Genomic DNA, 70,682 nt, shown 5'->3' with positions numbered 1-70,682 from the left:
GATCAGGGCCTGATCAAGCCTTCCCAACTAGTCAAGTCGCCCGAACAATACCAGAAAGACATGGAAGCGCTGGCCGCTAAACCATTGAGACCTCCCCGTAGTCTTAGCAAACAAACAGATTCACTAACGGGGACTTCAAAGCCCAGTGTATTTTGCAGGATTACTAAGGAGCGCTCACCACCTCTTACTCGAATGGAAAACTCACCAACTCGCCCGCATGTCAGGCGCAGGCTCTCCCATGAAGCGCCAGTGGCCAAAGCTTCGGTCTTCGACAGGCTGGGGGGCAAGGATAGGACTAGAGACACCTTGCAGTGGCGACCCAAGAAAATCCAAAGCGTGGTCATCTCTGCCTCAGAGGGGCGAACAGAACCGGAGAACCCTAAGCCGGTTGGTGCAGAGCAGGAACTCGAGTCACAAGAGCTTAAACATTGCGAGGTAAAGGGCCTCACGGAAGGGTCATTGGTAGATCGTTTGGCTAAGCAATTCCAAACCGATATCCCAACCGAGGAGCCCAAGCTCGAGTTGGACGATGACATGGAGGAGACTGAGACAGCTGGCGTTTCTTGCAACATGGTTTATGTTCTCCCCGCAAGATATGCTTTGCCAGTCGCTGCTCAGGATTGCGTGGAGGCAGAAGATGAGAGTATACAACCATTGCAGGTCACTTCAGCAGCTGCAACACCTATAGAAGGCAGGGCCTCGCAGGAACCAGAAGAGATTCCAGGCAAGGAGACACTCATGAACTTCTCCAAGCCAACGCCAGCTATGGTCCAGCACATGCGACCGCTATACATTACGGCAGACCTCGGCGGTATCAAAGTTAGCAAAATCATGATTGACACCGGAGCGGCATTTAATGTCGTCACTACTAAAACCATGCACTTGCTTAGGATCAAGCGGGAGAAAATCCAGTCCACGTCTCTTGCGCTTAAAAACTTCGCGGGCACTGTAACAAAAACCTTAGGGTTGCTGTTCCTGCGTATTAAGGTCGGACCAGCAGAGGGGGTTTATGCCTTCTTCGTGACGGATTGCTATGCGGCTTACAGCGCCATTTTGGGCAGAGACTGGATCCACAGGAGTTACTGCGTACCCTCGACACTTCATCAAGAGCTGGTTATATGGAATAGGGAGACAGATACGGCGGAAGTAGTCAAAGTAGATCCCCGTCCATTTCCGGTCTCCGCAAATTATGTAGATGCCAGATACTATTTGGAGCCTATCACTCCATTGCAGGTTAGTGGCATCGATGATAAGGGCCGCCCCACAGGGGTGACGGCCTCCGAACTGGCACAGTGGGGGCTCACGCTCGCAAAAGAAGGCTTGGAAAGGCCTGGACACGCTGTGCCTAAACCTTTATCCGATTAATGGATTACGACCTTTCGGATGAGGGGATCGAGGCCTTCCACTCGATACATGAACGACTGTCATCATACATGGTGGAAAAAGAGGCTTATGATCGCATCGCGACCTTAGAGGTCGTTAATGAAGAACTGTTTGACCCGGAGGACGAAGACGAAGTCAACATTCAACTTGCCCCGGCAGCGCTAGATGATACACCTCCCAAAGTTAGAGACCCTACTGAGAAGGTTAATCTGGGCATAGTGGACGAGCCTATGGAGGTTTCTATCAGCGCTTACTTAGAGCCTAGCGAGAAACAGAGGCTCATTGAATTACTATTAGAGTTTAAAGATTGCTTCGCTGAGAAGTATGAAGACATGCCCGGCCTGTCACCAGATTTGGTATGTCATCAACTACCAACTCTTTCTGACAAGAGGCCCGTCAAGCAGGAACCTCGTCGGATGAATTTGGAGACCCAGATTCTCGTCAAGGAGGAGGTAGAAAAGATGCACAAGTCAGGTATTATAAGGGTCGCCAAGTATAATCAGTGGCTATCTAATATAGTGCCTGTCAAGAAAAAGAATGGCAAGATGAGAGTCTGCGTTGATTATAGGGACTTGAATCTCGCTACACCTAAGGATGTTTACCCCATGCCGGTCGCGGATATGTTGGTAGACGCTGTGGCAGGACACGAGTTGTTGTCCTTCATGGATGGTACCGCAGGATATCACCAGATTCCGGTCGCTGAAGAAGACAGACACAAGACTGCTTTCCGCTGCCCTGGCTTCGCGGGAGTTTTTGAATATGTGGTCATGCTGTTTGGCCTGAAGAACGCTGGTGCGACGTATCAGAGAGCCATGAACTTGATTTTCCACGATCTACTGGGAAAGGTTTTGGAAGTGTACATTGATGACGTAGTCGTCAAGTCTCAAAAGAAGGGGGACCACGTCACAGATCTCAGGAAAGTATTTGAGCGCATGCGCAGACATAGACTTAAGATGAACCCAGCCAAGTGTGTATTTGGTGTCCAGGCAGGAGACTTTCTGGGGTTTATAGTTCATCAGCGAGGAATTGAGGTCCCCGAAGACAAGGCAAGCGCAGTCATTAACGCATCTTCCCCGCGGATGAAAAAGGAATTACAGCGTCTGTTGGGTAAGATTAATTTTCTAAGGCGTTTTATCTCTAACTCTGCAGGAAAAATCCAACCGTTCTCACCCTTGCTGAAGTTACAAGGGCAGAGTGAGTTTGTGTGGGAACCCAAACATCAAGAGGCTTTCGACAGTATCAAGGCCTATTTGGCAAGCCCACCAGTCTTGGTTCCACCCAGAGCCGGGATTCCATTGAAACTATACATTTCAGCAGCTGAGGCTTCCATTGGCAGCTTGCTTGCTCAGGACGATGAGGGAGGTGTCGAGCATGCTATATTTTATCTTAGCCGCACATTGACAGACTGCGAGACAAGGTACACCCCTATGGAAAAGCTGTGCTTAACTCTATACTTTTCAGCGTGCAAGTTGCGACACTACATGCTATCCTTTACCACCTACATCATTGCACAGACTGACTTGGTCAAATACATGTTATCTCGGCCTATCTTGAGAGGCCGCATTGGTAAATGGGTGTTAGCTCTCTCAGAGTTTTCGCTCCAATACGTACCACAGAAAGCTGTCAAAGGACAGGCCATCGCTGACTTTCTCGCACATCATCCTACGTTGGAGATACCCACATTGAAGGAGTTAGAGATAGCCTCCACCACTACGACTCGACCAAATTTGGCGTGCATCCCTGAGTACGCGGTTTGGTACCAAGCTACGGTTTCCCTTTAGCCTTGGGTATTATCACTACTACAATAACATGATTCAAGGACACCTAAACCGTGTCCTTAAATACATACAAGGACACTCTTTAAAAAAGAGTCCTCTATCCGGGTGTCATCGTAAGTCCTAAACAAGGACACTGAAAATGTGTCCTCTTATCTGTACGAGGACACAGTTTATGTGTCCTAATAGCTCTAGACATGGTGTCCTTAAATCCATAAGAGGACACCTAAACAATGTCCTAAAAGCTGTAGAAACTGTGTCCTCTTTTCTATACTAGGACACACAAACTGTGTCCTAAAAGATCTAGAAATGGTGTCCTTAAATCCTTGAGAGGACACAAAAAAATTACTCATATGTGTCCTTAAAACTAAAACAGGACACTTAATAAAGGTAATAGAGGACGTTAAAAAAGTGTCCTTAAAACTTGTAAAGAATCCAAAAAAAAAAAATTAATAAAAGAAATCTCACCACCAAATGCATTATTAACTTAACCAAAATATCATATCCATACATATACCAAAAAAATTTCTTAAGTGTAAAGTCTGAACACACATTATATGTCAATCATGAACTGAAGAGTAATTACAGTTTACATGAAAATGCTAAACTTAGATTTGCCAGAAGCAAATGCCAAAATGAAAGTACCATCCTAGAACACTTGTTGAAAATGATGAGACCTTGCTGCCTGTACTGCCATCAGTACTAACAAACTTTGAACCTGCACAAGTATATGCATAATTAAAGAAAAATCCACAAACGCATGTCTCAAAAATAGCCACAAGTTATCTTTAGGACATAAGCTTATATCTAGCAGTGTTGAAGAAGAAATTAAGGCAATGTTCGTTACCTGGATCTTCATGAAGCATATTATACACTACCGGGTCAACCTGCAAGTCAAATTAAGCAAGAATGTTCAAAGGTAGACAGATACAATGTCAATTCATATCAATTTGACAATAAAATCATAATTACCTCTCTTAGAAGAGCCCTCCTTATAGTCAGAGTAGTCATATCCAAAACATAATTACTTCCACACTTCTCAAACACAAAGCAGCTCTAAAAAAATTACATTCACCGAAAGTTTCTATGCATCACACAATTGCCTTATAAAAGAGAAGCAGTGTAAAAAAGAAGAAGTGTAAATTCAATGTTTCAACAATCAAAAGGCTTCTGGCAACCACAACTGAAAATGTTTGTATCTGCAACACCTATTGCAATCACATGCCGCAGGACTAGTTTTATTTTATTTAAAAGTTAAGAGCATTCTGTAGTTGCTAGAAGTACTGTAAATCACCCTACTCTAGAGTAGAAACATTAGATATCTAAATCGAGAGAAAGAAATTAAGATCAAAAGAAGAAAATCAAAAGGAAATAAAACTGTTGAGCTAAATAGGAATTGCATATAATGTTACTGGTTACCACCCCTGCCGGGTATTATGGAAAGCATATGAACTACCAATCAGCCAGTAGTTTGGTATTTTTGTTGCAATGTAACAACTAGCATTGCATACCTAACCTTTCAACAACTGATGCATGATAATAGATACAGACAATGGAACACGTATGCTCGTATGCATACTTGGGCAGTCAAAAACTAAGTAGTCATCATCCAAGTAATCCTCCAATCCCTCTGCAAGCCAATCATCCAGATTATCTTCAAGGTGTCTAGTTATTGAGATTAAGGCCATTCACTTTAGAAATCAAAAGTTTTTTTAAAGAGAAGAGAACACCAGGACAAGTAACATATTTACCAATTGATTTTTTTCACGTGATGATTTAATATCAAAGATAAGAATTCACGGGGAAACATATGTAAAGTCTGATTCACATATAGCTGGTAATACTAACCTATCATCATCACTTTTGACTTCCATATCAGAATCATCAGCATCTACATTACGTGGTATAACGCAGTCTTCAGTGTCCCTTCTTATCCCTATTTAGTAACAATTTCAGTATTATTAGACTGAGCAATTACTTGCAGGAATTTTTACATTAAAATATGATTTAAGGAGCTGGGATACACACTTTCCAACAAAAGTTGGCTCCCTCTCCTGCTGCGATCTCTGTCATCTGCACAATGCACATAACAATTAGAAAGCATGAAGAAATAACATCACATCCTCAGAGAATTGAACTGACACCAAACCCTGTCTAAAGGGTTGAGATCAAAATCCATGACTTCAACAAAAATAAAAAAAGGTAAGGGAAAGATATCATACAACTATATTTATCCTTTGATGAAAAATGCCTCCTCTCATAGTCTTCCAACTCCTCCTGGAGGTTCCTTTTATGCAGTTCTTCCTGGATGTCCTTTCTGTCCTTTCTGTTTGTACAAACCATCAAAAAGAAAGGTTCAAAACTCAGCATCCAAGGACAACTTACTTGCACAAAAGTTAACAAATGAACTGAAACAAAGATGACATTTCAGACAGAATATCGCAATCTTCAAAAAAGAAAGAAGCATAAACATATGCAGCGATAGTTAAGCAAACATGGCTTTCAAAATTGTATGCAGTGCCTCAAAATTTACAATGATATGCAGCAATGCTGATAAAAACAACAGAAACTAACTTGGGTTTTAGAGTTGTATGGGATGCAATGTCCCTTGATGAGTACTTTTGGGATGGGCCAAAAATCTGAGTACCACCTTGTTCATTACCACCTTTCGCAGGAGCCCTCGTGGGTCGAGCTGCAGTCGTCATGTCTTCTCACTATCTGTTTAGATACCTGTCAATCAATCCATAAACATAAAATCAAAAATCCATACAATTCCCATAAATCCTCTTAAGAGGTTACTTATTCACCACAGTTAATATAAACTTGAGAATAAAAATATATAATCTTCATCGTCTTTTATGATTTTATGAGCAAACAATACACATTTTATCTACATTTACATAAAAATAAACCATACAGACAATACGTGAATCCGAGAGTATTGAAACTGAAGTCTATTTACAACTCTGAGGTACTTAGGTCTGCGATATAAGAACCATAAATCAATTTGACTTCTTGTTCCTGGTAATTTCAATGGATCCGACAGCTCCTGGTCATGAAGTTGTGATTTCTAAGCCAAACATAACAAAAAACCCTCTCTGATCCAATTTCTGATCCAACCCATTACATTTCTTTAACTGATCTAAAGCTAGTACAGATTTCTACTGACATTCCCCAATTACGCACATAGTTAGCACAAGCTAAAATCACACATATATATATATATATATATTATATATTATTTATACACAGCTAATAAGCAAGTAAAATTTGACTACTTTACACACTGAGCGAATGAGCCAATAGTGTAGCTTACCCAAATACCCAATACAACTTTGAAAAATTCAACAACAAAAAGAAACGAAATTTAGGAGGGAAGAGAAATATGATACCACATGAATACAAATCGATGTCCTACAACCCCAGCATGCGTTTTCTCATCAACCCAATTCCCAGAAGTCGTCGAGTCCCGGCCAGGACCGACGGAAACAACACACCGCTCTTGGAATCAACGACGGAGGTCGGAGTGTCATTAAGGGACAGCGAGCCCTAAAGCGGCAGCGAAGGATTGGTGAAGACGAAGTTGAGTGCGTTCTGGAGAAATGGGTGTCTTGGGTTCATGGGGTTAGTGTGCGAGATGACAGCGGCTCTGCAGCCTTCGTCACCTCCTTCTCCAACAACTTTCCCAAATCCCTATATCGAATTTACAGCGCCACACACAACAAAATTTGGAATCACTGGAATTGAAGGGAAGGAGAGAGAGAGATGAGACTGTTAGCTCCGATAAAGTTCCCAAATCTTCTGTTTTGGAAAAAGCACAATGAAAAAGCCATTGACAGATCAAAAGGAGAGAAAATTACCCATCTGTGGTGAGTGAATTTTTTTTGCTTAGAGCTAAAGAATCTAAGCTCCACAATTTGGTTTGTTCGATGAGGAAGAGATGGCAGATGAGAGCAAAGAAAGAAGGAGAGGGAGAGGGAAAGGAGGCCGGGAGTGTGAAAAGTTTAACTTTTGGCCCAAAAAAAGGGCGCCTTTGTGTGGGGAAGTTTAATTTTGGCCAAAAAGGGGCTTCTGTTGCCCTGTTTTTTTCCTGCTCGTCCTTAAAAGGTTTTGAGGACACTTCAATTAAAAGATGTGCTTGTAAGGTGTCCTTATAGGTAATATTTGTAGTAGTGTATTCTTTGATGGCTCTAGAACCGACACACTAGCTGGTGCGGGAATTGTTTTGGAGAACCCAGCTGGTGACCGCTTCTCTTACTCTTTCCAGCTAGAATTCCAATGTACTAATAATCAGGCTAAGTATGAAGCTCTTATCATTGGACTCGAAGTTTTACTGGAAATGGGTGTACGGGACGTTCAGATTCGCGGCGATTCTCAGCTCGTCATAAACCAGCTCCAGGAAAAGTATCGCTGTGCGAGTTGGCTACTCGTGCCGTATCTGAGTCGCGCCATTGAGCTTCTGGACCAATTTACAGATGTCGATCTGGAATATATACCGCGCGAGCGCAACTTTGCAGCTAATGAACTCGCCCAGTTGGCCACAGGCATCACATTGAAGTATGGAGTGCACGAGCGCATTTTGAAAGTTGAGCGTCGCACATTACCTTCATGGCTTGCATGACCTGACCCACCAGATGATCCTGTAGTCGCGGTGCTAGACCCTATTGATGTGGATTGGCGAATCCCGTTGATTGAGTACCTCAGACAACCGGACCCCAGCGCTGACAGGAAAACTCGTTTCCTCGCATTGAATTATTTCCTTAGGGGCGATGAGTTACGGCGACGTGGGGAGGATGGTATAGATTTTCGGTGTGTTTATGGTCGCGAAGCTAAACGATTGATGCGGGAACTGCATACAGGGATATGTGGGGCCCATCAAGCGGGGCCTAAGATGCGTTGGCTTCTGCGGCGTCATGGTTATTATTGGCCCAGTATTTTGAAGGATTGTATCGCATTTGCCAAAGGTTGTGAGGACTGTCAAGCGCATGGTCCAGTCCAACATGTCCCTAACATTCCTATGCAGCCTATCATTAAACCTTGGCCTGCGCGAGGCTGGGCACTAGACTTGATTGGGATGATCCATCCTCATTCTTCCCTTCAGCACAAGTTTATCATCGTCGCTACTGACTATTTCACTAAATGGGTCGAGGCAGAGCCTTTGAAAGAAGCTTCAGGTGCCACCATTCGTCAGTTTATTTTCCGTAACATTCTCTGCAGGTTTGGTATCCCTGAGGTGCTGGTTTCGGACAGGGGGGCAGCCTTCATGGGAGGCCCAGTCGAAGAATTGATTAACGATTTTGGTATTCAATTCATCCATAGCACTCCGTATTATGCTCAGTCTAATGGTCAAGCGGAAGCTAGCAACAAGATAATCATCACTTTATTGAAGAAGATGTTGGTCGAGAACCCTCGGCAATGGCATGACACTTTGTATGAGACGCTTTGGGCCTATCGCACTTCTAAACGGAATCCCACCGCTACCACGCCGTACGCACTTATGTTTGGTCATGACGCTATCTTACCATTAGAGATTAATGTTCATTCTCTACGCGTGCAAGAGCAGCATCATCTGATTGGTGAAGATTACGTGCAAGCCATGTGGCAGGAACACGAAGATTTAGGCGAGCAGCGCTTGGCGGCTTTGGACAATTTGAGGATGGAGAAACAGCGCATCGCACGCGCCTATGATAAGAGGACGCGTGGTCGTAGTTACAAAGAAGGCGACCTCGTCTGGAAGGCTATTTTACCCCTAGGTGAAAAATTAACCGGTCGCGGTAAATGGACGCCGCGCTGGGAGGGACCTTTTGTTATTCACCGGATCTTGGAGGGCGGGGCTTTTCACCTCAGAGATGTCGATGGTGACATCCATTGCAACCCCATTAATGGCCGATTCTTGAAGAAATATTACCCCAGCATCTGGGAGTTCGAAGATCCTTCTGACGTTGCTCTTGGCCAGGCTGGGGGGCAAACCTAACCTTCATCGGCTCGCATCTTTACTCTGTACTCGTTAGGCCTTCTTCTTTGTGGCCTATGATTCTTGTATCTGCTTCCCCGATGAACATTGGGGGGCAACTCCATATCTAGTAGTAGCCTATACATGAGGCTTTGTTATAGCCTGTACACGAGGCTTTTATCATTATTGTATTCGTTATCCAAGTTATCCCAGTTACTTTTTCTTGCATATCTTGACAAAGTCTTGACAAAGTGTGTGAAGAATAGATGTGGGAGCCTATACAAGAGGTTTCATTGTGAACTAACAAATTTTTTGCAGGTCCAGGTCCACAGATTTGCAGATCTCTGTTTAAAGCAAGAATTTTATTCATAAAGTGGCTTTGCGGCCAGAAGCATACAACTGAATAGAGCAATACAATTTCTCATACAATTACAAAGTTGGTTCTGACAGGAGCCTAAAAGTTTAAAAGTAACTTTTGTGGTTGCAGGGAAAAGGATCTGGGCGCGGTCCACCTCAGAGCATTCTTCCTCTCTTCTCTTCACTCAGATCCTCCTCTGATATGAGTCGCCACTGCTGTCATCAGTACTGGAAGAAGAGGGAAGGGAATAGCCCTTCGTACCACTTCCTTGGGCCTTTCCTCCGGGCAGGAGTTAGGGTCCGGAGCAAGCGCGACTCACAACCACATCTACCTCCTGGGGAAAAACAGAAGTCTCGTACCCAGGCCCCAGAGGTAGACCGCGGAGGTAGAACAGTAGACCTCAGGGTGGTCTTCCGCCCTTCCTCCACTCGCTCCTCGCGGACAGTCTGAAGAGAAAGACTCCTCAAAATCTGGTTCTGCCGCGTTAGGAGCGCGGCACGTTCTTCGGTTTAACTGAGACTGGCAAGCTCATCCAGATTTTCAGAAACCGAAGACAGGCCGTTGGACCTGAGATTAGGCCATGAGGCCTACCCAGGTCCAGAGATTAAGCCATGAAGTCTAAAAATTTGTGGCTAAGAGTGAAATCATGGTGGGAAGATCTTAGAAACTGAAGAAAGAGCAACAGGTCTTCCGAGGTTATCTTTGGGAAAGACATGGTGGTTTTGTTATCGCTTTGCCCTGGATACCGGTATTTATAGGACCAATTGTGTACCATGCGATAAGCAGTTGAGGCATTTTCAACGCCATCAATGAGAGAATCAATGCAGTTAAATGCTATGATCTCGGAAATGGAAGATGTTGAAGACGCGTGGGAAGCAGGACAGTCTCCGAGGAAGTAACCGCCCAAATTGGGGCTATCTTTCCAGCGGTTTTGCTTTTCATTAACTGTCAGAGTCTAAAATGATATTTGGGCCGAACAAAGCAGGCTAAATATTAAATATTAATGTTCTTCATACAAAGCAAAATGGGCCTGAAGTAGGAGGCCTAAAGTTTACGACCCGCATGGGTCAGGCGAAGCAAATGTTCATCTAAACGAAAGCTAGCGTCAGCAGCAACTCGCTCTGCTTGTCGGACTGCTTCACATGCCTGAGCTAAGTTCTGAGACATTGCTTCGAAGGCTGCTAAGGGATGCTCTATTTGAGGTTCCTCTTGCTCAAGTTGGGTCGTCACCACCACTAAATGGGCCTGTGCTTCGATCAGTTGGGCTTGGAGATCCTGAATGTGGGTTCGAAGGTGGTTCTGCGAGATCCGTAGGTCCCTGACGCGAATAGCTCGATCGCCTAAGGAGTCGCGAGATGCTTCCGTTTGGTGTGCAAGGCCGCGATAGTGAGCCTGGACCTGCCTGACCTGCGCGGTCGCGGTTGTTCTCTCGTTAATCCGCGCGGGGAGGTTTTGCAAGAGCTCATATATCTCAACAAATTCAGCTTCGGTGATAGTGTGTTCGCGACGAAGCACCATCAAATATTCCTGAGCTCTAGCAGGCGCGCCCGGCAGTAAAATATCAGGACCCAAAAGCCACTGCAGCCGGTCCCTCGCTTCGTCTGTGACTCCTGGTGGAGCTACTTCGAGTACGCGAACCAACCTTTCCAGCCTATTAGGAGGCTCGGGGGGAGGAACGTTGGCAATAGCATTAGCGTCAGCAGTAGTCGCAGCAGGAACTTCCTGAGGCTCGATGATGGGGGCTGCGACCGGTTCTGGTGCTGCTGCATTCACATCAGCTCCTACTCTTAGAACTTGGGGGGCAGGTTCTTGAGCCACCATGCCCTCACCAGCGGGCTCAGCAGGGTCAACGACGGCAATCTCTTCAGTAGGGACATTACTCTGCAGTTGAAGAAAAATTGTCAGGATACACAGAAGCAATCAAGAGATGAGGCATGGGTTTTGGAATAAGGATTACCTGTGCTGCCAGAGAATTATCTGCAGGTAGTATTGTGGCAGGTTCTTCAGCTGTCTCACCAGGATTGGGATTAGGCGATACATGCGCTGAAGGTTGTACAGCGATTGGCTCTTCAGGTGGTGCATCTGGAAGGAGTGCATTCTCTTCCGGTTCAGGTGAACTGTCTTCTATGAGTTGCACAGGAATTGAGGCCGAATCGCCAACGTTGCTGATAGGAAGTGGAAGGTTTTCAGGGCCCACAGGCGCTGGAGCTTGTGAAGCGATTGGTCCTTGACTAGCAGCCGAAGAACCCTCCCCAGAGTGTCCAGATGGCCGGCGACGAACCTGCGAAGGAAAAGGTTATGGGATTTTGGATGAAAAGGTGGATAATTCTTAGTATGAACTCTTTGCTTCTTACCAATCGGTCAGCCAGTGGTTCATCTTTTTCCCAAGGGTCAGCGCGAGGATCCGAGCGGCTGCGCTTACGGGCTAGAGCAGCTGCGACCTGTTAAAATCAAGAAGTTAGAACTTAATCCACGAGATATGATCCTAAAGATAGAGGATTCTTACGGTTTGTGGATCATCGGCGTCAAAAGAGGAGGAATCTTCGGTTGCAGGTTCTGCGAGCACTGTTTTCTGTTTTCCAGATTGTTTGGCGGCCGGGGAAGCACTGGTTGTGCAGCGGCCAGGGCGCGGCGCACTCCCCTAGTGTAAAGAAATATGAGCAAAAGGGGGAACAATGAAGGAACTTGCAGAGAGTAAAGTTACAGTACTTACTTCTGGAGGAGGTTCACGAATTACGATGCCGGCTTGGGCCGGGCGAGGAGCTCGCACCGGTTTGACCACCTGAAGAGGCCGCGGCCTAGTAGTATCTTCAGAAAAGTGAACGAGCATTTCGACATCGGCAGGATAAGGATTCCTCAGTTCGCCGAAGAGGGATGCGAAAAGTTCGTCGTCTGGTTGGGTCCAGCAATTAACGGAGACTTCTGCCCACCAAATCTCGTATCCTTCTTCAGTTCCATCTACAGCGTCGATGGTCTGGGCCCAGTCTGGGAAATCAACTAGTGCGAGCATGCTCTGTGCTGGCGGGGGCCCTGAGGGGGGCCCGAATCTGCGCCAAGAAGTATTGTAGTTCCAGGCATCATACAGAGGAAATGGTACCAATTGGACAAGACCGAATTGGCGGGCAAAGTGATTAGGAGCATAGAGCTCGTAGCTGAGTTCTTCGGCGGCGATTCTGATGTCTGAACAAGAGATCGCGCGGTGAAAAGCCAGGCGGGCGCGATTGGGATAGCGAGGATTGCCAGGAAGAAAACCATATTCGAGCACAGATGGGAATCTTCTGCCCAGAATTATGTCACAGTACGGCATCTCATCTAACAAGTACAGATAAGAAAAACATTCATAATAAGGAGGAGACGAGTACTTGTCCTCGTGGCAAAACCATCGACCTAAGAGTTGATCGGTTGGTGGAAGTAGCGGGATATCTTCGCGGCGGAAGAATTGAAAGTAAGTCTGGATCCAAAAGTCCAGAATCCAGAAAGGGCCGGATATGTTGGTCTCAAATGGATGCATCGTTGTTTGGTACAACATCCGATATAGGGCCGCAGTACCGGTTACCCAAGCCCGATGTTGCGGCCGTTGTAGAGGGCCGTTGCTAAGAAGGTCCAAGTACCAGTGGGCTTACAGGAAGAGGTGCAGAATATAAACTTACATAGCCAATACTTGAGGAAAGCAATGCCTCCGGTTGCATTGTGTTCCCGGCTGTAATGCGCCAACCATCGAGGGTAGGAGCCGCTATGAGCGCTGCGACCGTGCTGGTCCATGGTCGAGATGAAATTGACGGAGTCAAATTGGCCATGCACATAAGGCTCGCCATCGATGGGCAGGCCAGTGATGGGGAGGATATCCAACAGAGTGACGCTCATTTGACCGAATCTAAAGTCAAATGTGTTGGTGGCGGTATTCCAGAAACAGAGGAAAGCAGCGAGCGGCGAGCGATTGCCACCGCGAGGAAGATTGAAACACAAATCAATGGTGTGAGTGATGCCGGCAGCGTTCCAGCCACTTAGATCTCGTGCCCGCGTCTCGTGATACCAGGAGATCTCCGAGGCACTGATAGAGGATGGCCAGTTCCCTATTTTGGCTCGATGATTTTGGGCACCCCAGCCGCTAAAATCTCCAGGAGTCCTTCGGAGGACTGGAATGGGTCGGCGAATAGGAAGGCCGTATAGAGCAATGGCGTCGTCCGGAATAACGCCTTGCGGTGCTGGGCCCAACCCGGTTTGATAATTGGAGAAACGAAGGAGTAGGGGTCGGTGAGCAGAGGTTTCACGACGAATGCGAGCACCGATGCTGGTGCCCCAAGTCCGGGCAGCCTGTTCGTTCAATTCTTCTTCCTGATCAATGATGATTTTCTTAGGAGGAGCCATTTCTGGTTTGTTTGCAGAAGAGATGTGGGCAGGATCGAGTTTTTTTTCTGGGTTTAAGAGACTGGAAGGGTTTCTGATGTGACAGGTTTGCGGCTGGAGTTTAAATAACGAATTTTGTGAGGGAAACGATGCGACATAAAGCGTTTCACAAACGGAAGGACGCGACCTTCATTAATGGCATCGTTTCAAGCGACCAGCACGTCTTTCTAAGTCCCCTTCAATCAGTTGCATCCCAATGGGCCTGATTTTGCGGCCTGGGGGGCAATGTTTGAGCCCAAAAGCAATTTTGGCAAAATCCTTTAGTGGGTTCGAGCCAGCAGGCCGGTACCTGCGGCCCAAAAATAAAACTACTCGGGTCTGGGTTATAGCTTCGCCCATTCCGTGTTTCACAAGGAAATGAAACCTTGTTGAAATCGGGTAGTAGAAATTGAACAGGAAACTTCAATTAAGAGTCCTTCTAAGGGAAGGAGCAGTCGAAACCCTAGGGTATAAATACAGGGTTAAGAGGCGAAATCAAGGACCTCTCTCGAATCAATCAATCCCAGCGATTACAAAGCCTCCCCGGAGCGAACCTTCAACCCCGTTGAAACTCGGTGACCGCCCGCCAGTCCTAGTCTCCTCACGAGCCAACTGTCAGCCTCACCAGATCAACCCGGCGACCGTACTTCCAGTCCCAGTCTCCCCAGGAGTCGACTGCTAGCACAACCGCCACTGTTACTTCTAGCGAAGCAAGGGTAACGCCCTCGCAACCCAGCGAAGCTAAAGTCACGCTTTAGCAAACCCGTGCTTCTCTTAACTTCCCAGTGATTTCTCTGTTAGTCTACAATACTAAGTATCGATTCGGTGAACGCAAGAGACCACAACCAAAGCCCTAACCCAGTAAGGCAAAAAGTCCTTTCCCGAAAGGCAAGAGAAGAACCCTGTGACGAGGTTGGTGCTCTCCTCGTCCACAGCGCTTGAAGAAGAAGTCAGGTCAAGGGACTACCCCAACGACTGCACCCCGCGGTGCTGGCACGCCTGCGCAACCATAAGCTCAAAAGAGACTGTTTGCACACCAGCTGGTTTTGGAGCCAAACAGCTTTCTTTTCATATAGTTGGTTGTTGTTTTGCTATTTAAGCAAACTGATCGGTCAATAAAGAAGTACTTTAAATTCCAGAAATTCCTCTTCTTGTTTACTGTTTCTGTCAAAGTTATTTTCTATCAGTGGTATTAGACACTACTACACAAAGTGAATCACACGACATGTATCAGACGACATACGACATTTTGGTGTCGTCTAAGTTAGTCAGACGACACATTAGTTATACTTGTCGTTTCTTCTCAAACTCAACCAACACATTGTAATCAATTGGAGTTTGGTGAAATTGATAACTGTAAGACAACAGTTATTAGGACATGTGTTGTCTGAGAAATCAGAAAAAACAAAAAATTTTAATTTATATTTATTTTTTGTAGCCAAAAGCCCAAAACACAAATCGGTCAAATCCTTTTGAGCTAGCAGATCTCCTTCCTTGGTCGTATCGAAGCCAAAAACTTCCCTCCGTTTCTTGAAAGAAATTTGGTCATTCTCCCTCCTTTTTGCTCTCACCATCTCAGCAGCCTATCGAAACCAGACCTCACTCTCTCTCGCTCTCGCCTCACTCTCTCTCCGCCTCTCACTCTCACTCTCTCGCTCTCGCCTCACTCTCTCTCGCTCTCACCTCACTCTCGCTCCGCCTCTCACTCTCACTCTCTCTCTGCTAGAAGTCGCTACCTGGTCGAGCTCGAAGTCGCCGAAGCTTAGTCGCTACCCAGGTGGTTTACTCTCTCCGCTGCCTGAGCTCGAAGTCGCCGAAGCTTACGGCCGCATCAACTCTGGTCGATTAGTCTACAGGTACTATATCCCTCTTTAATTAGGCCTTTGTTTTATTAGGGTTTGGAAATTTTCAATCTGGGTTTGTTGGGTATGATTAGGTTTGGGTTTTATTTGAGTTTGAGATTTTGAGATGTTGATGTCATTGCTTGTTCTAGTTATAATGTGAATTGGGTGGTGTTTGGGAGGTCCAAGGGTAAAGAAGGATAGCCGACTTGTCTATCTTCTTCTCCTCTGGTCTGTCTTCATCTTCTTGTTCTGATTTTGTTTGGTTACTGTCTTTGTAAATGCTCATAGTGATGTTTGTTTCTAACTGCTTTTACTAGACCAAGACCCCAGAATGTAGGTGAGTCCCTAATCTTGAGACATTTCCCATTCCATTAGCATGAATCATGTGTTCAATGAGATTGGATAAGATTGGTTCTCTAATCTTGGGAAACGATTATCAAAGGTTCACCCTGCAATTGGCATTTCAAATATCTGGTTTTATTGAGTATGAAGGTTGTGAAAGTCTAGAGCAGCTGGGGATTTGGAGGTTGGAGTTCAAGATTTGTTTCATGTCCTCATACTTGCCTCTGATCTTGGTTAAGAGCTGTAGGGGTGGAACCCAATTTGAGTTATGTTGTTTTTGTTGTTCAAACTCACTTGGAAGGGACATCTTCTTTGTTGCCTTATATACAGCAGCAAAGGGTTGTTGGGAAGGAATTGAATTAGTCTCCTGTGTCTCCTCCCCCATACAGAGGCAGCAAATCTGTGTTGCTCCTCTCCTGAATTTCCATTTTAGTTGAGCATTTTTACATCCATTGCTGCACAGCACCAGCAAGAAAAAAGGTATTGCATTTTTGGTAGTTTAGGTATGTCAAAGTTATCATCAGACACACCTAAAAGTATAGAATCATTATAGAAGGATTGAACCATTGGTATACCTGACCTGACTACAGTTATAGCTGTTAGGCTTCCGGTAGATATTCCTGCAAGTATACAGGGTGGATGTAGTATAGTAATGGAAGAAGAGGGGTTGTCATTCCCACGAGGATATTAGTTCAACTCACAATATGAAAACCTAAATTAATTAAAACCAAAAACACACAAAACAAGAAACACAAATCAATTAAGACACACACAATGACTCAAACTAAGACTATGATTTTCACGGTTTTGAAAAGAGTTGTTGATAATGGGAAAATTATTCGAAAACAGAAACTTAAAATGTAAATCTAAATAAATTGAAATTGAGAAGAGAGTCTATAATGATTAAAGGTAAGAATATGATGATGATGAGCCTAGGGTGTCGGAATCAACCACAAGCAATCTTATCTACGTTTTGAACCAACCAATGAATTCTTTTGTTTCTTTTGATAACAATTCCCGTATCTAAGTTCAGGTACGACACTTAGACCAAAGTTTTCCTTAAGTGTATGATTCTCTCCAGGTACGGCAGAGGTCATATATCCTAGCATGCAGTCTATCCAGGTACGGCATAAATTTAACATATAGGACTCATTACATTCTAGAAAACAAGGGAATCATGCAAATCATTACTTCAGGTACGACAATAATGTACTTCACAATTCTTTATCTCATGAAGCTAATCTGAATTATATTGCAGGTACGCCTCAAATTCATCCTCTGATAACTAGATGCAAAGCCCTAAAGGTCGCGAATCAATAGAACTTTAACATAAGCAACAATTCAAGCAGAGATTAAGAATTTATCAAAAAGAAACTATTAATCCATCAATTGAATATCAAAACATGTAAATAATCATGCTAGGGCCTCATCCTAGCCCTAGAAAAGAGGTTTAGCTATTCATGTTCAAAGAAAACATAATAGAAAATCTTAAAAACATAAAAGAACTTGTTAAATGGAGATGGAAGGTGAACACGTTATGGCAGCAGCTTTCTTTGGTGAAAATCTGATATTGAATGGTGAATCCTCTATCTTGACACATTCTCCTTTTATAAGGTGCAACTTTTCCTTTTTGCTTTAGGCCTCTGGAACTCCTTAATAACTTAGCACAAAAGAAAGGTGATGTGGCACCCTAAAATTCCAAGGAAACATATGTTGGGCTCTCAAACGGTCCATAATGCTAGATCAATCTTCTCAGAATTTTGCCAAGTCATTCAGGCCTTGAAAACTCGAGCTCTTGGAAACACGTCGCAGATCCGCGTATCGACTGAACTTCCTGTACTTAAACGGCCATATCTCTCTCTAGGAATATCGAAATCACTAACCGTAAAATTCTCCAGAAACTAGACATTCAGGGCTTTCCGTGCATATAAGGCTCGTCTTCTGGTTATCTCTGGATCAGTACAGTTTAATCCTCAAAGTTAGCCATTCCTCAGAGGCTGCTTCAGTTTTTAGGATTGCAAAGCACCTTCAATCCTTTTCCTCTCTTTTTCCTTCTTTTTGTCATCCTTGCTCTTCATACCTATAAACACACTAAACTAAGTAAATAGACTATAAACAAGGAGAACTAAACATAAATATCAAGATTAAGAGGCACAACAATATAGGAAAATATGAGCACATCAGGTTGCAGCAATCATATGTGCGGTAACAAGTAGTTATTTTCAGATTATGATGAATTCTGCAAAGATACTGTAAAGTTGGAAACAATTCCAAGATGACTATTGTAGGGAAGGGCAATATCAAGCTGAAAATTAGAGGCCATGTAAAAATATGTGATATTTTCTACGTCCCAGACTTGAAGAGCAACCTCAACAGCATTGGGCAGTTGCAAGAAAAGAAGTACACAATCATTATGAGGAAGGGCCGCTGCCAAATCATGCATCCAGAGAAAGGGCTAATAGCTCAAGTTACCATGACAACAAACCGTATGTTTCCCTTACACATCCAACATGATATTCAAACTTGCTATACTATGCAAATGTCAAATGTATCATGGCTATGGCATATGCGCTATGGTCACCTTAATTTCAAAGGCTTGAAGACGCTACAACAAAGGAGTTTAGTGACAGGTCTTCCTCATATCACTTGTCCTACTAGAGTTTGTGAAGAGTGTGTAGTTGGGAAGCAACACTGAGACCCGTTTCCGAAAGCAGGAGCATGAAGAGCTAAAAAGTACTGCAGCTTGTTCATTCAGACATCTGTGGTCCTATCAATCCAGTCTCAAATGGGAACAAAAGGTACTTTATTACTTTTACTGATGATTTTAGTAGGAAGACATGGGTATACTTCATGGAGCAGAAGTCTGAGGCTCTTGGTGTGTTTAAAAGTTTTAAGTCTCTAGTGGAGAAAGAGTCTGGGGAGGAAATTAAGATTCTTCGAACTGATCGTGGCGGGGAATATAACTCAAGTGCATTCATGAGTTTCTGCGCTTCCTATGGCATTCACAAACAACTGATAACAGCCTACTCACCATAACAGAATGGCGTGTCCGAAAGAAAGAATCGCACTATTCTAAATATGGAGCAAAGCATGTTGAAGACCAGTGGGATTCCAAAGGAGTTTTGACCTGAGGAGGTGAATTGGAGTGTTCATGTACTTAATCGAAGCCCAACTATTGCTGTGAAAAATGTGACACCTGAAGAAGCATGGAGTAATCATAAACCGGCGGTTGATCACTTTAAAGTGTTTGGATGCATAGCATATTCCCATGTTCCGGTTGAGAGAAGGAGGAAGCTGGATGACAAAGGAGTGAAGTGCATCTTTCTTGGAGTAAGTGAAGAATCTAAAGCTTATAGATTGTTTAATCATATTACCAAGAAAATTATTATTAGTCGTGATGTTGTGTTCGATGAGGAGAGTTCATGGGATTGGAATGGTACTGGATAGCAGCAAGTTCCATTAATTCTTTATGAAGGGAGAGTTGGCAGTGAGACAAATCATGAGTTGCAAGCACCAAATGAAAGCCCATCACCTGTAGCAACAAGAATTCCAAGTGAGGTCCAACCAGTAAGTCCACGTAGTCCAAGAGCCCAACATGAAAGGAAGAGGCCCACTTGGATGATCAATTATGAGAGTGGAGGTGAGCTAACAGATGATGAAGCAATTGCTCATTTAGCCTTGTTTTCTGATTGTGATCCAATAATGTATGAAGGAGTTGCTAAGGAGACAAAGTGGAAAGAAGCTATGGATGCAGAGATGAATTCAATTGAGAAAAATGATGCATGGGAATTGGCAGAACTTCCAAAAGGTCAACAATCCATTGGTGTGAAGTGGGTTTATAAAACAAAGGTGAGGCAAGACGGTGAGGTTGACAATTATAAAGCGAGGCTCGTTGCAAAGGGTTATAAGCAGAAATTTCGTGTTGATTACCAAGAAGTGTTTGCACCAGTAGCAAAGCTTGATATAGAGTTGTTGGTCTTATGTTTGGCTGCTCAGAACTCTTGACCGGTTTATCAGCTTGATGTGAAGTCGGCATTTTTGCACGGGAAGCTGGAAGAAGAAGTGTACATCAATCAATCCCCTAGATATGTAAAGCAAGGCTCAGAAAATCAGGAATATAGACTAAAGAAAACATTATATGGTTTAAAGCAAGCACCAAGGGCTTGGTACAGCTGTATTGATGCTTAATTTGTCAAAGAAGGGTTTTGCAAATGTCCTTATGAACACACACTTTATACTAAGTTAGGAGATGATGGCAGAATACTTGTTGTGTGTTTATATGTGGATGATCTCATATATACCTGTAATGATAGCCTTCTGTTCAATGCTTTCAAGAAGTCCATGATGGAGCATTCGATATGACAGACTTGAGGTTAATGCGTTACTTTCTTGGCATAGAAATTTTGCAGTCATCAGCTGGAATTTTTATCTCACTGAAGAAGTATGCACTTGAGGTTTTACAGAGATTCAAAATGGGGATTGCAATTCGGTTTGTACTCCAACTGAAGTGGGTCTGAAGTTTACAAAGAATGGGTCAGGAAAGAAGGTGAATGCTACACTCTACAAGCAGATAGTTGGAAGTTTGATGTATTTACTACCACAAGGCCATATATTATGTTTGCTATGAGTATGGTTAGTCGGTACATGGAGAAACCTATTGAGGATCATCTGTTAGCGGTGAAGAGGATACTGCGCTACTTGAAAGGTACTGCTGATTTTGAAATTTTTTATAAGAAGCTTCAAAGTCCAAGTTTGTATGGCTTCACAGATAGTGATTATGCGGGTGTTCGCTCAAAACTCGTAGTTTCAAACAGCGGATGATATGGACGATAGAAATACGTCTGGGTTTGTGTTTATGATGGGTTCAGGAGCTATCTCGTGGTCAACAAAGAAGCAACACACTACTACAAATTTCCCCAAAGCACACTGAGTTGAATTAGTCCCTATTGGGACAAAGCACACTGATAATAGTGGCTAATGTCATTAGCCACTATGCAGCTACTAATGAGATATCAGTCCCCTCTATTAGAGGTGCTATTGGGACAATCCACACTATTAAAACAACAGTGGCATACCAAAACCCAATGCAACATAACCTTTTTCTCTCCCACTGTTATTGTATCAGTGTGTTCTCAATGCCACCAACATCAATGGCAAAACTTGGGGATATATTAAAAAAAATAACAATTTGACCCAGCTACAACTACGTATTTCTGTGGAGTTTTCCCTCTTCGAGGCACCCATTGCTTGCATTCACCAGTAAGCCATCCCTCTGCAATGTACCTGATTGATTAACAAATCGGTCAACAACACAATAACAAAATTATATCTGTACTTGTGTGCTTTCTGAAGTTGCAGTGTGGGTTCGATCATAATTACACATTTCATGAAACTGAAAGAAAAAATGAAACATTACAAAGCAAAGCAAAGCGCATTAACGAATACAGACCTGGCCATGTAATCAATCTCATGTCCAAGTTCAGCTTCCTCTTGCAAAGGTTCAACCCTTGAGCTCACCAGTGTTTGATACTTTCTGCTCAAAATCCTGCAAGAAGGTGGAATTTGGGTCTATCTTAAAACTCCAAGATTGATGTACTAAAAAGTCTTTAGTAGGTTAGAACTCTCTAACTGAAAAGTTCCAAAGTGCAGTACATATCTAATTATCTCAAAAGGTGATAGTTTGGAAAGTGAAGAGGGATTTGACTAAAATTAATTGGGACGAATTCCCTTCAATAGAAGGCCAAGGTCATCCATGGTAAAGATGAATTCAGAACAATGTCAAGAGGACTCACTGTGAACTAGAATGGAGTGTGACAATTTAAAATGTTTTAGACAAAAAAGGAAAAAAGGAAAAGAAAACACCATTAACATTTACATAAGACTTACGCATAGGTTTTCGCATTAGGCTGCAACCGCTTGTGGTCTTCAACCATCATACCAAGTAACTCAGCAACATCTTGCACTATACATATCATTTTAAAACAATGAGGGAATGACCAGTATCATAATAGAAACCAAAGAAAATTAAATCTTGAACTTGAAACAACAACTAATTTGTCAAAAATCCACATTATCAGAAAAGAAAAATTGAAAGAACACAGTATAAAACACACCAAAAAAAAATTGAAACAACACTACCTATCATAAGATTCAGCTCTGGTATATGCTTGGATCACCCAATTATGTCTCTGTATTAGGTTTCATGTATTCTGTTTTGTAAAGAAAACTATAAGTATAAACCCTGAAGAACAGAAAACAAAGGCTTTTGAGAAGTATTAAACTTGAAGAAACATAAATACTACCCTGCAGCCAGCAAAATGTAGAAATCATATATAGACACAAGTAACAACAAAGTTTAAAAAACAAAAAAAAACAAAAAAAACAAAGAAACAAACCTTCTCCATACTGCATGTTCTCAAACGTACGCAGCGAAAGCTATTTCACTTCAACACACCAAAAATTTCTTCTGCAAAAAACAGAACAAAGTTACCCTCCATAAGCTTTTACTTTTCTTTAATAACAAAGAATATGACCCAAACCCTTTAAAAAATCACATCTTCATACATTTCTAGACCCAATGAACAAAAACCAGAAAAAGCCCTACACTAATTTCAGTGTGAGCGGAAGCCATTGTGAGGCAAAAATTGAATAAAACTCATAAAGATTGAACCTTTCTTGCCGTGGAGATGCGGGACTCACTGCTGCGGCAATACAATTGTTGGACATATGTTAATAGCCCAAACAAATTAAAAGGAGCTCAGTAGTACTGAACCTAGAAACGCTTATCATTTAAACATACCTGATGCAACTAAGAACTAAACCAAAAAAAAAAGGAAGTTGCTTTTCACTATTGCAGCAAAACTGTGCCCCAAACCAAATAAGAACCTCTACAGAAACATGAACGAATCCATCTGCAAAGTGCTTCTGTAGGCTTTGGCGATGGAAAATCCTAAAACTGTACTAAAATTTGATCAAAGTTATGCACATAGATAGGGGAAGCCCCGTAAATTCTTACGGCATTAGCTATTTAACAACTCTGAAACCCTTTTCCTCCCTAGCATTTTTAAAACCAAACAATAGAAAGAAATTTAGCCCTGCTGAGTACTGACTGTACTATGTTTCTAGATGTTACCCTAATCATTAGAATCAACATAACAACTTTCAACAACTCGCTCTGCATGTGTTTAATCCAAACTATAGCAGCTAAGTTTTCTAGGTGATAATCACACTACAATTTGGAACAATATGCATACTGATTGCTCAAGAATCAAACTTTCCAACCAAGGCAAAACTAAGAAGGAGTTGTAATACCTTGTAAATACCACATTCCCAAATTGCCCTGCACATTCCGGTCACCGGCCTTGGCAGCTTCCCGGTACAACCCAAACACCTTAACCTTGTCGCCTCTCTCCCAGAATATGAGTCTGGCATCGACCATCGCCTTCGTGGACCCAAGCTCGGCAGCCTTCAAGAACATCTTGAGAGCATTGTTGACGTTAGGTTTGAAGTCGCCGCAGCCGTGCTTGAACTGCTTCCTCCAAGTCAAGAACTTCGTGGCCTCCCTGGCCACATCACAATTGAAAGCAGTCACGCAGAAGATTGAAAACACTAGAGAGGAGAGAGATCGAAAATTAGGAGGAGGGGAGAAAAAACTAGATCTTGTTTAGGTCGAGAGAGAGAGAGAGATGAGAGGAGAAACTTCCAGATCTAGATCTAAATGAACTCTGAAGGGGGTATATTGAATGAAGTTTTTTCTCAACATCGGATTAGCTCTTCCATCACTAATCCGACGGCTATAATTAGAATTGGTGGCTCTGCAATAGTATGAAAAATAGCTGAAGAGATAAACAATGCTTTAAAGTAAGAATACTATTTCTTGTTGACACCATTAACAGTGACATAGTGATTAAATAATTAATTACTTGTATGTACTGTATAAATTAGACACTGATGATCAGTGAGAGGGAAAAAAATTCCACTGATGTTTTATATCAGTGTTAAACTATTCATTTTGGGACTGATGACTTTTTAGTGGCTTAAAAAAGGGTGCTAATGAGGAAATTTGTTGTAATGACAAGTAGTGACATTGTCAACCACTGAAGTTGAGTTTGTTGCAGCTGCTTCGAGTTCATGTCAAGCTATTTGGTTACAGAGGATGCTTGGAGTTTTACAAAACCAGCTACAGGGTCCAACCATTATCTATTGTGACAACAGTTCAACTATTAAACTCTCAAAAAACTCAGTTTTACATGGAAGAAGCAAGCACATAGATGTCAGATACCATTTCCTTCGTGATCTCATCAAGGAAGGAGCAATCAAATTGGTGTATTGTCATAGTGATGATCAGGTAGCAGATATTTTGACTAAGCCTCTCAAATCAGCTGCTTTTGTGAAGTTACATGGAGAGCTAGGTATGTGTTCTTGGAAAGAGGCTGTGGATTATGGAGTTTGTAGTGAAGAAGTGAGCTGCTGGAGTTTTCTTTGTAAACTGATGTCTTAGGACTTCAGTTTAAGGGAGAGTGAAAGAGTTTGTTTTCAGTTTAGTTGTTGCGTTATCTTTGGGTAAGTGTGGAAGTCCTATTCTACAGGGAATTGGTTTGTGATGACCAATTCTTTAGGAGTATCCCTTGAGTTTGGGAGTCATAGTTTAGTCATTGTTTTCATGTTGTAGTCATTGCTTTCTTTTCATATAGTTGGTTGTTGTTTTGCTATTTAAGCAAACTGATCAGTCAATAAAGAAGTACTTTGAATTCCAGAAATTGCTTTTCTTGTTTACTGTTTTCTGTCAAAGTTATTTTCTATCACACTTGAGTAAATCGATCAATAAATCAGTCCTCTGGAGTAAGTGTAAGTTGGACACTAGAAAAATGTATAAACATGATGACTGAGCATGTAAAAATATGTTTCTATTCAAAACTAGAAAAAGAAGAACGAACGTACAAAACTCATTTGTCTATCTCCGCAAACAGAAACCAAAAGAAACGAAATGAATGTTTGCTGATTTCAGAAACTATTCAAGGCCAGAAACGCATTCAAGAAATATTTGGAAAACCCAGACACCACTTACTTGGAGGTTAAAGTACGGCGGTGTTTTGAGTCTTTTGACGGCTCTTCTGGGTTGACGTCGCCCATATTGGCGTAACGGTACGAACAATCGTATATCAATATCACATTTCCCGCAAAGGGTCTTTGGAGTTTGGGCCGATCTTTTTATTTTATGTTGTTTGATCTCGGGCCTTATGCAAAGGCAGTCCATTTTACAATCGAAAATAGATTTTTGGTTGATTTCTGTATCTGTTACTGTAACAACTCATTACTATGAATCTCCTACAAGCCACTGTACACTGCTTCAAAGTGGTGCAAAATTTATATGAAATTTAAACCTTCTATAAGCTATGAAAAGAGTCTATTCAGTATTGTATCAAAAAATGGATTCTATTCGTATGACCCTCATGGGAGTCATGGGCTCATGGCATGGGAAGCAAATTGCCTATTTGCCTTTAATAACACTAGAAGTAATACACACCCGATGGGTGTGGGATGGGGATGGTTACCATAAAAAGGGTGGGTATTTCAGTACTTATGCAAGTTGAGATTCTGTGGCATTCATCCTCGCCCACTATGAGCATTTTTGTTCGGAGTTTGTCTCCAATCTGAGGCTCTGTGCCTCTGCTTTCCTTTTCTATTGTTTATCTTTCTTTTGGGTTTGCTTTCAGATCTGATTGTCTTCACCCCAGTTTCTTTTTGTCCAAATTTCTACTTCTTTTCCTCTTGTTAGTATATATAAGAAGTTGTATTTGTTAGCATTCATTTATACAAAACCAAGTCAGTCTTAATGTAGGACGTGTATGAGAAGAATGGAAGTAAAAACTAAGTCAAGAGCCTAACTGATTCGTACAACACTTCTTAAAGTTTCATTCATTGCATTTACATGAATGAGTGTAGGGATTGATATTTGTGCTTCAATCCCGAAGAAGTCTATGATGTTTATCAAATGCTAAGGGGGGTGTATTGTATATGGAATTAGTGAAACTTTTAAAGAAATCTATGGAACTTAAAAGTCTGGGTGTATTCAATATAGACTTTTAACAGTCCATGAAAGTCTTGAGGTATTCAATTATGATTTTTAAAGACTTAATGAATTCCACCAAAATCTAGGGGTATTCAATTAGGATTTTTAAAAATGAATAAAAGTACAGAGGTATTCAAAATATCATTCATACTTATGGAATTAGAAAATCATTGATAATCATGGACTTTGTAGTGTTAATTATACATACCAAACTCCAATAATTTTCCAGCCTCCAGACCAAAGATTTCAAAAAGTCTATCAAAGTTTCATCTTCAAAAAAAAAAAAAAAAAAAAAAGGTCTATCAAAGTTCTTCTCTCTACGCACGAAGAAATTTGTCCTTCATCATCTCTCTTTCTTAAATTTTTGTCTTTTCTCTAATCTTTTATGATATCAACCTTTTTTGATACCCAACATGTTCATTGTAGTTGTTGAATGTGATTTTTGTTTTGTTTTTTTTTTTTTTCAATTGTGATACTTTGAATCCTAATAGCAATAAAAATGACTTATGAAACCCTAAAACTCAAATATTGTGGTCTAACCCTAAAACCTTGAACCATACTAAATTTTTTTTTATTAATTAATTATTCTCATTAATTTGAATTTATATTTTGGTTCAAAAAAATGTTGAACAATTGAATTTCAATTGATTGACTATAGATCAAGACATTGACCAATATTGCTACAATATATGTTAATCGTAAAATTGATGAGAATAATTAACCATAAACATCAAGTGATCTATATTGTATATTTATGTTGTTGGGAGATTAGGAATGAAAACAAACTCTTTAGACAGACTAACAATCATTTATTTGAGTCAATTTCTATTAGAAGATACTGGAGCATTGAAGAGACAACAAGTAATTATTTTGTTTTGTGTTTGGGCTGCATTTGCTTTAATTTTTTTTTTTAATATTTTGTACATCCTAGGAAATCTGTAGAAATCATTCATAATAAAGTATATAGATTTTCATGAATCAATGAAAGTCTGTTGCTAAAATCAATGATGTTAAGAAATCCATAACAGTTTATCAGATTTTTAAAGAGTCTGTAGACTTTTCAAAAAGTCTGTCTGTCATTTAAAAAAAGTCTGCACAAATCCAAATACAATACACCCCCCTAAGTGTTTATACCATGCTATAAGTTTTTATTAAGCATATATATATTTTATATTTAGAATAAAATATTTTTTATGTACATTATTTCTTTGAAAAATTTGTGTTCCTCTTAGGTGTTAAATTCTTCAATGAAATTGATTTTATCTTCTATTATGGGGAATTGTTTTGAGTCTTTTGACGCATATGTAGGTTTTTGGCTAGGTCCAAGTCTTCTCCCGGTTTTTTTTTATTATTATTATTTTTATTTTATTGTTCTAAGGTTATAGCCCTAGCACCGCGAGAGAGCCACTACACCACCAAAACGTTCCCTGTCCGGCTGCGACCAAGGATAGCGCTAGCATCGCCTCTTTGTCACTGTGCTCGCTGCCGGAAGGATACTTCAGTGCCCTAGGCTGAGATCAGGAGAGAAAGTGTTTGACTCATGGTTTTGGCAAGGTGGTTGATGGCAGGTTTTGGGCGGCATCTCTGGGCGTTGTGGTAGTTTTATGTGCAGGGACGGTGCGTTCCAAATCCAGCGGCGGCGTGGGTTTTGGAGAGTTTGGGCATGGAGTGGGCTCGGGGCGGGGCGATGCATCGGCAGAGGCTTGTGGGGCTAGGGCAATGCTGGCTCGTGGTGCAACTTGACGACGCGCTTCTTATGGGCAGCTCGTGGTAAGGCTGATGGAAGTGTTGGTTTCGTGGGCGGCATTGTACAGGCGGCTGAAGGGGTGATGGAGTTGTGGTATGGGCTTGGTCAACCCTATCTGTTGGGCCTTGACTTGGGCCACTTCTCTTGGGGCTGTCCTATTAGGCTTTCTAATTTAGGCTGGAGTTTTTTTAGCCCTAATTAAGCCAATTCCTATGTTTTTTAGTTAGTTTAAATTACAATAAATTCTTTATATTTAGGAAGCTAAGCATCGATGTGCACTCTATGTATCTCTAGCGCTTTTGGAGTAGAAACAAATGAGGATCTCCGGTACCTCTACGTATTTGAATGTACAATGAGTAAGTCTATTTCTAAGTATCACTTGTGGGTACTATCACTATCTTCTTGTCTGTCTATGTCTTTAAATGACAGTGGAATAGTATGTAACAGCTTATTCAGACTTGTGATGAATATATTATTTCTCCCTATGGGCTTGATTAAAAAAATATAGGTTTTTGGCTTTTTATAGTATAGCTCGATTTCGCTGCTACTTGGCTAAAATGAATTTCCATCCTTTCCGTCTTTTGACACGTGTTTATACATGTACTACACTGAATCTTTGGGATTGGTGTTGGAGGTGGACTACAGCCCGTAGAATTTGTTTCGGTTGCACAAGATCACAGCTTTGTAGAATGTAATTAAGTTTGGGTGACGTAGATTAAGATTTGGGTACCTTCTAAGGGCATCTGCCACCATAGGTCAAAGGCCAAATATATTTAGCATACCAAAAAGGGAATATTCCCTATAAGATGCCCATTTGGCCTATTAACAAAAAACAGTACTGCCACCGTAAGCCAAATTCTATAAGCCAAAAACATATGTGTGCGTGTGAATATCATAAAACTTGAAAATTACAAAAAAAAAATCTGAACATATCAAATATTAAGTTCATATTGAAGATCTTAACAAGATATTAACAATGGTATAATTTTTATATTCGGAAACATTATAAATAACACATTTATATAAAAAAAATTTATAATTTTATAAATGTATAAAACATAATATATAAATAAATAAAACATAAAAATTAAATGGCACCTACCATTTAGCCTACCAAATGGGAAGCCAAATTTGGCTTATGAAATGTTAGCAGGCCATTTTTTTTTGAAGCCCGTGTACTATCTAGCCTACGGTGGGAGAGAGAGATACGCTATAAATGATGATATAGCCTACGGGAGCAGATTAACGATGGTAGTAGGAAGGATGGCAGCTACGTTAAGAAAAGAAGAAAGAAACTCTAGCAGAGCTCTCATGTTTTCTTTATCTTTCTCTCTTACTTTAGTTCTTTAGATTTATTATGAGTTAAGATGTATGGATGATAGTTATAACCTATAACATGTTTTCTTTATCTTTCTCTCTCACTTTAGTTCTTTAGATTTATTATGAGTTAAGATGTATGGATGATAGTTATAACTTATAACCATTATTTATAACTATATTATACTTAACAGAATCCATTTCGACAATCAAAGTGCTTTAAATGAGATATACACATCCTTAGATCATATATTAGTGTAGAGTAAAATTCTCATGTAGTACCTAAACTACTCATCCATTTACCATCGTAGATTCGTAGTACATCCGTCAAATCTTCTGTCTTAAGTTTTCACCAACACTTCCCCATCACAATCCAAATCCCACTCTCTCCTCCCATACCCCAAACATTGCCAACCTTTCATACTCCTCATACCTTATGCAACCTACCCCCATTCATAGTGTCACCAACACTCATAATCAACAAGTCCCTGACCATCCGTGTACAATCCCAATCTTATCCCACCAATCTCAAACAACCCAAACCAATATCCTCACTGCAACTAAGGGAAAACATCTTCAATGGTCACTAAGTTATGACTTATTCGACACTTAACTCACTGTATTTTCAATAATATCACTTAACTCACTCAGTTTTACATCCGTTTTTCACTTAACTCACTGTCGTTAATTTTTCCATTAAAAGCTATTAAAATTGAGGGTATATTTGTCTAAACACTAAAAAAATGCATTTCTAACTTCTTCTTTTTTGTAAAAAGACAATTTTTTTTTCAAATTATATTTAAGTTAAAAAAAATCATTTTTTATTAGAAATCTCATAAATTTGAAAAAAGTCTAATAAATGTAAATTGAGGGTATATTTGTCTAAACACTAAAAAAATGCATTTCTAACTCTTTTTTTTTTTTAAAAGACAAATTTTTTTCAAATTATATTTAAGTTAAAAAAAGGGCTAATGATAAAAGAGGTCATTTTGACGTGCCTTATTATAATTCAGATAACATAAATGTCCTAATGATAATTAAGGTCACCTCTTAATAACCTGCCACTAAAATTAAATGTAATTACCAAAGATGCCACCGGCAGCTCTCTCTCCCTCCCGTTATCCAATCCTGTCTGAACACTCTCGACCCTAACCAATCTATCTCTCTATCTCTGCCCCGCCGCACCTTCAAGGAGCACTCCTACTGCGTCTACTCCGCCTCCGGTGACTGTACCGCACGCGTCTCGGATGTGCATGAGCCTAGGTCCGCCATCATCATCCCGGTGCACGAGTTCGAGATCCTCTCTTGTGATTCGAACAAGTACGACGACTGCGTCATCGCCATCGCCATCGCCTTCGTTGACAAATCGATCAAGGTTTGGGACGTCAAATCCATTGGAGCTCCGATTTCGGTGCTCAACGCCACAGCTACCCCGTCAAAAAAGTCAAATTCTCACCTTACCGGCAAAGCTTGATGATGTCGTGCTCGTACAACTTGTCGGCGTACTTGTCATTGCTTCAATACAAGTACTAGGTACTGGCGACGGTTTTGATAGCTACAGCTCCGGCCTTAGATCCATGACTGATCACTTAGGGTTCCGGTCCTCCCATTCGCTCTTAAAATGCCTTCAATTTTGTGATTTGCTAAGGTTATGATTGAGTAGTAGGATAGGGTTAGGTTTTTTTTTTTGCTCTATCAGAGCTCTGACTGTGTCTTTGTGCTTGCAGCAAGAGGATGAAGAGGTGCTGGTGCTGCATATGGATTTGGTCGAAGTCCTCAGCCGATGGAAGGTTTGTATTTTCAACACTAACACTATTGTTTACTATATTGATTTCTTCATTTTTGTGTTTAGAGAGTTGGGTTAAAGCTTTGTGTGTTGCGTAGTTGATTTGGATAATTGAGCTTTCTGCAAATTTGGTGCAGTTGGGTGATTAGAGTGCAAGTGAATGGATTTTTATTAGGCTTTTGTTTGATACATGTTGATTACAGATGAAGCATATATGTAATGTTTAGAATCTCATGTCTTGTTGCTTGCTGGGATCTCATTGAGTTTATGAAATCTGTAACAAAAGTACTAATTCAATCTTTAAATTGTATAGTTTATCTATATATGGAACTATCTGTTTGGGTATATGTGTGTGACTGTGACTGATAGAATATTGTGGCATACATGTATATAAATGAATGATATACGTGTATATAAATGAGCAGACTTTGTTTGAATTGGTTTGACCTTTTATAAACCAGAACTCATGAGACAACATGAAAATCTGTATCGTCTTTAAGAGAGGGATGAGATAGTTGAAAATCTGTATCGTCTTTAAGTTGAAAATAATAATTCAGTAAGACTATATTGTATTAGCCTTAATGATCATAAGCACCTCCCTAGTAATATGCATTAGATGTCTGTGGAAATCTCTTTTTATTACTGGTGACTGTTTTGATCTCTGCTTTTGTATTCAAAGTATATGGAAGCATTTGACCTGATAGGCATGATTTAGTGTACAGCGTCATTATAAAGTTAGGATAGATGTTATACCTGACTCCCAATGCATGTGTTGGCCATCTGAGACGAATTGATATGATACTGAAACATTAAGAATGATGAAATGAAGTCTTTAGTCTTGTCAAAATGTGATGAGGCCCTATAACTCGCTGCTTAGCACCTCAGGCATCATGCGTGTAAAATAACTCTTGGTCCATTATAGACTTGTTAGAGCCATGATTGATTTCTCCCTTATTGATTCTGAGACCGAGATTGAAGCCTCTCAAGGTAAATTGATTTGTTATCTTCTTCTTTGATTAAGTTTATGGGTAACTTGATATGTCTTGCTTTTTGTGATTGCTTATATTTGGTATAATAATCTCACTTAGTAAGAATTATGGTCTTCGTTTTAAGTTCGTGAATAATTGCAACAATCTGGTGTTGCTTGTTCGTGGGTTTTTTTTTTGTAGTTGTTATAGCTATGCAGTTTCTTTTGTCAAGTTTATGTAGAATGTAGTAGAAAATTTTAGGAGTCGTGGGTTTTGTAGTTGTTGAGTGCCAGTGATGACCAGACTATTCGTATATGGAACGCTAGCAGTTGCTCACTTGTATTTCAGTTTTGACAGGCTATAATCATTGTGTTATGTGTGCCTCATTCCATCCTAAATGACCCTGCTTTACTGATGTTGGTGGCTAGGTGTCATTCATTTCCATTAGTTTATGTTCTTTGTTCTTCAAATGCAATACAATTGGTTTTGTCATGACTTTCTTATGTAGTTTCTCATTTTATTTATGAGTTAGATATCATGAACAGTTGCTTAGTATTTCTAATTATACTAAGTATGCTTATTAATTTTTGTATGGATTTTTATATGTGTGCAGCTTTACAGTTACCTCCAGACCAAAGGCAAAAGCCACCTGCCCTTCCAATCCACCTGCACCTGATTTTCCCTTGATTGATTGATTGGGATTTCGCCCTGTAATATTGTTTCAGTTTTGTTACTTTGTGATATAGTATATGTGCAATGGAAAATCAAGATTATACTATTTCAAGTCACCGCAAAATCACTGACCATTTCACTGTCAATCTCTGATCTAGTCACTGTTAACCTCAAGTCATTGGCAAAGTCACTGACCATGTCGCTATTAATTTTTGGTCAAGTTACTGGTCATTGTCACTGGCCAAGTAACATGTCACTAGCCAAGTCACTGACCATGTCACTGTTAGATACTTATGTCACTGACTAAGTCACTGGCCAGGTCAGGTTCCTAGTTAATGAGGTCACTTTTAAGCCCAAGTCACTGGCCAAGTTACTAGCCATGTCACAGTCATGAATATATCACTGATTAAGTTACTAGCCAAGTCACATTGCATGTCACTATCAGTGTTAATCTCAAGTCACTGACCATGTCACTGTCAATTACTAGCCAAGTCATTGGCTAAGTCACTGTTAATCTCTGGCCAAGTCATTGACCAGATCAAGTCCCTAGTTAGTGAGGTCACTGCCCAAGTTATTGTTAACCTCAAGTCATTGGCTATGTGATTAACAGTGACTTGGGTATTAACTTGTGACTTGGCTATTGACAGTTACTTGGTTAGTGACGTGGTCAGTTACTTGGTTAGTGACATGGTTAGTTACTTAGTTAGTAACATGGTCAGTTACTTGGTTATTGACATGTGATTAACAGTGACTTGGCTACTGACAGTTACTTGGTTAGTGACATGGTCAGTTACTTAGTCAGTGACATGGTCAGTTACATGGTCAGTGACATAGTCAGTTACATGGTCAGTTACATGGTTAGTTACTTGGTCAGTGACATGGTCAGTTACTTGGTTAGTGACATGTGATTAACAGTGACTTGGCTACTGACAGTTACTTTGTTAGTGACATGGTCAGTTACTTGGTTAGTGACATGTGATTAACAGTAACACTGACCATGTCACTAGGCAAGTTACATGTCACTTACCATGTCATTGACCATGTCACTGTCAATCTCTGACCAAGTCAATATCAATTCCTGGCCAAATAACTGATCATTTCACTATCAATCCTTGTTGTATTGATTGCAAGGCATATGTTTTAATGGCTGCATTGCATTCATTATACGTCAAAACAAAAAAGTGTACAGCCACCAACATTATCCGCCAAGGATAATGGTACATAATAGTACATAGTCAACAACTAGGAACCTTATAGATTCAAATATATAGTTACACAATTCAGCCACTATTCATATATTGAAGGAGAAACTTGCTTTATAAAGGGTTAAATGAAGCACATCGCGTACTCATTTCCTTGCCAGCAACTTCTTTGGAATCTTCTCTATGGGGTAGATTTAAGCATAAAAAGCCTGGCAGCACGCTCTTGCAGAGTACCCCCACATTTTAACCCACCATGTTGCAATTCTGATTTCAACATTTCTGGGCCAAGAACCTGCCACAATGAGTCGATCAAGGTCCAAAGTGGGTAACAAGGCTTATCGAAGATTTTAAGTGATACCAATATAAGCACAGTAGAAAAAATGGTGGTGAAAGCTATGATGACAAAAGTTATAAGACAGGTATATAAAAAGAATGTGGGATTTTATCTTACTTTCAACTAAGCAGATAATCTGATTCATGTTCGAAGTGGACTGCAATATAAAGAAAAGAAGCTGCACTCTGATGTCGCTTCCCTCTTGGGAAGCGCATAATTTAACCCTGAAATATCGTTAGTAGTATAAGCAAATAGGGATCGTTCTATCCGGGGATTGAGGGTACACTTGTAATTGTGAAACAAATAAAGAAAAGTATTATTTACAGAAATAAAATAAAGAATATAAATATATACAATTGTATAAACAAATAAAGAATTAAAATAATAAAGTATTATTTACAAAAATAAAATAAAGAATAGAAATATATACAAGTAAACACAAATAAGGGGGGGGATTAGGATTCTTAAAATTAAAATTAAAATAAATAAAATAAAGAAAACGTAAAAACATATATACAAGGGTGGAACGCAAGGAACAAAGATCAAAATCAATTTCATGTAATCAAATTCGATTCAAACCCTATAATTGTTCTTCCAAGTCATGAGAGAGGAGTTGATCATGTGAAACATTCGAAAGCAAATGATTTCCCATATTTTACTTTTCAATGCTAATTAACCTAAGCAAAAGCACCTAGATTAATCCTATCAAACATGCAATCAAGCCCTAGAAAGCTAGTCAATCATGACATGTTCAACGCATTAGACATAGAGAAAGGCTATCAACTCAAGTGTACAACTTAGTTACGGAAAAGTCCACCTAATTGCAATCCTCTTCAATTAAATTCGATTCTTGTCCAGAACCTTTACTACTTTTGATTCAAGTTACACAAAACGAAAAGTCGATTTCATGTTCTTAAACCTAGCACCAATTACATGCAAATCCTATAAGTGTCGACCCAAATAAGATAAACATATAAAAGTTTTCTGTAAAGCAAATTTAATCGAACAAACTCACATAAGCAACTTAGAATCACAATTATAGAATTCGAAAACTTTATTTAAACATAGAAATTGGGCTTAAACTTTGCCCTAAACATTATTGTTAACTAGAAACAAGTTCATACGAAATCAAACAAGGAAACCAAAAATTCAAACAAGGAAAACAAAATATCATTACAAGGAAAAAGAATGAATTACACCGTGAGGGGAGATGGAGATGGAGAGCTAGATGGTTGGATCTTGAATCTTGGAAGCAAGCCTTCAAGGTGGATGATGGAGGATATGATCTTCACGGCTCCTTCTTCTTCTTCCTCTCCTTGCTTGAAAACGCAGAACTTTGCAACTAGAGAATGGAACAAGAAAACTAGAGAATGAAAAAGAAATATGGAGAGGAAATGGAGAGACAAAGAAGATGAGATGGATGAAGGAATTGGTATTTTGAGAGTGAGAGGAGAAGTGTATTTATAGCCCAAAAAATGATGAATGGAGGGTGGAGATGAACATAAATGAAGGGCTAGATATGTTAGACAAATTTGTAAAAAATATCTTCCCACTTGTTTATCACTTGTTCAACTTGAATTGATTTTCCTCCTCAAGATTTTCCACTTGGTTGCAACTTTGATTTTCCTCAAGATTTTCCACTTGCTTGCAACTTTGATTTTCCTCCTCAAGATTTTCCACTTGGTTGCAACTTTGATTTTCCTCCTCAAGATTTTCCACTTGGTTGCAACTTTGATTTTCCTCCTCAAGATTTTCCACTTGCTTGGAGGTCCTAAAAATAGAAACTAATAAGAAAAATAGAAACTTTCCTAAAATGAAAAATGGCAACTTACTAAAAATGATAAATAGAAACTACAAAAATATAAACTTTCTACAAATATGAACTTTCCCAATCAAAGAATGGAAACTTTCCTAAACAGGATTTTAATAAGGAAATAACGTAAGAAATGTAGGGAAATGCAGTTAAAACGTCGCATTAAAATGCTCCTATCACACTCCTGCCCAAATTTTTGCTCATAGTACTCTCTTATCAACTCTTTCTTTAGGGGCATTAGGATTAAGTTGATATGCATGCCCTCTAATCTACAAACATAAGGAAATAGAAATGAGCAACATCTTCCACAATAATAAGAGTTTGAAAATTGAGCACATGAAACTAGTAATAAGCTGCTAAATTTCCATCATCAAATTCGTACATTTTCTCAATCTTAATAGCATTTAGATAAGCATCCATAGACAAAACACACCTGCTTGTTATTTCTGGCCAAGATTTTGCAGCTACCCTTCTTTTCCTTATCCTGGAAAATGCCATTCATCCTCGATCGGGTTCATGAATTAATAAAGATGAGATGATGAGGACCAGCTTTTAAGAACACAATCATCTTCGAACTATTTTTGGTTGAATTAAAACTTTATTGAAGAGCTGCAAGCAGCAAGAACCAAACCAACAAGCCACGCAGAAAAGCCAACATCATCAACATGTAACTATGACGTTATCAGTAGTCTAAATATAAAACTAAAAGAAAAGAAGAGCTTAATTGGTGTATATGTTTTATATGATAGCTTGTTACTGTACCAATTTCCAAAATGCAAACCATGTCTAACCATGGCTACTGACTTAAAAACCCAAACAACCAAAAAAAGAACAATGATTCCCCAAGGCCTATTACCATCTTAAAGCCCACTTTTTAGAACAAGTTATGTCACCCATGTACAGATTTATGGTGTTCAATTAGGAAACTTCATATCATTGATAATTCATAACTTATAAAACTATTTAATCCTACATAATTGGCTTGACTAGTAGTGTTTTCACAAATTGGTACTGGGCTGCTATTGACACTGCTTTTGCATGTGATTTCTTATATAATGCAAGATCTTGCAGCAAATCTCACTTCCTTAACTAGTTGCAGGAAACAAAATTATAATTTAGAAAGCCTTGCATAATGCATCAAGTAGAAATAAAAATGACTGAATATGGTATTACACATGATTAATAACATTAGATTGGCAACCTTGACTGAAATACAAAAAATACCAGAACCAAATTTATATAAATAGGTCGTTATCAAAAGCATTTGTAAACAAGTTTCCCTTATAGACAAGGGACTTGCGAAGGGGAAAATGAAAGAAAAGAAGATAGCACTTATGGATTAACACCTCTAGCTGTGCATGATCATTTATAAATTTGTTCACCATTTGTTTGAAAAGTGGTTCAACAGCATTAGGACAAACCTGCTCATAAGCAAATGCTCAAGTTAAATTGAGTCGACTGTCAAACTAGTAATTTGAATAATGCTTCATTTCCAATAGAAGTTGGACTTAAGTTAATGGAGGGACAGGAAAAAAATGAACTTCTACAGAGGTCCGATCAAATATAGGAGTAGCTAACTGACCATATCATGATTCATGACAGGCCTGGACTACTACAGCGAGTAATTCATGCAGTGACAGCATTTGGTTTATCAAGAGAAAAAGACATTCATTGAATAGGTTAGATAACATACTGTAATGCAATTGATAAAATAAGGATAGAAATTCAACAGAACAAGCGATGAAGCCCAATAGTTCGAGCAACTACTTTCAACATTATCATCTTGACCTTTAGTAAAACAAATGAGAAATGCACTTTCCGGTGTCAATTTTACAACAAACAACATAACTGTATAGAAAGAAAAGAAACACAGAATTGTTATATAACAAAGTGGTTTGTAATTGAATCTCTTCTTTCCAGGTACTGTTGAAATATGATGGTGTTCCAATAATGGTGAGCAATAACTTTCTCTACAAATCAAGCATGTCTAAGTACCTTTTGAATTCTACAAATGTAAAACATCAATAGTTAAATCCCACAACCCTAGCAACTAAATCAGCACAAACCAGCTCCAATCAAATCAAATCAAATCAGCCGCAATCACATTCAGAGAGAGAGAGAAAGAGTGATGAACATCAGCAAACACAGTGCAATAGATAACTATAGCAGCAAAGAGATGAACCTGCAATTAGCCACAATGGAGGCAAGGCCATCGGTACTGAATCCCTCACAAGACAAAAGCACAAGGAGCTTGAAATTCTTGAAAGACTTGGCAATCAGCTCTAAGCTTTCATCAGAGATCATGATTGAAACCGGAACGGTTGTTGGCTCCGATCATGTACATCGCAGCAACGGAACTCCCCCTGCGGCACGAATCCACGCGGGTGGAGTGGGTTGGGTTGCCGATCTCCTCGATGAAGCCACTGCCGCAGTCCAGACACACCATCGGTGAGTCGCCGGAGCTGGTGAAAACCATAACGAAACCAAAAACAAAAAAGCCACTGGAGGTCATTGATAGGCGCATTTTAATGTGATATTTTAAATGTTAATTCCTCACATTTTGCTTAGTTATTCCTTAACGAATCGATTTTTAACTTAATTTCTATTTTTAGGTACATTGGAGTAGATGAAGAAGAAATGAGTGTTACGTCCATAATTACCTAGAAATGATGGAGAAGAATGAAAATGCACTAAAAAGTCAACCTTGAATATTTTCTTACTCCGGCTAGGAGAATCAGAGCCAAGCAAGGAAGAAGGAGCGGCCACCTGACCAAATGAACTCGAAATGAGCTGAAACTCTCCAGATCCATTCTAGACACCCAAAGGATCATTTCTTATGAAGAGTGCCAGAGAAAAATATGAGTGGAAGGCCTTCAAACAATCAGCCCAATTTTCTACAGAAGCAAAACCGGAAAACTGGACCTGTAAGAGGTCCAGCAGCATTTCCGGCCCAACCACATGGAATAAAGCTCTGAAAATTTGTGAGGATGATATACACTCATAGTGGAACATTTTTTATGAAGAAGTCGAAGGCTCATTCTGAAGTTTTGATGGAGAAATAATTGAAGGAATAAAGGGGAAGAAACTGACCTGAAAACAGCTCAACACCACATATTCATGTTTCCCACCCATATGAAGAAAGCATTTCTTTTTCCTTGGATACAATTTTTCTACCCTAAAAGATCATCATCACTTCCACATTTCTTCACCTTCATGCTTTGCTTTCATCATTACCTCATCTTTTACATATTTTACAAACCACTCTCATACTCCACTTTCATTATTTTTCTTCATCTCATCATTTCACTCTTCTTTTTCTTCCCTATTTAAACACCTTCTCCTCTCACTCTCAATCACCAATTTCTGAATCCATAACACCAATTCCTTCATCCATCTCATCTTCTTTGTCTCTCCATTTCCTTTCCATTTTCCTTCTCCATTCTCTAGTTGCAAAGTTCTGCATTTTCAAGCAAGGAGAGAAAGAAGAAGAAGGAGCCGTGAAGATCATATCCTCCATCATCCACCTTGAAGGCTTGCTTCCAAGATTTAAGATCCAACCATCTAGCTCTCCATCTCCATCTCCACTCACGGTGTAATTCGTTCCTTTTCCTTGTAACCTTTTTGGTTTCCTTGTTTGATTTCGTATGAACTTGTTTCTAGTTAACAATAATGTTTAGGGCAAAGTTTAAGCCCAATTTCTATGTTTAAATAAAGTTTTCGAATTCTATAATTGTGATTCTAAGTTGCTTATGTGAGTTTGTTCGATTAAATTTGCTTTACAGAAAACTTTTATATGTTTATCTTATTTGGGTCGACACTTATAGGATTTGCATGTAATTGGTGCTAGGTTTAAGAACATGAAATCGACTTTTCGTTTTGTGTAACTTGAATCAAAAGTAGTAAAGGTTCTGGACAAGAATCGAATTTAATTGAAGAGGATTGCAATTAGGTGGACTTTTCCATAACTAAGTTGTACACTTGAGTTGATAGCCTTTCTCTATGTCTAATGCGTTGAACATGTCATGATTGACTAGCTTTCTAGGGCTTGATTGCATGTTTGATAGGATTAATCTAGGTGCTTTCGCTTAGGTTAATTAGCATTGAAAAGTAAAATATGGGAAATCATTTGCTTTCGAATGTTTCACATGATCAACTCCTCTCTCATGACTTGGAAGAACAATTATAGGGTTTGAATCGAATTTGATTACATGGAATTGATTTTGATCTTTGTTCCTTATGTTTCACCCTTGTATATATGTTTTTACATTTTCTTTATTTTATTTATTTTAATTTTAATTTTAAGAATCCTAATCCCCCCCCCCCCCCCCCCCGTATTTGTGTTTACTTGTATATATTTAATCTTTATTTTATTTTTGTAAATAATACTTTATTATTTTAATTCTTTATTTGTTTATACAATTGTATATATTTATTCTTTATTTTATTTTTGTAAATAATACTTTTCTTTATTTGTTTCACAATTACAAGTGTACCCTCAATCCCCGGATAGAACGATCCCTATTTGCTTATACTACTAACGATATTTCAGGGTTAAATTATGCGCTTGCTTTAAGCGCATCAGTCATTGGACCAAGCACAATCGGAAGCTGGCGCCAGCAATGGTGGTTAATCAATTTGGCTGGAGGAGACGTAGTCGTCGATGAACAGAAACTGCAGCACCTTCGATCTGAATCAATTGAAATCTGAATCAAATAGGAGAGAGAAACTCCGATCAAAATCAAATCAAGCTTTTAAGTTTTGGAATTTCTAATAAAAGAGAGAGAAAAATTGAGCTTTGGGATTTTGAATATAAAGTTATAAACGTGAATTGCTTTTAGGGGCAGAATCGGAATCAAAAAAATGAAAAACTGACTTTTTTTAACATTACCTTATTATTCATAAGGATTAAATTAATATTACTAACAATTCATTATGGACCTTTTTATCAAGTGGGAAACTAGGTGACCTTTTTATCATTTCACACTCTAATGTGACATTTTCAATCATTTCCCTTTAAAAAAATTGTTTTTTATTAGAAATTTCAGAAATTTAAAAAAAAAATTGAAAAAAAGTCTAATAAATGTAGTTTTTTTAAGTTAAAAAAAATGATTTTTAAGTGTTTTGACAAATATACCCTCAATTTTAACGGCTTCTAACGGTAGAATTAACGGCAGTGAGTTAAGTGAAAGACGGATGTAAAATTGAGTGAATTAAGTGATATTGTTGAAAATACAGTGAGTTAAGTGACGAATAAGTCATAACTCAGTGACCATTGGTGATATTTCCCCCTGCAACTAATCCCATTGCTGACCATGTCAACCTACCACGAACCCACTTGCATCTTCACAATCAAAACCCACCACAAACTACCCAGCATTCACAATCTCATCCCCATAACATAAACTACAACCCCGATAATCCAAAAACCACTTGGATAAAGCCACCCAATGGCTGTATCAAAATCAATTACGATGTGGCTTGGGATAACAAAACTTACCTGGCTGGTCTTGGTGTTGTTTGCGAAATGATAATGGAGCTCTGGTTGATGGTGCATCTCAACATTGCCGATCAAATTTGGCAATTGAAGCTGAAGGAAAAGTCGCCATCCTCGCTCTCTCTCTTGCCCAGAAGTACATACACCATAGATTCTGCCGGTCCTTTTTTTCCTTTCATCGTTGTTTTTTATTTCTTTCTCTGTAGCTTTTCACGTTTCTTCTCTTAGTTAGCTTGTCTAGTCGTGCCTCTAGTGTGGGCTATTGACTATGAAAGATTGTTTGTATTGTTTGCTGGGCCTTGATTCTTCTGAGTCTAGTCTCCTTCTTTGCCCTCTGGGCTTTAATGAAAGTCTATTCACGTCCAAAAAAAAAAAAAAGTTTTCACCAACACTAGCTATAAACCGCAAGGAAGATACTACGTTTATTAGATCCAAGTCCAACACCATCGTGCATGGAGAAAACGTTGAAGTGTTGAACACCATTTTCAAACATGGAGTTGCATTAACGTGTAAACCAACACCAAGCCTGATAGGTCCATTTGCGTGACACTATAGCTCGTTTCTGGTTCTGCTTACCTACAAACGAATTCTCCTCCTTCCCATCCAGTTCGACACATGTTCAGCCATGTACCTGCCACGTCAGACGAAGATATTCTTGGACATGTCTGATTGGAGATCGTGGAGTGTTGTAGGCTGCAGAGAAGGTTCTGGTCAGCAGACGATCATAACTTCGTGGAGTATAATTGAGTTTGGGAAGCAACATTTGATTAGGACTTGGGCTTGTCACGAACGGGTGTAGTGGGACTGGACTGTGGCTTTTGGTCCAAGGACAAAACTAGCTCTCTAATAATATCTTAATTGCGCCACTCGTCTTCTTCACATTTTTTTCTTTTCTTTTTTTTTTTGTTTTTGGGTTTTATTTATATTTTTGTGGCTAAATTTCATTCTTCAATGCTAACTTGAGGTTGACTAAACAAACATAAGGTCTAATACTCTAATAAGAACCGTGTGCGTTTATACCAAACTATAGGTGACTAAAAGTGTGAATATAAATATACATGTCTTGACCAAAAAATAAAAAAGTAAGTTAAAAAATCGAGTTTCAAATGATTAATATTTTACATGCCACGATAAATAAAATGACACCGTACTACTAACTTATGTGGTACAACCACTCTGACGATTTCCATAAGCTATTAGTTAATTTACAGCAATTGACCTATAGTTGTAGCAAAAGAAAAAAAATAATAATACAAGAAATAATCTACCTAATTTTGATGCTTTATAAGAAATATAGGTTATGTGACCACATTCTCAAATTCAAAATGTAAATTTGAATCGATACATGTCTTAAAGTGTAACCTAGTTAGAGTTATCACAAATTCACAATGAATGGTGACGATCACAACATCACACTGCCAGAACTTTTTTTTTTTTTCTTTTTCCTGATATTCTATTTACTACACTAAGAACAACTCTAACAGATTCCCTATATTTTGATTTTTCTCTACTTTAGGGAAAAATGAGCCTCTTTTGCTCCAACAGATTCCCTATAACTATCTCTATTTTAGGGAAAATGAGGAGAGAGAAAACCAAATTCCCTATATTTACAGCAAACTCCAAAATTTTAAAGAAGATTGAGAATAATTCTTAAATTCATCCCGCAATTTTACTTTCATTTTACTAGTCCCTTAACAAGTGTTCCGCACATGTCAATTGATTTTTATTTTATTTTTATTTTTTAAATTAAAAATGTTATAGTAATTTCTATCCTCATTTTGGGGATGCTTCTCATTTTTCCATGGAAGATATTGCAATTTTTTCAAATATGATATAGTCTATTGACTATTTTATCCACATATACAAATTTTTTTTTTATTAATCTATACTATTATTAAAAGAAGAGGCTTTGTTTGCCAAAATTGATTTTTTTTACCTTTTCAACCCTCAAAGATTAAAATATCATGAATAATATTTTATTCATCAGGGACAAAAATGTCAAACCATAATAAACAAAATAAAAAACCAATTAAAAAAAATTTGCTAAAACTACCCACTCTAAGCATAATAACCCACTACTCCCACACCCATCGGGTGTCGGCAATTTCTAGTATCTATATTATGTCAAGGCATATATGGTAATTCAAAAATTTAACCATTTATATAAGATAAAATATAAGATAAGATAAAGACTAACCCTTCCAAACCGTAAAAAAGGTGATTGCAAGCCCTTTTATTTATTTATTTTTTTGGAGAATTGGAATAAACATAGATTTCAAGAGATATAAGTATTATATAGATTCAACGTATAATGAATGTAAGACATAACTAGTTACTTACTAATTAAGCCGGCTATTTGTAACAATGACAAAAACAACGAAAGTCGTCAAAAAATATCTTCACTTCTTTTGAAAGCTATTTTGAAGGCATGGCAAGTCTGGACTTGTGTCGTTTGTCGGTTTGGAGGGGAGTGGGGAGTTGTGGTATTTAGGGAATTAATATAAAACACAAATTCAAAAGTCCGTTTTTCGCTTGGCTTTAAGAGGAAGAAGAAACGTTGAAGCAACCGCGCGAATCATTCTCTCTCTTTCTGGATCTTGCTCCATTCTCCTAACTACTTGGAGAACATTGAACCTTCCACAAACTCACACCAACTCTAATGAACCTTCTCTGCTCACTTTGAAGGTAACCCACAACAGAAAATTATATTTATATCCTCTTTACCATGCTGGTGGAGCTGTTTGATCTGTCAAGTTTGCTCATTTTGTTTCATCTTTTCACATAAACTGTTTATTAAGTTCAGGTTTGTTAGTTTATAATGACTTCTATTTCTGTTAATTGTTTTGCTTATGCTTATTTAGTCCAAAGGACATGGTTCTCTTTGCTTGTTATTGGTTCAATTTCCACAGGCATGTTAGGATTTATGGAATTAAAATATTGGGTGTTAGTTATTTTCAACTGGGGTCTGAGAGATAAGATTATACTAGCACTTTATGATTTATGTTACTTGAACACACTGTACATCATAGGATTTATCAGTTGTGAATTGTGTTTTCTCAACTATTAATGTATTAGAGGGTAAAGTTAACTACTTGCTGAGTCTTTTGATTGTTGTTGATTATTGCAGAATACAATTTCTGGGCATGGAAATACTGTCATACAGTTCTGCTTCATGCTGTGATGTTGTAAATTTAAGGTGGAACTTGGTTGTAAAAAGCTCGAGTTTAAATGGATCCAAGCTCCCAGCTTTTAGAAAAAGTAGAGTTCTTTGCGCTAATTTTGATTCCACGAGTGGGGTTGTGAGCTGTTATCGTAGAAATCAGTCTTTCTCAAAGAAACTAAATCACCGGGGAGGTTTTAGGGCGTTAAACTCCCATGAGAAGTTTAAACAAGTCGGTCCAACTCTATCAAGTGGAAGCTCTGATGGCTATGTAATTGGTGTGGAAGAGGATGCAAATATTTCAGAAACCGGGGAATCAGTAACTAAAGTTTTGATTCCTGGTGTACCGGATGAATCCAATGGTGAAATAAGTGCTCCTATAAGTAGTTGCTTTTGGGAATGGAAGCCCAAATTCAATGTGCATTATGAGAAAGCAGGATCTGAAAACTTGGGCTCCCCACCAGTCCTGTTTCTTCCTGGTTTTGGAGTTGGTTCATTTCACTATGAGAAGCAAATGAAGGATTTGGGACGAGATTTTAGAGTGTGGGCAATTGATTTCCTTGGCCAGGGCATGTCCTTGCCATTGGAAGACCCTGCCCCTCGTACGAGGGAAGAAGGTATGTCGGATAGGAACAATCTTGCTTGGGGCTTTGGAGATGAATCTGAACCATGGGCAAGTGAGCTTGTTTACTCCATTGATTTATGGCAGGATCAAGTTCGTTATTTCATAGAAGAGGTATGCGATAGCTCTATAGTTTTTATTTGTTCCATTATCTGATGGGGACTTGCAGAGAATCATGTTCTATTTGATCTTTTAGTAGATGCTCATATTGTAGCTCATGCTGCCTTTACCTTCCTTTACACACTGAACTTCGGGTTTGCTAAAAGTGTCCTCTTTTTCACCATGCATTATTATAGTTCCAGATTGAGCATTATACATGAATATGAATGATCACTGCAGTAGTATATAACATAACTGGCTGTTCATTTTGGGCTTGATTGATAATTCTAGTGACACCATTTTTATCAAGAAATGTAATCGTCCTAAGTTGTTATTGTCCCTTATTATGCTAGTTGTGCCGCTATCCATATGTATTGAATTTGTTCTGTTCACTATATGCATATTTATTAGGTTAGTGATATTGACATTGCTTCAGTTGGATTTATAGATTGAATACATATATGGGATACTGATAACCATTGATAATGCCTAAAAGTTGAAGTTGTTTGCATGAATTCCACCAAGTGTTGACCACTTACCAGTGATCACATAATCACATCTGACTTTTCATGCAGATAATTGGTGAACCTGTCTATATTGCTGGAAACTCACTGGGAGGGTTCGTTGCTTTATATTTTGCTGCATGTAACCCTCATTTAGTGAAAGGTGTTACATTGCTCAATGCAACTCCTTTCTGGGGATTTCTACCTAATCCCATAAGATCTCCAAGATTAGCAAAAATATTTCCATGGGCAGGAACATTTCCTCTACCTGCCAATGTCAGAAAGCTCGTAGAATTTGTGTAAGTTTCTTATATCTTGCATAAATATTATTGGAGTAAATTGTAGTATTAGTTCCTGAATTTACAAACAAGTAGGCAAACTAGCTAAAATTGAAAGTGAACTGATTTAACAGAGGCTTCTTTATGTGGGAACTGATTTAATCTGAGAACTGAACTCCGAGAATATCTTTTGTGTGGACTATGTTATAAACAAACTATTGTTGATACTTGAACTAAAACATTTTGAGCTTGTTTGATTTCAGTTGGCAAAAGATAAGTGATCCTACGAGTATAGCACAGATACTGGAACAAGTTTATGCAGATCATTCAACAAACGTTGACAAAGTATTTTCCCGCATAGTCGAGACAGCAGAGCATCCGGCTGCTGCTGCATCATTTGCTTCAATTATGTTTGCTCCTCAGGGACAACTATCATTTAAGGAGGCTTTATCCAGGTAGGCAATACAAAAGGTTAAACTGATGAAGACATTTTTTTTATCTGCTTTACTTTTTTCTGGTCGATGTTTATTAAGGGTTCCAGGGGATTTTTATGTGTAGATGTCAAACGAGCAACCTACCAGTTTGTCTTATGTATGGGAAAGAAGACCCATGGGTGCAACCTATTTGGGGTTTTCAGGTGAAGAAGCAGGTGCCTGAAGCTCTATTTTATGAGATCAGTCCAGCTGGTCACTGCCCTCATGATGAAGTTCCTGAGGTATACAATCCTTCAGTAATTAGCATGAAGTTTTTCAGTCTCCCATTCAATAGCTAGTGATGCAAGAATTGTTACCATAACTAATAGTCTGTTATATTTCTATCCTCCAAGCAACCAAGTCCCTGATACCATGTTTGACAAACATAGATCTCAGAGGATTAAGCTATTAGGAATTGGACCGACTTCATATATTATGCTACTGTATTAGTTTTTGGTTTTAAATTTCCCTAGACACTTATGCTCATAATCTATTAATTTTCTTTGGCATAATTTGCTTTACTGTTTTGTGTTCTTAGAAGACTAATCATCATTTATACAGGTTGTGAATTACTTATTGCGTGGGTGGATCAAAAACCTAGAGTCTCAGGGTTTAGTCGCATTACCTTTGCTTGATGCCCAAGAAAGTGTGCAGATTAACATTGCGAGGGACTTGGAATTCATCAGAGATGGATCAAAAAAGTCGGTGAAGGTGCGCTTTTTTGGATCCAAGTTCTCACTTTGGGACAGGATAAGCTCTTACATCAGTTCTCACTTTGGGAAATTAGAGCTCAAGTCATGAAACCCAGAAACATTTCTTCATAGATAATGTAGATATTTAAATGTAAATTGTAACATATTCTTTGATTAGTATGACATCTTCCACGGTTATAGTTTTGTGACGGTACTACTGTCAACCCCAAATTTCCCTACTTCACCCAGCAAATACTCATTTTTTTTAGCATTCACAATTTTTTTTCCTTACACAGAAATTATGATAATTTTATTAACAGTAGTCGAAAGGGTACAAGAGATCACGTAATACAAAGTATTGGGTACGCCCACATACAAAAAGGAACCATGTTGATGCATAACAAAAGCATTTCCCGATTCACTGGGTTCATATATCTGTGGCACATAGGTTCATCACAGGAGTTCTGGGAGTCTTTGGCCCTTTGTATAACCAGGCATGAAGATTTGCATATTTCAAATTCCTAGACAATCTACGGGATAGGCTTTATGATAACAGTCCAATAGGGGCGGACCGATGTTACTGTTTGAAGGGGTCCGGACCCCCCTTTGATTGCTGTAGATGCCATGTTTTGCAGCTAAAGAGTGTATAATTAACATATGAAAGTGTTTAATTCAACTGCTGGACCCCCCTCACTGAATATTAAACAACTTTAACTTGGCTATAGTAAATAAATAACATAATAGTACAGTAAACAGTTTTGTTTTTTTAATCTCAGTCAAGAGTTAATTACTTTCTTCATTATCTTGTATTGATTATTTCTTTCGGTTACATATATTTGATCTCTTTCTTTTTGTAAGCTAGGTTTAATTTTGATTTGTGCATGGAGATATTGTTTTTGATACATAGTTCCTAAATAATAATACTATCTTATGAAAAGTAAAAAGTTAAAATTATCATGTCAAAAACTTATATTCAAGTCTGGACCCCCCCCCCGTTTTAAATTCTGCTTCCGCCGGACCATACTGCTAAGACGCAGAGAAGGGTTAGAAGCTAGACTGTTGTACTCTTGGTTCAAATCATAATGTCTCCCGGAGTTAGTTTCTAGTCACAGTGATCATACACAAATACGTGTAAAAACGCAGCGCAACTGTAATCACAATAAGTCTCTTTCCCTTCATTATAGGACCATTCAAATAGCAACTAGTCAATTATCTCTTTCCAAATTGCATTCAAATCCCATTACAGAACATACCAAACAACAATCACTAATACATAAGAGGAAAATAAGCGTCTCGGAAATGAAAAATAACCCTACTGAAAATAGACAAGTTAATGCTCTGATCACATTCCCATTAATCACAGCATTTGAAAAGAGTTTTGCACCTGCAGTGGGAACTAGCTTCAATCTACGACATTAGGACCTGTGAGTATCACCTCACACCCCTCATCTCTAACGATGTGAAGCTTCACATGTCCCTTCACAAACTCAAAAACAATGGTGTGCCCTTTCTTAATCTGGTTCCACTTGCTACAAGCACGCCAGCCTTTGTTCATAAGTAAACGACCATCTCCCATGCGAGTCACTTTAATAGGCCATGATCTGTTGCTTGGATCCCGAAGCTCTATAGTCTTCTTGCTTATGAGACCCTTAGCCTTGGCTATTATTATTGGAATGCTCTACAATTTGGAACATATTTGATATCAGGGGAAAAAACATAAGAAATACACTGACATTGTAGATGACAAAAGAACAAAGATAAAATAAGAGAAAACTCTGCTGACAAGTGAAGACCTTTCAAGAACAACTTCTGATTCACAAGTGATGGAACTTTAATATTCACCCAAATGATTGAAAATTCTTGTACTAAGGCATTCCAATCAAAAGAAAAGAATTACTATTTTTTCAATCATAACAGGGAAAAGGGTTTTAGAAACATAATTAGCTTATTCATTGGGTATGACCACTTATTACTTACCAGCTGATACAGTCTGTGCTTCTCCATAGTTCTCTTAAAGCAAAGATGCTCTGATTTGAACTCAATGATTCTGATTATTGTCTCCCCAGGCATGACATAATCCCCTATACAGTCCCAAATTGAAACAGGATTTCAGAAGAATGTAAATTACTTGGCAGATAAGGAAAAAACTTGGTTGTCTGGTCTTGTATACAAGTAAAGCAAACTATAACTTACTCCTTTGACCATCAAGACCCCCAGTACTTCTCTTTGTCTTGGCTGCTTCCATGTCCATTTCACATGCACTATTATCATAGATTGTCGCATTGAACCAAGAATTGCCATCATAATTGAAAACCAAAATGTGTCCTTCCTCCAAAGAATTATCATTCACAAATTTATTCCAGCCTTTATGGAAGAAAATATCATTATTTTCCTCTTCCAATATTACATCCCAGCACTTTCCACTAGGGCCTCGAAGTTTGCAAAGTGCTGATCCATTGAAGTGGTTGACAAAAGCTGTTGGCATTTTCTACAAGAATGTAATTGCTTCTCAGAAAACATCAATGTTCTTAGAACCAGTCAATAATTCTTAGATCAACAAGAATTCCATTTGTTTACAACTTTACAACACAGACAATTTGGTCATTTGTTTTACAAGCTTTTTAGATAACTGTACCACTGATCCATCGACTCATTGAGCAAAGGAGGTCAGATCATGTTAGAAATGCCTCTTTTCCCTGAGCTTTATGTCACTACTATTCCATAATCTGTCATAATGTTGATAAATAACACCACTTTAACTAAGACAATTGCTATGTACCATGTAGAAAGATATGGACTCATGATTCAGTATCACACATTAAATATAATAGAAGATGAAAATCGTACAATTGACATGGATTACACAAAAAAGATATGGATTTGTGAATTTCTAATACATCCTAGATTAAATTTGAGGAGAACTATATACTCGTGAATGTTGGAAATATCTTGAAAACCAAAAAAGGAGGACAAGATGTTACCAGTTTCTCAGAGAAATCACCAACAAGGACCTGGAAAAAGGCGGGCACTGGTACCGAACGAGCCATTTGAAGATGATACCTGCAGCTATTTTGGATTTAGTTTAGAGTCAAGATTTGAGTCACATATAAGTTTTTTTGGAAGCAGTTGCTTCATATATATACTAATGCCAGTTCAAAGCTTTTAGCTTTGCATACTACAGCTACAAAATAGATATGATGAAACTTAAGGATGAGTAGAGGTAAAAATAGCTTTTTAAGGCAATGGCTTCATATATATGCTTGGATCAAATGAACCTCAAGGGTATCTTTCCTGGTCCTTGTTCATATTTACATATTTATATACCTTGCTCATATGCTCTACTTATACTATTTTCCAAAGTGATTTGAGTTTTGATATTAGGCTCAATTCTTTCACTAGTTACAACCCTTGAGGCTCAACTTTTGCTAGAAAATAAGGTATAAAATTGGTACATATATAACAGAAGCAGATTGGAGTAACAAAATGCAAACCCCTACAATAAACTAAAGAAAGAAGGGAAAGGACTGACCTCGAAGTTTTGAACAAGAACAGGAAATACAGAACTCTCTCTCTCCAAGTTAAACTCTGAGGATTAAAATTAGAATTCCTTTAATCAGCAGTTCCAAGGAAATATAAGGATGATGAAGAAGAAGAAGAGTAAGAATGAGAAAGTAAAGTAGGGTCTGAACCTGAGGCAGCAGCAGAAGTAAGGACTGCCTTGAATCCCCAAAATAAATATGTAAACAAACAAAACAAAAGAGAAGAAAAAAAATAGATAAAAAAGAATAAAGCTGAATGAAGTGAGCATAAGGACATGGTACACAGTAAGCATTGACGTACTCCAAATATAAATGCTTTGAGTAATGTCCAAAAGGACATACAAACAGAGAAGAAACCTAGCTGAGCAATAACTCTATCTCGTTCATATTTAATATAAAACCAGCAGGTCTGACTCCTGAGCTCGGTTTCTGTTTTTGTGGCCTGTAAACTATTATATGCAGTTGTCCTTCCTATATTGCTTGCCTCTTCTTGTGCAAAGTTGCTCTGCCTTTTTGATTTTTTATTTATTTTGTGCAGACTGGAAAAACCAGTGAGCTATAATTTTCTTATAGCCGTTGCTTCCTGTCTCTGCTAGATGGTTTTGTTTTGGGCCTTGGGATTCAAGAACTGCATACCCCTTCACGATATGGATCCATAAGCAACGGAGTTGTCAACTTCACCAGCTTCACCATAGACAAAGACCTGCCATATCGATTGCTATAACCTCAACTAGTCAATTGTTTCTTTTCAATTTCGTTCAAATCCCATTACAGAAATCACCACAGAGATCAGTAACATTTGAGAGAAACAGAAGTATCTCTTTAATTAAGTAACACATGCAGGATCATCCTTTACTCAAAGCAGACAAGTTAATACTCCAATCACATTCCAATTGATCATAGCATTTGAAAAGAGTTTTTGCACCTGCAGTGGGACTAGCTTCAATCTTTGGCTTACCGGTGAGTACCACATCAAGCTAGGACCTGAAAAAATGCTACCACTGGTACTGTACAAGCCATTTGAGGATGTTACCTTCATATGCTTCAAAGTTTTAGCTTTTGGGTGAATAAAGGCAAAACATACATAATGTAACACAAGGGGTATATTTAATTTCTGAATGCAAGTGGATAATTAGATATCTTCCTCTTATAGGCTCACCGCTTTCGCAGTCACAAATAATAATTTTGGAGGCAGTTGCTTTTTATGCTTATTCAGAAATTTTGTCTTTTGGTTAATAAAAGTAAAAAAGTAGACGCAGTGAAACTCTACGATGTCTTTGTGAGTGCAAATACATACTTCTTATGGTGTTTTTACATGTGATCAGTTGATACTTTTTTAGTCACAGATTAATATTTATTTTTGTTTGCTAGAAATAAAGGTATAAACTTGGAAAAAGAAAATGAAAACCCCTATAAGGGAGACCAAAATTGTCACAAAAAACTTTAAGAAAGAAAAGGAAACCTAACCTTAGGAAGAACAGGAAATGCAGAAGTCTCTTCAATGTAAAATCTGAAAGGTAATGAATGCCTTGAAGCCCCAAAAGTGATATATGACATGGTAGATGAGCAAGCATTGACTCCAAAGAGAAATTAAATGCGTATCGTTTGTTTTCTGTCGTTTCAAACCAGTCTGGTTTCTGTTTTTGTGGCCTTTGAGCTCTGATGCAATCATCCTTCCTATAATGTTTGCCTATTCTTGTGCAAACTTCCTCTTCCTTTTGATTTTCTGCAGACTCTAAAAGCTGTGAGCTTTAATTTAATGCATTTGCACCAAAAGAATCTACAGGTTTGGACCCAAAACCACATTTCTGTTCCGTGTTTAACTCGGTAATGAGAATGAAATAAAGAGAATTACTCTCGGTTCCCCTCCTATCATATGTTTACCAACACCAAGGGGAATCAAATTTCGTTGGATACATGAGAAATTCTGAAATTACTTGATCATTTTCATATAGGTGAAAAATTATTCTATTGTATAACTAAACCGAGCTAATATTATTGGTCCACGAAATAATAACTTGCTTTTGATTAATCATTTAATCTTATTTTTTTCACCTTTGTAATGGAATCCATCAAATGATATTTTCAAAATTCGGACTAAAAAAATAATTAAACCTGTCATTAGTCTAATTATAATTCAACTATGTACCTGTATCACTTGAGCTAACCTGCTATTTCAATTTTTTTCTTTTCCTCATACCAAAGTTATCTTTTCAGCTTTTGATCAAGCAAAATGTAAGAGTTAAATCTTTCATGGAAAAAAAAAAAAGCATTCAAGCCCTTGAATTTCAAGCTCCTCAACGGTTCTTTCACACCTTCAGTTGTGTATATATATAATTCGAAAAGTTCAAAACTTGCAAAGGGGGTCCGATCGGAAATGATGACACGACTCTCCAGAACATTCCCTTCCGTGAAGCTCCCAAACCCTCACCCCTCCTCAATTCTATTACCATGTTCAACATTACTACCCAATATCAAATCAGAAGCAAAATCGAATTCTCCCTCAAAATCAAAACCAAAATCGAAGTCTTGGTCTGTGTACCTCATCCTTTCCACCAATGCACCCATCAAAACATACGTTGGTGTCACCACCGATTTCTCTCGCCGGTATGAATGAATTGCTATCTGGGTCTTTCAGTTTTGTTGTTTTCATTAGCTGTTTGATAAGTTCAGGGACGAATTGCTATCTGGGTCTTTCAAAATTCTCATTTTTCATGAGCTAGTTGATAGATGGAGGACAAATTATTACCTGGGTCTTGTTCGTTTTGGGTTTTCAGGTGTTTATATGGACCATGTTCTTTAGCAATTTGTCTTTCTTTTTCGCTCTCAGAATTGGGTTGGTGCTCAATGATGCTTCTCTTTATTATTAGCTAATGAGAAGAATGAGAAGGTAGTCAATTAAAGCAGTGAATGGCATTCCATTGGTTATGTATTATGCCAACTGCCAGTTTTGAAATGAATAGATAGCAGATATCTCCAACTTTGTTTTAGAAATAATCTAGTTGCTTTCCAGTTTGATAAAACGATTGTTATTGACCTGTTCATGCGGATAAGTCACTGTGTGCACTAAATTGTGTGATTACCAGCATTAATTTGTTGCGGCTGGAGAAGAGATGTGGTTATGATATTGATCTTGACATTTGTTATCATGTTGGGTAGATTTGCCTCTGTAGTTTTTGTCCTGTTATGATTGTGTTTATCTTCAGCATTTTTAGACCTTTTTCACATATTTACTTAAGGTGCACCTGTTGATTGTGTTTATCTTCTAATTGTATTGAAAAGTACATACTTATGCTGTTATGACTGCGTTTTCACTATAGACTCGAGTGATTTCTGGCAATCATTTTCAGTTGTTTGGCCAGGTTTTTTATGATAAGTTTCTAAATTCTTTTGCAGTCTGAAACAACACAATGGTGAACTAAAAGGTGGGGCAAAGGCATCCCGTGCTGGAAGACCGTGGATTTGTGCGTGCCTAATACATGGTTTCAAGGACCAAAATGAAGGTATTTGGTTTGAAACTTTGATAAAAGAGCTTGTGCTTCTCACATGAACATTCCTATGATTTGCTTAAAAATTCGAGTTTAAGGCCTATTATAAAGCAATGATCTTGAGTTATTCCAGCATACATGATATTGTGGCCACCAATGAAGAAGCCATCATTTTTTCTTGAGTTCAGACCATTTTGGACATTTGATTGTTTAGTACTCCAGCTGTTAAATTATTTTGGCCAACAAAGGTACTCATATTTTGGAGTATCAGTATGAAGTCTATCTTTTACATGGTCTGCAACAGGGCTGCTTGGTCAGTTTTGATTATCCTCTTTATTTCGACATCAGTAAAGAAGCTCTGGTTAGTCGTTACCTTGAGGTGATATCTGAGTGTTTCTCGGAATCCATATTTTGTAAGAAATTTTTTTATCGATTCTGAGCTGGTTTTTAGTGGATAACTTGTAAGAGTCTTTCAAAGTACTTGAGTAAGAGGATGAGCGTTGATGTTGTTGGCTGCCTTTCTACGGTGGGATAAGTTCTGGTATGAATTTTTCTTGGTATGTTAATGACCGTCCAAGTTGGACCACTTATAACCCATGCAAGCTTTCTACTTTCATATTGAATGCCACTCTTTCAAAAATGTTGATCATTTACCATTTGATTATCAGAAGGATGGTGAAGAAATGCCATCTAGGAGAAAATTTTTATATGACTATCTTCTTAACGAAACTATTTAAAATCTAGTGAAAGTATCTTCCATTAGATACAGACAATAGGGATTTGAACTACAGTGATCAACTTATGAATCTGACCCACTTTTTTATTGCAGACAACTACAGTCATTAGAGTGCCTTATGATTAGGGTGCTATTAGGATTTTATTGTTTTGGTTCCTTTGATGACAAAGAGACAAACTCTTTTTCATGCAATTGCTAATATGTCCCTTATATCTTTCTATATTGGGCATGTGATGGAATGGCTTAAAGCTGAGCTCCACATGTTCAACAGAGGCAGACCAAGTTAATTCATCCTTAACTTGTCGAGGAATCCTTCATCAGTGGTTCTCAATGACTGATTTTTCTCAATCTTTTCAACCTTAGTTCCATAGGAGCAAGTCGGAAAGATTGAGAAATAGAACCATTGATTTTACCATCAGATTTTCTATCCACCCACCTTGATTCATCTTCATCATGGATATAGTTTTGCCTTCATAAAATGAAATCCATACATTAATGAACTTTACCCGTTCAACGCCCTTGTCTAATGTCTACTCATACCGGTTGTTCCGGTTCCTGGACCAAGATCCTTGCTCTGATACACATATATGCAGAAGTAAAGATCAAAAGCTTGTTTTTATACTCAGCTATTTGATCTCTGATGCCTTGTCATTTCTCAGTTCATGCTACTAACACTTTTGTTTATTAAAATTCTTCTTTGTTGTGTAGCATGTGCATTTGAATCAAAATGGAAAACTTTATCAAGGAGTTTGCCTCGCAAAAGAAAGGACGATAACAAGGTAGAGCAAGTAAATGATTTGTCGCTTCCTCTACTACAACATAGGCAAGCAGCTCTAAATAGAGTTAAAGGTATATTTGATTGTACTCACTTAGAAATTGACTGGAAACTGAACCCTTTATAAAGTATGGTAAATAAACCCCCATGTCGAGCACTTTCCCTTATCTTTATGAAAATTAATATGTTTAACTAATACAAAATGACATAGCACTGAAAACAATCAATTGAACTTTATTCTTGGGAGTATTACTAATCTAAAATTGTTGTATACTTATATGAAGCACTGTAATCACATACAATTTGGTCGAATACTTAAACCAGATTGTGATGATGGGGAAATTCTTGTCTAGAAGAAGTCTACTAGAATGTATTATTACTCTTTTACTAAATGAATCAAGAGAATGTATTTAATTATTTGTTCAACATTCTTCAAGTTTATTCTTACATTTTAGTTGATTGTACAGCATTTTGTAATATGTTTAAATTGTTAACCCCTAAACGTCTCCTGTATCTTTTATCATATTCATGTTATGGACACACAGAACAGAACTTCTTTCAGTTCAGCCTAGGCCTGGTTTGCAGTTCTATGCTTGGGCCCAGGCTGGTTTCGTTTGTCGTTCTATGCTGGGTTGGTTGCTTGTAACAATTGTGTTCTTACACCTTAAGTTTGGTCTGGTTTTTAAAGTGGCATTCAATTTGGCCGATGTGTTAATGCCTCCCAACACATTGTTTCCCCGGAAACATTGAGCTGCTACTTCCAATTTGGTCGATGTGTTAGGCACTGCATGTCACGTGCAGACTTTCTCAAACCACCTTTGTCATGTTTGCACGCACGTAGCTTCCGTGTTTGTCAAGTTCAATATGATTAAGATTTTTGCAAAAGTTGCACAAGATAGCAAATTGACACTAAGGTGATACTCAAAGCGTGACCCAATTGACTTGGGGCTTTGGCTGACTCTTGCTGGGTCCCACGCATTTGTGGAGGAGAAAGGATATTCAGACCCTCGTTATGAGGCTTTACCAACAAACCAACCAATTTGGTTTCTAAGTTACTTCATTTATATTTGAGGAGTGAAATTTGCACTCCTCTTTTGGTAAATGACACTTTTTTTTTTCAAAAATACCCGTATTACTTTTTTATTTTCTTGGTCTTCTTTCCTTTTCTTTAGTTCTCAGTTCTCACATTACGAGTGCCTCGATGGTTGTCCACCAACCCGCCGAACGTCTTCTACCCATGAAGGTTTTGAATAAGGAATCAACTTGGGATTCGGTTAATAAGGAACCAAGATATGGCGTCGTGGGTCGGTGCAATGGTAAGCTGCGGGGCCGGGATGAGCGGAGGCGCTAGCACTGACGAGGTCCTAGAAAATCTGGTGGAAGATGACATCGGATTGGGTTATGTAGAAGCTATGATGCACGGAAACGCGAAAATGCCCGCGTATCCCGTATCGAAACGGGAAACGGGTACGAAACGCGTCGGAAACGGCCGGAAACGCGTATCCTGATTTGGATACGGATTGGATACGTGCGTATCCTATTTGGATACGTTAGAATGTAAATAAATCGGATACGTGGGGTAATCCCGACTTTTTACCCCAAAATAGAAAAAAAAAAAAAAAAACCTGAGTAATTGAGAGAGAGCTTCGGCACAAATCGCAGAAGAAGCAGAGTAGCAGACAGACCCAGATCGAGAGAGAGAAGAAAAATCGAAGTCGAACTGACCCAGATCGCAGTCGCCGCTTCGATTGCTGGTATTCTTCGGTTCCTTTGATTCTCGTCTGCTCTTCTTCGCAAGTCGGACTGACCCAGATCGAGAGAGAGAAGAAAAATCGCAGAAGAAGCAGACCCAGATCGAGAGCGAGAGAAGAAAAATCTCAGAATCTCAGCCGCTTCGGTTGCTGGTCGGTCGCAGACCCAGACCCAGTCTTCTTCGGTTGCTGCTCGGAGTTCCACTCTGCTTCCAAATTTTCCACTTCTTTTCTCTCCCTCTGTCAAAATCTTTTCATGTTCTCCCACTTAACAAGATCGGTTGGTGGTGGAATATCATCAATGTTTGGTCGGACTGGAAAAAATGGAGTTAACAAATGGAAAGAAGTACTGCACCAGCCAGGAATGGAATACTTTTCTACCACTAGGCCACTGGTGCCTCGATGTTCAATTTTCTTTGTGGCTTAAACAAACCTGGTCTTGTAGCTTTGTCTGGTCTTCTGTTGCTTTTGTGATCAATTATTTAATATTTGTTGTTCTGCTGGGTCGGGTATGATCTGTTATTCATATTTGATATTTGATATTGTGATAATGTGTGTGTGTGTATATATATATATATATTTTTTTTTCTAATTATATATATATATATATATATTTATTTAATTGGCGTTTCCTTCACGTACCCGTTTCCTATTATATTTAAGATTTGCCGTTTCCACGTTTCCGATCGTATCGTATCCGGAAACTCGTACCCGTTTCGGTGCTTTTTAGTGTAGAAGCCATCGGAAGGGTGATAGAAGGGGCTGTCTTCGAGTTGGTTGTTGTGGGTTGGGAGTTGTGAGAGATAGTCGGTCAAGTGGGGCCACGAGCTTTTATTGGGGATAATGACAAGGTTAACTCCATTGGATTAATTGGACTAATTTGTTTGTGGCCATGTTCTTGATGTGGCATGGCCATCATCTACTCAATTAAAGATGATACCCAAACATTTTATGAGATTATCCACTTACCTAATAAATTATATATCTTTTATCGTAATACCTAATTAAGTATATTTTTATTGTTTTTTGTTTATTTTTAGGACAATTTTGCCCTCTCCCTCTTTGTCACTTAGAGAGAGAAGTCATTAGAGACTTTGTCAGATTCCGATGACTGGAGACAGGAGTCCAGCCATCGGTTGCAGGAATCCTGTGACCGCTCGGCCGGCCACCGAAATTTGATCACCAGAGTCACGTTTTATTGTATCCCAACAATACCCAATAAACATTTTATGGCCCCCCAATAAACTTTTTATTGCTCCCCAATAAAAATTTTTATTGGGGAGCAATAAAAAGTTTATTGGGGGCCATAAAATGTTTATTGCCCCCAATACAAGCCAATAAAAGAAAAATATCAAGTTCCCAATAAAAACTACTGTTGCACATAAGAATCAAAGGATACCAAGGAAAGTATTGTACAAAATTTAGCGTCTCAAGCCACACATAGAAATAGGTAAATTCCCAAAGCCTACGGTATCCTCCTTGGTGCTATTCTGCACCATGCTTGCAAATATATTTTGACTGTGGTAATTAACAATAGTTCTACTGCGTATTAAACTCACAAACTATCATATGCTAAACCTTGCTTCATGTAATTCACATTTGAACAGACTCTGTAACTAATTAAGAATGAGAATAATATTTGGGTGCCAAGCTCACAAAGAAAGCAAGGATAAATGAACTACACATCTTCCCGTACTCCTCAAAGTTTGTACCATGGGGCTTCATAGTGCTCTACTTTCCCTTCCACAACAATCTTGCCTTGATTTGCCTCAGGAAAAACGCACATGGGAATAAAGTCTTTCGACGTGTTCATAGAATAACTCTTCGGCTTCATACCAACCTCAGTCGCAGACCCCTCCATTTTGAACTGATTGCAAATTTCAAAGGTGTAAGCACCAGAGAATAGAAATTGAGAACAAGTATGCACTTCAAAAACAAATTCAGTTACGTACAGTATCCCTAGGAAACTAAAATCTAGGCTGTGTAATTCTCCATTCTTATTTCAATGCAACTTTCATCCTAATCATCTGAACAAAACAGAACTTCGATAGATCAAATTGCAATGCAAATTAGGGTTTTGTTGAAGAACACAGAGCCAACAAAACTGCAATCTTTCTAATACTCGCTCTAATTCAACAAAATCTGTGAAGAACTAATAGATGGAGAAAAGAACATGATCGAATTGAGAGAAGTAGCAAAAACCTGCACAGCGGAGGTCTCATCGGTTGGATCGAGGGAGAGGATGACTTTGGCGACGGGGTGAAGATCAGAGGAAGGGTGTGAGTTCCAAGACTTGGCCACTGCCTGCGACAGCTTCATCAGCCACACCAACTTATCGACTTTCGCAGTATCCAAGCTTTTGCTACGGCAATGGTCCTCCTCCGTCTTCACCTTCTTCGCCACGTGGTCGTCCTCTGACTTGATTCTCTTCGACGACGGCTTCTCCTCCATATCTGAGCTCGCTGGAGCTTGATTTGACAGAAATTCAACTTGAGTTACCGCGAAGTCAAATTTGGCTACTTCCGGTCAACGTGAGTCGCCAGAGTCGGGCAAAGACTCGAAGCGGTTCGGATTCCTGGTCAGAGCGTCTGACTCCACCGGGAGGAGAGATCGGAGAGGGGAGAAGAGAGAGAGGAGAAAGAGAAGAGAGAGTCTGTGATTTGGATCGGGGAATAGAGATAGGTCAGAATGGCAGGGTTATAATTTATTAATTGGTGTATTGCAAGATTGTAATTTGACATTTAAATGGAGTAAATAGGCACACAAATCTTTTAGGTGAAGTAAGTGGGTTCCTGTTGCATCAAATTCAAATTTGGGCATTTGGTCAGGAACCCTTATATTTATTCTATAACTAAACTAATTACTTTAACCTTGATTTTTTTGTTTTTTAATAAAGGGCTGGTGCAGCTGCCCTTAAGTCTCGTTTAATGAAATTGTTGAATATAAAGGAGGGAGGGGAGACATTGACCCTAAACTCCTGATTACAATAAGCATCTAGAGTATATCCCAAAATGATATCAGGAATCTCTACATGAGACATGTATTCTAACAAGCACCAACTAGCAAAGAGTGCTCTACTGGCTACTCCATTTGCTTTGACATAACGGAAAGATAACTTGATATGTAACTTGATTACAACGTAACACAATTACCAAATGCATAGCTTTCCTATAGATCTAACGACACTTAGTTTCACCCTACTACTAGGCAGCAGCGACTATTTGACAAATCAAAGAACTCGTTGCCTATCTAGAGCAAACAAGACACTTTGATTGCACACACAGGCACAAAGCCCAACTAGCCCTACACAACTTAGAAGTGGGCAGAAACTGAATCGGACTACCAAAATTGGCCGAACCGGCCCGGATAACTGGCTCAGGAACTGAACGGGAAGAAATGGTTTAACCATACCGAACCCGATTTTTTCGGTTCGGGATCGGGTGCAGCATCTGAACCGACCCGAACAAACCGAACAAGTCCGGATAATTAATATTTATTTAAATTAATATTATTATATTTAAAATTATATTATTTTTAAATGTTGTCGAATTGTTATTGGTGGAGATGAGGTTGCACATACTCCCTGATGCACCAGATTACTCTCTATGAGAAAAAAACCTAGATGTGTTTCATTTGGGTCATTTCGACGCATCCCTTTAGGCTTCAGCTGCTCTCGACTTGTCTCTCTTATCTCTTTTCAGTCTTCAGTCTCATTCTCTCATCTCTAGACACCGAAGAAGGACGCAGATGAAGGACGTCGACGAAGGTAGGTTCACTTCGTGCTCTTGATTTTCAGATTTTGAGTTTGAATTTGAAGTTGATTTTGACTTTGAGTTCGAATCTACAGGTTGGGACTTTGGAATGCTGATTTTGAGAATGCCAACTAAGGCTGAGGAAGCTGACTAATGTCTTCTCTTCTCATCTCTAGATGGAATTAGTAGGGAGAATTCAATTTTAATTTTTTGTTTCTGTTTCTTAAGTTTCTTACTTGCTTGCTTCTTCAATCTATCTATGAGCATGAGGGCATCAGTTTGTATCTTGCTGCTTGTAAGTTTGTTTGGGAATTGTGGTTTCAATTTTGATTGCTTTTGTTTGATTGGTTTTGTTTCGATTTACTAGTTTGGTATCATTATTGCTTAGTTTAATTTTGTTTTTGATTTCACTGTCACGGAAGTGGAACATCGCAAACTCCCAATGCGACACCAACTAGGTCAAGTACCGGAACAACACCAACTGCTACAAGTATAGATGCTCCACCGCTTATGCTGCCTCCCCCGCCACCTTCTGCAGCAGCTACTCCAATTAGTGAAGCTGAGTATGTGAAGAGGAAGAACTAGTCTGCAGAATGGGACCATTTTGAGAAGATGAAGAATCCGGATGGTACTCTGATGACAAAACCAAGGGCTAAGTGCAAGTACTGTCCCACCACGTATGCTTGCGATTCCAAATCAAATGGGACGACATTCACGAGGACTCATATGCTCTACCAATGCAAGAAGTGTCCTGCATACCAACCGGCTAAAAGGCAAAAAAATTTTCCTTTGATTCTGTTGAAAGTGGTGATAAATTAGTTGCTAGGGCTTGGGATCCAGATGAATGTAGAAGAGCTTGTGCTAAAATGATTGTGAGGGATGAGCTGCCATTTAGTCATGTAGAGGGGCAGGGGTTTATAGATTTTATGAAGATTGCATCACCAAAGTTTGATCCTCTCTCTTAGAGGACAATTGGTAGAGATATCTCTGATCTCTACCAATTTGAGAAGAAATTAAAGAGTTTTTAGCTAGGAAGAATCTGAGGGTTTCTCTTACCACCGATACCTGGACTGCGGTCCAGAATATCAATTACCTAGTCTTGACAGCTCATTTCATAGATGAGACTTGGGCATTGCACAAGAGAATAATTAACTTCATTGTTATTCCAAATCACAAGGGTAAAACAATAGGGAAATTGGTCGAGTCTTGCTTGATTAGTTGGGGTATTGAGAGAGTTTTCAGCATTATAGTTGACAATGCATCGAGTAATCAAGTTGCAATTGAGTACATGAAGGAGAAGATAGGGAATTGGAAGAAGTTAGTGTTAGGTGGGAGTTTTCTGCTGTTGCTGCCATGTTTTGAATCTTATTGTGAGGGATGGGATGGATGAGCTTGATTCCTCCATCGATGCAATTAGGAACGCTGCTAAGTTTATTAAGAGTTCACCTGCAATGGTTGAGAAATTTAGGAAGTGTGCATCTAGGGAGAAAGTTGAACAGAAGGCGGGTATTGTGCCATTAGATGTGTGCACAAAGTGGAACTCCACCTTGTGTGCACAAAGTGGAACTCCACCTTGCTGCACAAGCATCATTGAAAGTTACACAACCACCTACTTAATCAATTTCTAATGCTGGAGAGGAGGATAGTCATGCTGCATCAATGAACAAGTTCTTGAGGCTTAGGAAGCAAAAAGATGTGGTTGAGATAAGGAATGAAGTCGACAAGTACTTACTTGAAGCTGTCGAAGACCCTACCAATAAAAAATTTCAAGTTTTAGATTGGTGGAAAGAGAATTCTCCTAGGTTTCCTGCTTTGTCTAAAATTACAAAGGATGTCTTTACTGTTCCAACTTTAACAATGGCTTCAGAGGCTGCTTTTAGCCTAGGAAAAAGTTGTTGACCCATTTAGAGCTTCATTGACTCCTAGGATGGTTGAGGGGCTGGTTTGTCTCAGTGATTGGTTAAAAGGTGGTGCTTTTAATAAGTACAAAGAGTCGACCAAGACTGAGTTAGAGCTTTATGGTGAGCTTGAGAAGCTTGAGTTAGGTAATTTTGACTTTGTAGTAATTGTGACTTTGTATATATTTATTTATGTTATAGTTTGTGACAGTTTTTTATTTATTTTTACTAGAGTTTGTTGTGACCCAAGTGTCTGACACTAAGGGATGAAGTATGTGGCAGCTGCTGGAAATAGGACTAATGGAACAAGCTTTTGAAATAGATTGTGGTGCTATTGGAACAAGTTCTCAGTGATCCAAGTTTCTGTTTCCCCCCCCCCCCCCCCCCCCTTCGGGTTTCATTCAAGTATGAACTGATTTAACTTTGGTTTGTAATAACTAATAACTTTAACTTCTGTTTGGTACTTTGAACTCGATGTTAAGTTCTTTAACTATGGTTTGTAATAACGTTCAATTTATGTTTGATACTTTGAACTTGATGTTTGTGCTGCTGGAACTTTGATTTACTGCTGCTTGGAACTTTGATTGACTGCTGCATGTTAGCTATTTGGTTTGGAAACAGATTGTTAGACTGTTGGAACTTTGATTTAGTTTTGGAAATTGCTTTTTGGTTTGAAATGTTGAACTGTTGGAGCAAATTGTTGATATTTGATAGTTGATGTGCAGGTTTGACAAATTGTTAATGTTATTTGTCTAGTTGAGATGTTGATTTTATGAACAGGTTATTTGAAATGTTCATTACTTGATTTAATGAACAGATTATGAGTTGTTTATTTTGTTGATATTTTGATAGTTGATTTTACTCATTTTAGGACAGCTAAATTTGTCGACTTCGGTCGAAAACATGCGGAAAAAATAAAGCCGAATACAACTGAAACTGATCCGCACCGCAAAAAGATATAACTGAAGTAAGTGATGTAGGTTTTTAAAAAGAGGTTGCGGTTTTAAAGATAGCACAACCGAATGAAGCGGTTCGGTTGCGGTTTTGGCCTAACACCAATCCGCACCCACCCCTTACACAACTAATGTAAGGACTTATTGCTCACATAAAGCACAATAAAACTAACCAACTTAAATAAACAAAAAAATAAAATAAAATAAAACACAAGGCAGGGCCCAAATATTAAGCTCTATCCCAAACTTCAGCCCACAACGGGCCTACAGATAGTGCCCAATCCCAAAAGTTCAGAACAGAAAGTGGGCCGTACCCAGCTTTCCCGGCCTAAGCCAAAAGCTGCCTCGTTGCACCTCCACCCCTTTCTCCCCACTACTAGCATCGAACCAACAATTAAACACTGTCGTCGTCTGACCAAAAACGAGGGACGCCAACCATTGTTGTCCCTATCCCACACCAGACCGCACATGGAAGCTCTGCCTCAAGATCTAAACTAAACATCCGATCACCGTCGTCAGCTAGCCAAACAACGTTCGACATATTCTATCAAATTCGGCCTGCCAGCCGCCACCAGACACCGCTCCGCTCTAGTAAAGTCCCATGCCCATTCCGATCTCAGCCCGCAGCCATGACTCAACCATTCCCTTCAATCGAGAGAGAGGTGGTAGTACATCCCTCGATCTCATCCTCCGAGCCTGAAACACGTCTCCGAAACAAGCTACCCGTCCGACCGCACCTAACTTGCGCCGGCTAGGCCAGAGGCAATCGCCAACGTCGGGGTGCAGCCAGATAGGCACCAGCATAACCAACGGCGTTCTAGAGAGAGAGTCGAGTACTCTTCCGATCCACAAGCGATCACTTTTAACCCTTATTTTAAAGAAAAATAATCTCCTGCCAAAATTTTTTTTCTTATCAAAGTCCTACCAAATATTTCAATAAATTTGAGTGTTTTTTTTTTCAAGAATTTTCATAAATGTTAGAGTGTTTCTATTTAGACATCTATATTTGATATTTAGACCTCTTCTAATTTTTGTAAAAATTTAATTCCTCTTTTATCCCTTTAAAATACGAGTTTTTCTATTGGAACCTCTAAATTTGCTCACTTGACCTCTATGCTTTTTACACCTCTTATCAAATTTTCAAATACTAAATTTACTCACTAAACCTCACTAAACTTCCTCAAATAACCTCAATCATATAATTTGCAAACAAATTGTTATCTTTAAAATAAAAAAGTTAGTCATTTCAATGATTTAATCACTCTATAAATCTTAACTAAATATACATTTCTTAATCAAACTTGGGTTTCAAAAATTAATGTCTAATCAATAAGAAAATGCCATGAACTATTCTTTTTTTTTTTATATATAATTTTTTTTCTATTTTAGCTGTGCAAAAAAAAAATGAAGAAATAATTTTTTTAATTCTAAAAAAAAATCATTTGTTTTTATTTTTTTTCTCTATTTTTTGTACCACATGATTAATTATTTAAATATTTTTAGTTTTTTTTTTCTAAACTACTATTTTGTTTTTTTTTTTTGCAAATATAATTGGTTGACTTAGATTTAGGTCATAAATCATCAACTCACCAATATGCATTCAACATATATATCATACATTTTTATGTTATATGATCTTAATCATATTTTTAATTCTTATTAAATATATATGAATGGTTTAATGAGTATGTAGTGAAATTGGAAAATGAAAATAGATAAGGAAAATAATAAGAAATACAATCTAATATTATTGAAGTGGAAAGTCTACATAAAATAAATATAATATTTTTAAATATAATTATTGTCCTTAATAGTCATTTTATAGTAGGTTATATATGTCATTTAATAATTCATAATAGAGTGAGGTCAAGTGAGCAAATTTGGAGGTCCCAATAGAAACTCTCTTAAAATACTAATTAAAGAAAAGAAAAAACTAACTGCGGCCTCCAAAATAGAGAAAACTCTATCTTCTCCCTCTTCTCTGTTACATTTCAATTGTTTGATCGTTGTGCTTTTGTTTGAGTCTTCAATTTTTATAGCTTTTTTTGCATTCAATTGTATTATGACATGGAGTTCTCTCTCATTACTGATTTTGATTTGGTCGACTCCAGCATAATGTTTAGGCAAATTCTAAGGTTAAACTTTCAACACGTCTTCAAACTATATATGGATCCAATCAGTGGCAGACGCAGAAATTTTTGTGAGTGGGGGCAAAAAAAAAGGTTGAACAAACAAATATAAAATTAAACATAATTTTTCAATCTTTTGATATTGATAATATTTTCAAGGGTTAAAATCTGTTTAATTCTTGTACTTTGCCTCTAACATCATTTCAGTCCCTGCTATTTTAATTTCATTCAAAAACTCCCTGACCTCTCAATTTCCACTCGTTCGTCAAGTTTCCCTCTAAATGTTCCGTTAACCAGTGACGTGACCCATTTTAAGGGTAAAATTACTATTATAGCCCTCACATCCACCCTTTAAATTTTTTAATTATTTTTTTTTAACTTCTTTTTTTTCTTTCTGCATAAATCTTCTTTCTCTACCAAGTACCTACCGCACCTTGTAATTCAATAGTCTTGAAGAGCTAGGCCCAAAATTGAGGATTAAACTCTGGATTGGAATTGAAAATTTGAAGATTAGAATCCTAAACCACACCATTTCCACAAGCCAACTCAGCAAAACCCATAAACTCATACTCTTATCCCACACCATTTCTCCGCAGTAATTTGTTTCCTAACAAAACCAGACAAGAAAATCCAGATCCTTTAATCAGTAGCACTTACCTTGTGCTTTAGATCCAAATCAAAGACTCCACATCCCATGAAAACAAGAGAGATACATAGCACTTCAACATTCAAGAATCGCAGCCTAGATGGGTTCCTTCAAGCACAGTTTCCAAGAGTGTTTTGAGAGAGGCTTCTCTGCACCAACTGAAGAAGAACTCCACCTCCAGTACACGATTCCGAATTCGGCTTCTTCATAATCGGCTTCACTTGCATTAGCTGTGAGGCAGCATATTACACTTCCTCTGGGGGCAGGGCAGCATACTCCTCTTCTTCTGGGGGCAAAACCAATCAACAAAACATATATATATGAAGCTGCTGAGCAAATGAAAAAAAATCCACTGGGGGCAGCAGCCCCCACTCGTCCCAACGTGCGTCCGCCAGTGGATCCAATTGATGGGAAATAGTTTTTTTTTTTTTTTGGAGAAACAAAGAGCACATGGGAAATGGTTTTCAAATCTAATTTTTTTCAACATTAATTTGGAGGAGCTATTAGTTGTTCATCTGTTGATGAACTTGTGCCTAACTAATAATGGTTTATAGAAAGAGCGAAATCTACAAACCTTAAGAATTTTTTTTTGTCTCCATTGTGTTCTATCACTACTAGAATTATGACCCCAGACATCGGCCAAAAACCGATAAGAAACAAAAACCCGACCGATGTCTTTGTGGGTGATGAGAAAGATCTAGAAAATGCAGACATCGGTTTTTAGACGATGTCTAGTATTCGTGTAGACATCGGTTCCTAATTATAAATCGATGTAAATAGGTTTAAATGATAACAAACTTACATGTTTTACTATTATTAAACCCACATTTTATTGTATTTAATGCTTAAAGAAATATAGATTACACAACACAAGTTTGCGTTTTAACATCGTTATTGATTTAAGAACCGATGACTGATACTATTACAGACATCGGTTCCCATTTTTGAACTGATGTCTGGTACTCAGTAACATATCGTTTTCGACAAAAAATCGATGTCTGTATATTTTAGTAACATCGATTTCCATTTTGGAACTGATGTATGGTACTCAGTAACATATCGTTTTCGACAAAAAATCAATGTCTGTATATTTTAGTAACATCGATTTCCATTTTGGAATTGATGTCTGGTACTCAGTAACATATCGTTTTCGACAAAAAATCGATGTCTGTATATTTCAGTAACATCGATTTTCATTTTAGAACTAATGTATCTGTATTACTAGACATCAGTTTTTATGGTTAAAAATGATTTCAACTTTATATATAGACATCATACTAGAAAGTACGTCCGCGCGATGCTGCGGGTTTAGGTGATAAGAGTAGTAATCACAATCTTATAATGTTTGCCGAATATTCTATCGTTTTACATATCATAAAAGCTGGTTCACAAACTTTTTCACTAACTCTTACAAACTCTCTCTAATTCTTCCATTATCAAATCTATACATTCCTCCATTTCTGCCTTACAGATCACCAGCCTCTTCCACATTGTAAGTTGAATTAGATGCAAGAGAATACTTCTGTGTGGCTGAAAATTCCAGCATGACCAACCTATATATAATCTCCTCCATTTTGGCTACAAGGGACGAATATGCCATAGCCAACAATTCCATAGTCAAAGCTTTGTTTTCTTTTCTTCTTTCACGTTTTCTCTTCTCTTCGAGAAAAGTATATACACAACTGCAAAATTCAAAAATCAATGATCAATGATCAATGATCAATTCATGACAAAACAAACATAACAAAAATCAATTATTGTATATCACTAAAAATACAATCTTCCAATTACAAAAACACTCCAATAATCCCTTATTAAAGTCACCCCTGAGAAGAAGAGGATCTGATTAAAAAATAAGAAGTGTTAAAACACATATCGTATCCAATAATACATAAAACAAAACATAAATGCACAGGAAGCAGATAACTTAGCAAGAAGAGTAGATGTAAAATACACTCACATTTCCCATTGCAAGTAATCCCTTGTCAAAGAAAAAAACCATTCCCAAGAATGAGAAAAATACGTCAAATCCTATCAATCCCAGTCCGATCTCTGTCTCATTTCAAAATTGCATGAATTAGAGGTGACACCAAAAGTTCAAATACATCAAATACAGCACAATTGGCAATCAATCCAACCTTTCTCAATGAAATTTGACACCCAGTAAGAAGAGGCAGGACAAGCAATGCAGTATAAAACATACTGGAAAAATAGGTTCCTATAATAGCTTCTTTTGTATTAGAAATAATTCCAAGTGGTACACAATTTTCACCACAACAATCATAGCACATAACATGTGTTGCAATCCACTGCAGATCAATTCACACCACACTGGTCACTAGAACCAAATTCTAAGCACAGCAGCTTCGGTCACACTACACTCAACTATAGTGCCAGATTTTAATGAATTACCATACTAGTAACCACAACCAAATTCTAAGCAGAGCAACTTCAGTCACACTAGACTCAACTATAGTGCCAGATTTACTGAATCAATAAACAATATTACCCATAACAAGTTCACACAATTAAGATGCATATAGCTTAAATCAAGAAAGTAATTAAAGACTCCAAATCTATTGGGAAACTATGAGAATAGCAAAGATTAGTAATAAAACTCGTCTTACTTTTCCGATCATTCATCTCGAAGGAAACCATTTTTACCGACGACTTACTGCAAACAATAAACACAGAAAATGGGAAGAGAATTCTTGGTGTACTGGTTTAATATAATAAACCAAACAAGATGTACCTTCTCTGTGTACTCCTTGGTGTACTGTTTGAATTTGTTGTAAATAAGCTTTCTATTCTCAGCATTCTTCTTCTTGGCAGCTTCAAGCCCCCTGCTTCTTTGCCAAGACTCCGGAATCACTACCTTGACTGCTTCACCCATCTCTACAAATGTGGATCGCAGATAAATGAATGAACTTTCAAAACAAGCCTAATTCAATCCGATACAAAGTCCTCATGAAGTTCCCTAAGAACAACAAATGAACAAAGTGACAAACACAGCACAATATATTAAATAAACAGATACATAATTGGAACGGCAGAGCACAATATTCATACCATCCAAAAGACCAAAACTGGCAGTGCACAACAGAGCCTACCTCTTTTTTCAAATATTCCAAAACTGGCAGTGGCAACCGCAACAGTCGCAAAAGAGATACAAAACAGATACATAACTAAAGATACAATCTTCAAAATCTACGATATGAGATCCAAAACCAATACATCAAACAATTCAATGCTTTACCAAAACAGATACAAGTCTACAAATGCTACTCAATTTCAAATTTTCAAGTCCAAAGTCAAAACAGAAAGGCAAAAAGTGACTGATGCAATTCGAACCCAGAAATCCAGAAGGACAAAACAGATCACATATCCAATTTTCATCTCATATCAGTCATATGTATAGCGTATAGCAAAAGAAACAGATGCAATTCGAACCCAGAAATCGAAGCAAGAAAGATAGCAGCAACTTACCAAGCTTGAAGTTTCCGAAATCGAGTCGAAAACTGAAATTGAAGCTGCTTCACCTAGTAGAGTTCGAGCCAAACCCAGACTTGAAGATTGAAAATTGAATACCCAGAAGCAGAAATTAAGAGGAAGCCATAAATAGATTAAAGAGTGAAGACTCAGAAGCAGAAATTAAGAGAAACAGAAACCCAGACTCACCGCGCACCGTTAGTCCATCACGGCGTCACCGTCGAAGAAAGAAAAGGCGTCGTGCGGCCGTGTC

At 38.6% G+C, this 70,682-nt stretch overlaps 5 protein-coding genes and 2 long non-coding RNA genes across 14 annotated transcripts; 3 read left to right on the top strand and 4 right to left on the bottom strand.

Annotated features, from left to right (window-relative positions):
• Positions 1-17,778: 17,778 nt before the first annotated feature.
• LOC121051834 lies at positions 17,779-23,871 on the bottom strand. 3 transcript variants are annotated; one of them, XR_005807145.1, is made up of 8 exons: positions 23,353-23,871; positions 22,437-22,507; positions 22,180-22,282; positions 21,928-22,003; positions 21,491-21,586; positions 20,343-21,324; positions 19,972-20,091; positions 17,779-18,121 (listed from the first exon to the last, which is right to left on the bottom strand). It is a non-coding gene; the product is annotated as an uncharacterized LOC121051834 (long non-coding RNA). The 3 variants fall into 3 exon arrangements; XR_005807143.1 differs by having other exon boundaries at positions 17,782-18,121; positions 22,180-22,250; XR_005807144.1 differs by having other exon boundaries at positions 17,781-18,121; positions 21,928-22,282.
• Positions 23,872-30,283: 6,412 nt separating this feature from the next.
• On the top strand, positions 30,284-32,735 carry LOC112195386. Of its 4 annotated transcripts, none has more exons than XM_040515274.1 (3): positions 30,284-30,771; positions 30,905-30,967; positions 32,545-32,735. In XM_040515274.1, exons 1-3 carry the CDS (start codon positions 30,425-30,427, stop codon positions 32,624-32,626), a joined length of 492 nt encoding a protein of 163 aa, XP_040371208.1. In that variant the 5' UTR covers positions 30,284-30,424; the 3' UTR covers positions 32,627-32,735. The 4 variants fall into 4 exon arrangements, 3 of the variants coding, with proteins under 3 accessions (XP_040371208.1, XP_040371207.1, XP_024191579.1); XM_040515273.1 differs by having other exon boundaries at positions 30,284-30,777; XM_024335811.2 differs by having other exon boundaries at positions 30,284-30,825.
• A 1,004-nt stretch (positions 32,736-33,739) lies between these two features.
• On the bottom strand, positions 33,740-38,460 carry LOC112195441. The gene is made up of 2 exons (XR_002934518.2): positions 36,386-38,460; positions 33,740-34,097 (listed from the first exon to the last, which is right to left on the bottom strand). It is a non-coding gene; the product is annotated as an uncharacterized LOC112195441 (long non-coding RNA).
• A 5,476-nt stretch (positions 38,461-43,936) lies between these two features.
• LOC112195371 (pheophytinase, chloroplastic) lies at positions 43,937-47,512 on the top strand. Of its 3 annotated transcripts, none has more exons than XM_040515268.1 (6): positions 43,944-44,249; positions 44,574-45,342; positions 45,903-46,129; positions 46,372-46,563; positions 46,667-46,823; positions 47,143-47,512. In XM_040515268.1, exons 2-6 carry the CDS (start codon positions 44,590-44,592, stop codon positions 47,380-47,382), a joined length of 1,569 nt encoding a protein of 522 aa, XP_040371202.1. In that variant the 5' UTR covers positions 43,944-44,249; positions 44,574-44,589; the 3' UTR covers positions 47,383-47,512. The 3 variants fall into 3 exon arrangements, with proteins under 3 accessions (XP_040371203.1, XP_040371202.1, XP_024191555.1); XM_024335787.2 differs by having other exon boundaries at positions 43,946-44,131; XM_040515269.1 differs by lacking the exon at positions 47,143-47,512 and having other exon boundaries at positions 43,937-44,131; positions 46,650-46,789.
• A 915-nt stretch (positions 47,513-48,427) lies between these two features.
• Positions 48,428-50,333, bottom strand: LOC112195378 (putative B3 domain-containing protein At5g66980). Its single transcript, XM_024335800.2, has 4 exons — positions 50,255-50,333; positions 49,467-49,761; positions 49,251-49,354; positions 48,428-48,951 (listed from the first exon to the last, which is right to left on the bottom strand). The coding sequence occupies exons 1-4, from the start codon at positions 50,318-50,320 to the stop codon at positions 48,676-48,678; spliced, it is 741 nt and encodes a 246-aa protein (XP_024191568.1). The 5' UTR covers positions 50,321-50,333; the 3' UTR covers positions 48,428-48,675.
• A 2,681-nt stretch (positions 50,334-53,014) lies between these two features.
• LOC112195396 (structure-specific endonuclease subunit slx1) lies at positions 53,015-56,237 on the top strand. Its single transcript, XM_024335827.2, has 3 exons — positions 53,015-53,419; positions 54,209-54,315; positions 55,745-56,237. The coding sequence occupies exons 1-3, from the start codon at positions 53,190-53,192 to the stop codon at positions 55,936-55,938; spliced, it is 531 nt and encodes a 176-aa protein (XP_024191595.1). The 5' UTR covers positions 53,015-53,189; the 3' UTR covers positions 55,939-56,237.
• Positions 56,238-58,958: 2,721 nt separating this feature from the next.
• LOC112195408 lies at positions 58,959-60,262 on the bottom strand. The gene is made up of 2 exons (XM_024335842.2): positions 59,765-60,262; positions 58,959-59,429 (listed from the first exon to the last, which is right to left on the bottom strand). Exons 1-2 carry the CDS (start codon positions 60,011-60,013, stop codon positions 59,262-59,264), a joined length of 417 nt encoding a protein of 138 aa, XP_024191610.1. The 5' UTR covers positions 60,014-60,262; the 3' UTR covers positions 58,959-59,261.
• Between the last annotated feature and the right edge of the window lie 10,420 nt (positions 60,263-70,682).

The sequence above is a fragment of the Rosa chinensis genome, chromosome 1 (assembly GCF_002994745.2).
Source record: "Rosa chinensis cultivar Old Blush chromosome 1, RchiOBHm-V2, whole genome shotgun sequence".
Classification (NCBI taxonomy): Eukaryota; Viridiplantae; Streptophyta; class Magnoliopsida; order Rosales; family Rosaceae; genus Rosa; species Rosa chinensis.
Note: the sequence above shows the minus strand (reverse complement) of the source record. Positions and strands in the feature narration are given on the sequence as shown.

Excerpts from the sequence above, each read along its gene's own strand:
- LOC112195386 (XM_024335811.2), top strand. The coding sequence starts at position 30,425 with ATGTGCATGAGCCTAGGTCCGCCATCATCATCCCGGTGCACGAGTTCG. Across the intron at positions 30,826-30,904 it reads CAATTTTGTGATTTGCTAAG|CAAGAGGATGAAGAGGTGCT; the intron begins GTTATGATTGAG and ends TTGTGCTTGCAG. Across the intron at positions 30,968-32,544 it reads AAGTCCTCAGCCGATGGAAG|CTTTACAGTTACCTCCAGAC; the intron begins GTTTGTATTTTC and ends ATATGTGTGCAG.
- LOC112195371 (XM_040515268.1), top strand. The coding sequence starts at position 44,590 with ATGGAAATACTGTCATACAGTTCTGCTTCATGCTGTGATGTTGTAAAT. Across the intron at positions 45,343-45,902 it reads TTCGTTATTTCATAGAAGAG|ATAATTGGTGAACCTGTCTA; the intron begins GTATGCGATAGC and ends CTTTTCATGCAG. Across the intron at positions 46,824-47,142 it reads CTCATGATGAAGTTCCTGAG|GTTGTGAATTACTTATTGCG; the intron begins GTATACAATCCT and ends TCATTTATACAG.
- LOC112195378 (XM_024335800.2), bottom strand. The coding sequence starts at position 50,320 with ATGGCTCGTTCGGTACCAGTGCCCGCCTTTTTCCAGGTCCTTGTTGGT. Across the intron at positions 49,762-50,254 it reads GTGATTTCTCTGAGAAACTG|AAAATGCCAACAGCTTTTGT; the intron begins GTAACATCTTGT and ends ACATTCTTGTAG. Across the intron at positions 48,952-49,250 it reads AGCACAGACTGTATCAGCTG|AGCATTCCAATAATAATAGC; the intron begins GTAAGTAATAAG and ends TCCAAATTGTAG.
- LOC112195396 (XM_024335827.2), top strand. The coding sequence starts at position 53,190 with ATGATGACACGACTCTCCAGAACATTCCCTTCCGTGAAGCTCCCAAAC. Across the intron at positions 53,420-54,208 it reads ACCACCGATTTCTCTCGCCG|TCTGAAACAACACAATGGTG; the intron begins GTATGAATGAAT and ends ATTCTTTTGCAG. Across the intron at positions 54,316-55,744 it reads TTTCAAGGACCAAAATGAAG|CATGTGCATTTGAATCAAAA; the intron begins GTATTTGGTTTG and ends TTTGTTGTGTAG.
- LOC112195408 (XM_024335842.2), bottom strand. The coding sequence starts at position 60,013 with ATGGAGGAGAAGCCGTCGTCGAAGAGAATCAAGTCAGAGGACGACCAC. Across the intron at positions 59,430-59,764 it reads ATGAGACCTCCGCTGTGCAG|TTCAAAATGGAGGGGTCTGC; the intron begins GTTTTTGCTACT and ends ATTTGCAATCAG.